The 72,089-nt window shown below is 34.0% G+C and overlaps 1 protein-coding gene across 1 annotated transcript; it reads left to right on the top strand.

Annotated features, from left to right (window-relative positions):
- Positions 1–28,332: 28,332 nt before the first annotated feature.
- Positions 28,333–50,652, top strand: LOC128998259 (U6 snRNA-associated Sm-like protein LSm3). The gene is made up of 3 exons (XM_054424312.1): positions 28,333–28,478; positions 31,535–31,642; positions 50,404–50,652. The coding sequence occupies exons 1-3, from the start codon at positions 28,458–28,460 to the stop codon at positions 50,581–50,583; spliced, it is 309 nt and encodes a 102-aa protein (XP_054280287.1). The 5' UTR covers positions 28,333–28,457; the 3' UTR covers positions 50,584–50,652.
- The last annotated feature ends 21,437 nt before the right edge of the window (positions 50,653–72,089 follow it).

Below are 72,089 nucleotides of genomic sequence, written 5' to 3' on the forward strand. Positions count from 1 at the left end.
CACTCTGCAATTTTGTTTACATTTCAACCATATGGATAATTTTACACTACTTTTAATGAACCAGCTGTTAATATTAAAATTGTATTCAAAGGTCTACTGAAACTGTCAAAATTAAATGTTTACATTACTATTTATGATTTTAAATGGATTCTCCACTGCATGGCAAGTTTTTTATAGCTTCAACAAAATGATGAATTTATGATACGTTTGAAATGTTTTGTTCAAAAATCAATGCTTTATTGCTCTTAGAAAATTTTAAATTATGAAATAAGTGTGACTTATAAATTTCAAAGGAACACATAACTATTCCTTATCGGGTTAGCTTATACATATTGTAAGGTTGGCACTTGCCTTTTTTCCTACTTTCAATCACCATTTATTTTTAAATTCAAGAAAGAACGCCTGAGATTAATTTATTGGTATAACAGTTTTTGATAATCGGGTTGAAAATTGTATCATAGATGAGTACGATGAGGATGAGAGCTGTGATCAAGTTTTGGAATAGACTAACTACGGAGTCTATGGTTTTGATAAAGTAAATGAACTATGTCAATTTAGGTATTAAAAAAAATGTGTACACAGTTTTTACTTTGATGTACACATGTAGCTAGGTTGAACAACGCATCTAAACCTCACTACATACAAAACATTCGGAAACACAACAGTGTCATCACATCTCATCGCATTTGCATAATGTGTTACCAATGCTGGACTAGGTTATGGATTTGGTTCCGCAAATGTTCAAGATTTGTGATAAAATTTCTTACAATTATGGTTCATTCTTATCCACGAAATACATGCACAGCTTTATGTGATCTATATGGCCAAGGCAAAACTACCCCATAAGCTAATGAACTATCAAGTAAGAACAGGATAATTAAATACATAGGTCGATGTGGCAAGAGAAGGATTTAAAATTGCTGAGATCGAAGTAAGAATGTGGACGCGACTGTTGACTTTCAGCAACATTCCCGTAAGAATGTTACTGCTTTCTGGAGAATCAGATATTTTTATAAAAAAAAGTGATGAAGATTTACTTATAAATCCGGATACAATCTGAATGATTTTCCTAAAGCAGATTGAATTAATGGTCAGTAATAAATATTGACTCTTTCCGTAACATGATAGACTAATTATATGAACTCATTCTCCCATATAGTGAAAGTGGCTTTGGTATGAAACAAACTCATGAAGAAACAATTATAAGACTCCTAAAAAACCTTTTAGGCAACCTAAAGCCGATTTAAAAGAAAGGTAGGAAATATTGTGTTAAACGAATTCATCAATCACGTTTTTTAGGGAACACAATCGTCATACTTATTATTGCTTATCGTCCCTTCATATATCTAAGATTTTAATGACTTCACTCTATCCAACGCAGTTAGCTGAATTTACATAAAACCTCAAGATTAACCGTCGATTTCGACGGGGTTCCACTAGTACCTTATTACCTTCAAGACAAACGCAATAACATATAAAGATAGAAAACCTGATAAAAAATAACACTGGTATGACTGTTTTTGTGTCGCGTAGTATATATTTAGTTCTTATGATTCTATCATATTGGTTTGTTGGTCACATAGTTGCAGACAAGTACTTATACCACACGCACTATCATAGTTTTTTAGACACAGACCACAAAAATGCCATATCTCGGTCATTTTTAATTGGATTTTCTACGTCGATGTGTCATTACGTTTGTGTCAGAATTTACAGTAAAAAGCATTCTTGTGTTTATTTTAAGATTTACTGGTATAACGTTACTACTGTTAAAAATGTTTAAATGGCTGCCATATTAAATTTTAAATTTATAAATTGTAATATATTCTTGCAAAACTAATTAAACTAGCATTAACATTTATTTAAAATTTAAAATTTTAAGTAACATGGATATAAAAAAAAACAAAATGGTGGCTCTGTGTGTAACTATTGATTTACAGGTGCTTTAAATGTGATACTGTATTTGTACATTCGTTATTAACACAGAAATTATATTCTAAAAGGTTGGTACAGAGTTACTTAACACCCTATAGTTCGACAGAACTGTTATAACAAACTCACTACTAGATCATAAATGACCAGAAATATATTTTCATCAACATCATTAGGAGTACTGGTTAGATGACGTATTTTCTCGTCACACAATTGGTATTTGGAATGTGACGTTTGCAGTAAAGATTTGAATAAAACTTGTTCAATATCGTACAAAACTGTGATTTTATTATTTTGTATAAACAAATCTTTCAATAAGTCTTAATTTACGACTCAACGAAATAAACTATGACCAATAGTTGTATCACCAGCGTTGCCTTAGTTTTTGTGTTAAAGATGTTCGCTTATGAGGCTACCACGTAAAATCAAAACAATTGTTAGGTTGCAATTGAGGTCAATCACACTCTCGCAGTTACTTCCCTGCAAAGTGACCCGAGTGGCCCTACGTAAGGAATATCTAAGAAATAGCAAATTAAATCCTTGTACGCTAATCACTTATATTTCCTTTACCTTTCCTAGTACTAAACACTGATTCCCTTCATTGCATTATTTGTTAACGGAAGTCCATTCAAATTCTTGCGTCGAATTGTTGTCAACCCTATCCTTCTGGGAACGTCAGACGTCCGGTGTCGCTGGGGGCAACAAACTCCATCTTCTATCTCGCTCTACCCCCACTCTAGCGCTTGCTACCCCTCAACTGCCAGGAAAGGCCATAAATCAGGCGATTAGCTTCAACAATACCCGGGTAGGATTATGGGACGACCTCCGTCTCCCTTGTCTTTCATCAGTGTATACGTTAACTGTGATATAGGTGAACGTTATTATTTATTTATTAGCTCTTTAAGTTAGTTCCCGTTATTAGTGACTTCCTGAGTAGTACTATTTGTTATCGAAAATGAAATTTTTATAACGGTCTGTAAGATTTTCTACAATGATGTCGCAAAAAAAACAGGGTGATAAGTGTTTTTTTTCTAGATGCAATGCTACTAAAAGAGACAACCCAGACCGAGTATTTTTTAAGTTTCCAGTAGGAAATCCGGAAGTGTGCAGTCAATGGATTTTAAACTGCGGAAATGAGAGTTTGTCTGAGTTACCGGAATCTCTGTTAAGACGCCGAACAGTGTGCGATCGTCACTTCGAACGTTCGTGTTTCACTAGTGACATGAGAACACGCCTGGAAAAACACGCGATTCCGACGTTAAGTGGCGATGGGAATACCAGCGATGTCTCAGCACCCGTGTCGTCCACACCGACGCCAGCAGCAGCCCTCCAAGACACAATGGACATATCGACGACGTCGTCTCCACCTCCACCAGAAACTTCAACAACAGGTAGGCAGGCATATATGAATATGTAATTTTATAGTTAGTTGGGGAAGCCTCTGATAAATAGTTAACATTGTTATGCTCCTTACCCGGCGAAAATTAATCGTAACGTATGATTAGAAACTTAAACAGTGAAACCTCAACAAGACCTCCGAAACAAGTCGCCATTGACAAGTGTCATTTTCAAAGCTTCTAATATTTATTTGACCCCTAATCACATGTTACTGCAAACCTCGATAGTAAGATTTATTTAACAATCCGTATGAGAGTCTTGTTATTGAGTTTTTACTGTAATACTATAACATACTTTGCTGAAATGCCGAAGTGGGTTTATACATAGGTACCTGTATAATGTATCCACTACAGTAGGCCACTAGAGTAGAGTTATAATTACACTAGTATACCTGTTGCTCGAAATCGAGCAATTGCAAAGAAGTACAGGAGTTATTTATAAACAAATAACTTGTTTAAAAACTAATAACAGTTATAATTTCCGAGTATTTTAAAAGAGTCAATTAAAAGATTATTAACTAATGGAAATACTCACAATTTACACAACAGTCCTATTCCAGTTTGAAGGGTAAATTTATAACAATCAAACTGCCCATGGATGGGAAAAGGTAAGCTTACAATTTAAGTCAACGTAAAAAGGCTGTCAGCTTTTATAAAGTACCGTACCTAAATTATTTAGCCAATTTGTAGACGATAAGGTGTAGAATGCTTTAAACTCTACAGAATAGAGTTAGGCAAAAACTGGCAGAACTCTGAAATGGTGTTATTTATCATAGGCTTACTCATATGCCAAATCCTTAAAATAAAAATTCTATAATTAATTATATAACATCATTAAATACGAACCAACATCCAAAACTGTACACATTTTTAATACAACATAGATAATTTACACATTGACTGTTTACAATTAACATATGTTCTTCTTCTTTTTACTTTGAATGTTTGCTTCGCAATGGGAAAAATCTGTTTCATAATCATTGAAATAGATTTGTAATAAATAATCTATCATAAAGTCTAAGATTAAATAAACCTACCACATAGTTGTTTTATTTTTTTGGATCAGCTGTCTGAAATTGTGAAATAGACATTTTACAGTTCTGGTTGTTTACATTTAAATGTCAAAGCAACAGCTGGAGTTTCAAAACAATGTTTGTTTCCCATGTTAATCTCATGGAGAAATACGAAACTGTAAAGAGCCCCAGGGCCTCACTCTCTAATTATTTAGCTAAAAAGAAAGTTTCCTGCACAACTTCACGTTACGCTCTTTCCAATGACACCAAAAACATGTCAATCGGTTCAGTAGTTTCGGAGGAGTAATTGTCACAAAAATCCTGCTTGCGTATTAAACAAGTATAGATTTATTGCTGTATTAATTCAAACTTCAAATAACCCTGCAAACTTCTGTTTACAGTCGTTTTGAGATACATTAACCTCATTCAATAACTATTAGTGAATAAGTTTGTGAATGGTATTTGCCTTAAAAAAAAAAAAAAAAAAAAACAGTAGGCAAATTAAATTTTGACTAGCTGGCCTTGAAATATACGTACATGAATTGAGCACTCCATTAAAACTGTATATAGTTATATCAATATGTATATTCCTAATTATTCCTAACGGGTGGCCTGGTATTGTTAATGCTGATAAATATTCACACTGGATAAAATATATCTATTTTTATTAATTAAAATAACTAAAAAGTAATCTCCTTTATATAAATTGTAATGATCAACCATAAAAGTAAAATGTAAACATTAAAAACAATAATCATCTGTCTTGACCGTATTTGAAATAAACTAAACCATATGTAGTCAAGATAGACTAAAAGATGTGACATATAGTTTAAAGCAGTTCAAAATTTATTGTAAAGAAAAAGCAGTCAAGATGAATTAAAACTGGTGATCGTTGTTACTTTCCCAACCATTCCTCAAAAAGTCGCGTAGTAAAACAATTTTCATAAGGTTAACTAATAGTTATATAGAATATTTTTATATTCAACCGGCTGTTAGTTAAAACAAATTATATTGCACTAAAACAAACTAAAGATTTTCAAGACAGTTCAAAACAATGTATTAGAACATCTAGTAATTTACTATGTATAGGGTGTCCCACGAAGGGGTTTAAACGTTTGATTTTATATTACGCGCCCATTCATGCACCGAACTTTTTGAAACTTTACACAGTTTACAAGGTAGGTTTTAAAAATATTCTGGAAAAATTTCAACTCCCTAACCTTAGAAGAAACAAAATGGCGGCATATTGAAAAAGTTACTTTAAAACATTAAAAAAGGTATTTTTGGTTTTATAAAATATTTTTATTGTTACTTTCCAGGGCAATATGACTTTAAAAAAAAAAAATAGAACATAGCCAAATGGAAAACTAAAAATTAATCAAATAACTAATAAATAATAATAATAAATAAATAACTAATAATAAATCATGAAAGTAGTTTTTATAGAAAGCACATTGGTAAATTTGTCGATAAGCCGCCATTTTGTTTCTACTAAGGTTAGGGAGTTGAAATTTTTCCAGAATATTTTTAGAACCTACTTTGTAAACTGTGTAAAGTTTAAAAAGGTTTGGTGCATGAATGGGCACGTAATATAAAATCAAACGTTTAAACCCCTTCGTGGGACACCCGGTATATTTAAAAACTGATTAAAACCAGCGAAACATACTTTAGATACGTGCGATTGCTTATTATCGAAGCTTACACCAACTGTGTTTACAACAACTGATTTTAACTATCTAGGGACTTAAAATGGTATTTACTCCCTAGGGACTAAATGAGCTACTTAACTTAAGACTAGCATGAAAAAGTTGAATATAGGTTTGAAGGGAATACCCCTAAAAACGGTTCTATAAAACAAAAACAAAATCAAAATCAAATGTCTTGTGTTACAATTTCAATGTATTTCAGGTATGTTGCTGGATATTTAGCGAAGATTTGCTTGAAGAAATTCTCATGTGAAGAATGCAGCCGAGAGCTTACAACAGGTGCCCAGCTCAGTGACGAAAATGAGCTGCTGATTCTTCACAGGAGTTATTCCACAAAAGATGGAACGAGCCATCTGACTGCTCCATCCAAGGAAATGGCATCCGTAACAGACGTCATGCTTTTTTCTTTTAAAGAAAACTTTCAAAAAATGAAGCATATAGTTGGGGTCAAGTCATCCTTGATGTCTTCAATCAAAAAGGACATTATGAAGAAACATAGAGAATGGCTAAAACTAGAGTCTACTTGCAGGGAGCATCGCGACTTCGTAGTCAACTTCCTTGTACGTTTGAAAATTATAAAAACTGTGCTGTGGACGTCCCGTAGCTTGAGAATGGCCCGCTACGGAAAATCTACTACAAAATCAGTACCACATCAACGTAAACTCAAAAATTTGCAACACTTGTAAACTTTGTTCAAGAGCTTCTTGTCATACACGCATATCTCAAAACTACTTAACCATAGATCAATGAATGAAGGCCAATAACTATTTTGTATTACTGTATTTATTACTTGAGTATCTTTTGCACATTGGTGCATCTTGTAAACTAGTTTTAATTCACGACATTCGTTTATTTAATCATTCAGCTGGTTTCATTATTTTTTAAATATCGCGATTATTCTATGGTGTAAATTATATAGTATTTTTCCCATGACATATGTTTAGTAAGCTGTTTCGTTTTCCTTATTTAGTTTACTGTATACCTTGTAAACTCTAGCATTTTAACATTACATACGTTTCGTAAGCAGGTTCGTTGCGTTTTAATATCGTGGTTATTGTATAGTGTAATTTGTTTTATTAAGTTCATGAAAAACGTTTAGTGAGTCTTTTCGTGTATTGTTTAATATCGTGATTATCCTATGGTGTAAATTTTAGTATTTTGTGCATAACTTGTGCTTAGTTAGCTGTTTGTATTTTTTTTTTGTTTTTTTGTTACTGTTTCCCTAGTAAACTGTAAGTTGTTGTATATATATACACGTTTCGTTATTAACCTTTTTTTAGATTCGGTATCACGGTTGATCTATTGTGTAAATTGTAGTATTTTTTACAAGATATACGTTTAGTTAGCAAATTCGTTGTTTTGCTATATTTTTTTGTTTACTGTATGACTTGTAAATTCTTTGTAGAATCATTGTAGTTTTTGGTCCATGACGTACGTTTAGTAAGCGGATTTGTTTCTTTTTTGGTATTTCGTTTACTGTATAAGTTACCTTGTAAACTGTATTTTTTGTACAATACGTATTTCTTTGGTTACCCGTTGTTCTTTAAATACGTATTCAGATTATTCAGGAGTGTATTTTTTTTTCAATGGCATACGTAGACTTACCGGTTTGATTTATATTGTCTTTTTTACATTACTATTTCCATATGATTATTCAGCTGTTCGCTTTTGTGCATTACCATTCCCATATGTTTAGTCTGCTGTTCCGTTGTTTTTTTAAAGCGATTATTCTAGGCCTACTAGTAGGGTGTAAACTATAGTATTTTGTTCATGTAATACTTTGAGTTAGATATTTGATTTTTTCATTGCTTTTTGCTAGGTTAAAAACGTCGTATTTGTTGATGAATTTGTTTGTTTAGCCGTATTTTCCTTCTTCCTTGTTTTATAACGCATTTTAATACCAAATTATTAATAGTAAGTAATTATTTGATGTAATAGGAAAATTGTTTTTACAAGATTTGTTCGTATTTTTCTTTTCGTCATTATTCTATTATGCCTTTAAAGTATTTATAGTAAAATTCTTATAGCAATATGTATTTTTCAGTTCATAACTTTGTATTGAGCCTCGATTTTGTTTGATTTATAATGTATTTATTTGTTGGTATACTTGATTAGAAAGTTTATTATATCAAGCCAATTTTACAAAGATTTTTAAAGATAAGGCTCTGTAAATACCTTTGTAGTTGTACACTCGTACTGTCAACCAGTTCATATGAAGTAATGGTATAAAGATTTTTAAAAATTAAAGTGTCTGTCGATACCCTTGTACTTGTACTCTTGTAGTTACAACCAGTTTATATGAAGTTAATGGTATAAAGATAAAAAAAATTAAACTGCCTGTACATACTCTTTTACTTGTACTCTTGTAGGCCTAGTGTAAAGCCGAATCATAACTATGCATATTTTTGAAACGTTCTTCTCTCGTAGAATAAAGTGAAAGTAGTGCGTGTTATGTCACCGAGGAAGAATATGTAGCCTACAGTGGTTTGGGAATCAGGGGTGTACGACTTAACCGATGGTACCAGACAAATAATAAGGCGTAAAAATAAACACTGAAATAATGTTATAACACTTACCATATTAAAATTCTGGTAAATATTTTCAGTTAAAACTTAAAGTAATAAAGAAATTTAGGATTTATGTTATAGAATTTTGTTAATAAGCAGTGCATATGCATTATCGTACGTGTTCTTAGTTTTAAGTTTATTATATTATGTAGAGAATATGTAAACCCACAACAGAAATAAAACAAACTTAGTTGTAATATCAATATAATAAACTATCGGTTAAACGATAAACATGGTTTGCTATAAAGTTGATCAGAATTGTACGTAAAAAGAAAGGCAAAATTTGTTTACAAACCTTTGTAATTTGATGTGAGTTTAAAATCATGATAGACCTTCAAGTAAGTGAATCATATACAGAAAAAATAAATAAAATTGGGATTCCTGTATAGCCTACAATTAATTGTAGCATTACAATATTGACAAATAACTTTTTAATTGCGTAATGTATGGATAAAATTATGTTATATGTGTTAGAGGCAGTTGTTGCCGTTCGTGTTCATTGCATTCGCTTTGTAGAGACAGCTCGACCGGTGAGGGAGAGGCCGGTTGCTGTGGGAAGTGACGATGAGTAGGGGGGGAGACTGACGCGCGAGCGCGGTGCAAGCTACCTTAACGCAGCGTGTCTCAACGCAGACTGAGCTCGTCGGCGATTAACCCTTGCCGACAGACCGCCACCGCACACCACTGCTCGAGCGAACACCATTACCGCAACGATACGTTGAGAAGCCGAATGTCGCGGTGGTCCAGTGGATAGCGCACCGGTCTGATGTTTTGGAGGTATCCGGTTCGAAACCCACCGGAGGCATTAACTTTTTGACTCGATATTTTCATTATCAGCAAGTTTGGTTGGTTTGGTTAGGTTATGACGGATAAATTAATTTAAATTTAACCTACAAACGACACGTTTTGCCAGCGACAGTGATAGAGATAACAATTTCCCACGAACAGTTCGGCTAAGCACGGTATGATGCGTTCTGCACAGCGCGGTGGTGGGCGGTGACGGTCTGACGGTAAGGTCTCGTTCAGCGGCGTACTGCATTACCATTGACTACCACGACCCAAGCGTCAGCGGCCCGAACTACGTCGTCAAAAGCGGTACCGACTAACAGTATAGCGGTGGGCTCTCTAGGTTAGGTTTATACTCAATGGTATGGTCCAACAATATAAACTATTGCGTCCCTCACATTGAAGGCGATCAAATATCCGCCGTCGTATACAATAATAATATACAATTTTTGCTTTAAACATGCCGACTTTCTATATTTTAAATGTTAAAGACACCATTTTTTGTAGTATTCAAACCACTAAAGCGTACATAAGCAGACTTTAAGCTCAATAGTGTATCATACGGTTGGAAATCTTATAAATTCACAGTTTTTGTCACATTTGGCAACCTTCTAATTTACATAGTGTATAGAAATTCAGTGGACCAACGTTTTTAAATGTTTTTATACACCTTAATTTTTATCGTTGTATCTATTTACAATGGAGTGTTTACTATTGATCCTCCATCGTTGTCTACAATTCTTATTCAAAAGTTTAAACAAGAACATGAAAATTACATTAATTAGCCTACTCATATTTTCTGGACGTCCACAATTTTCTGGTAAAAATGTAGTCTTACAGAATTATATATAAGGATCTTATTTTCTTATTTTAAAAGTGATGTTCTTCTGTATAATGTCATGTTTAGCAAACGTTCCATTACGAATAATTGTATAATCTTAATATTACAGACAGTAACTCCTTTAATGATTTCTTATTGCATTATATCTTATATCATCTATTGTACTGGTTGTTGTCTGTCTTTTTGACCACTTTTGCCGATATTGTGTCATATTATTCAATACAGATCATCATATGTTCATGAGATTAATGTTGTAAATGTGTATTTAATCATTGGAAAATATACTATTGTGTAATACAATACTGAATGTTTTGTGTAACAAGAATTTTCCAATACAATTTAGACGCACATGAGCGAAGTGCTTTACAAACATTGTTAATGATTGAATTGCTATTACAAGTAATTAATTTGATAACTACAACCTGTCCCGCCGATTTTTCCAAATACATAATTCAGTCTGTAGCTTACATTCCTCAGACTGTGTAATTGGACTGACAAATCTTACATTGGTACATTTTAACAGTGATAGTTATTGGCTTACCTCATAATTTTAGTCTAAGTGTAAAAAGTATTGATGGTAAAAAGTATCATATTATCAATTTGTACAGTATTACGTTTATGAATGCTATAAAAAATCGACTACACTAATTTTATCTAATTGAATTAATTATGAATATATTTAGGGGCAATGAGTGTACCACCAATTTTTTTATTGTTTTTATAACTTTTCAATAATTAAATGTTGTATCAAAAAACTGCACACCAGTACTCAGAATTCTTAATATGTATGAACAGATATTTTTTCTATAGATTTTTGACTATTGAAATTCGGATTATTATGGTTTACATACACAGTATTTTACATGTCCAAACAGTTACCAACATTTTCAGTTATCCAAGAAATTATAACAGATATTTTTGCATCACTAAAAGTAAATGTCAATGTTTAAGCACAAATACAAGGTTTTAACAATGTTACTGGATCTGGAAACTTAGAGTGTGTAAGCTATTATTATCTATAATACATTTTTTATGACCAGTTATTTTAGATTATATTATTTATAGACAAACTGGACAAGACCAGAGCTAAGTAAACTTGTAAACTATTTAAATTTCAGTCAGTAAGCCTCGCTTTACAATTCCTGTACAATTCGCTTTACTATACATTAAGTAGTTAACTGCCTTTAAAATAGTTAGTTCGGCAAAACACCGCTAGGTGTAACTCTCGATTCACGTAGTACACTTGTTCACCGTTAGGTGTCTCTGTAACGGACTTCTTCAATCCAGCCGTTGGTTTACTTATTAATAAATAATTTAAATTCTATTAAGCATAACAAACTAATTTAACTTAAACTACAAGAAGAAAATCAAGCTATGAATACAAAATCATGCACAGTTTTCAGAATTAAAGTCTTGTTAGTTAACAAAGAAGCCTCTGTATCTGTTGACTCTCGCAAGGATTTTCGGGTAGCTAATATATGACTACCCCATTTATTATTAATCAGGTTAGCTGTGTTTAGTTTTTGTGGCAAATTTATTATTTGAAAAGCCGAGATTCGTCTCTCCTCGTGGGAGCGAAAATTGGCTTAGAATTAGAGTTGGCATTGTTGGCAACAGTTCTAAAAAATGTATCGATCAAAAGAAATCGATTTCATAAAAATATCGAGTTAAAACATCGATATGAGAAAAACAATGTAAAATAAGGGGGGAAATGCGAGTGGCGCAAGTAAACAACATTATAATTCTACCAACAAAAGAACACAATAAAACAATTATTTATTGTTTTTATAGTTTATCTAACATTGATATTTAAAAAAATTGATTTTGATTTGAAACATCACAGAAAAATATAAGAATATAATAAATGCATATTAAGTATTATGTTTTATTGGTCTAACGAACGTTTTAACTGAAACAAAATATAACGTTGGTGTAAAATTGCAAAATATGTCAAATAAAATTTTAGTATAGTACCTAAAATGTTCTAATTTCTTACATTCTGTGCGTCTAGCATTTGAAAAGCATCGGGGAAGTTCTACTTTCAGTTATCTCAAAACATTGCCAGAAGTAGTTGTTCGAGCGTTTCTGGCGTTTATTGTGCGTCTTCATTTTCTGTAAATATCATGACGTTTTGAGAATGCATTCTGAAAATGTCCTTACTATGACATCCTTATCCGAATTAAGATTTCCTTGTAAAAAAAACTAGAAAACTATTTAGGCTTATTTAATTGGACGCCATACGGATATAACTGTCAAGTGTATTTCCAACATGATTCTCACATCAGATATATTTACAATTTTACAATAGAATGTGAAATACAGAAAAGGTGAACCGCGTGCTTTGTTGGTAATAGTGTTGTAATAGCATTTGACTATAAAACACTATAGTGTTATATAACATATATAGTGTTATATAGTCAATGGTAATAGCCACATTAGATACACGACGTCCCGACTTGGCCCAGCCACAACTGACACGTATATATATATATATTATTTGGGAAGTAGAGAGTTGTTGCCTTTCCTTTACTTAGGTACGACGATTGGCTTATAATTGATTCATATATCTATTCTCGTAGGTACTGTAACTGTTGGGGTGGCGGAATTGTACCCCCCTCATAAAACGTTGATATTGTTATGTACGAGTGGTTCGATTAAATCAACTGGCATCTAAAAAACTGTACGGACCGGAATCGTACCCCCCTGGAATTGTACCCCCCCAGTTAGAACTCACGTTTCTTTGGCCAGTGTACGGGGGTGGAATTGTACCCCCCTGGAATTGTACCCCGTCAGTCTAGCCCTTCTTCTAGGACTGGAATTGTACCCCCCTGGAATTGTATGCCCTGGTGACCACAGATGTACGGCCCGGAATTGTACCCCCCCCCCCATTTAACTCAATTTGCTATGCTGGAGATTAGAGGTGAAATCACACGAAAGTGAACTGACCCATGTTACCCGACACCTTATGAATTGCTTGTTGTGATAGGATATTCTAAGAAACTGCCCATTCCGTGAACGTGCGACAGGGCAAACGGACTTCTTTGTACGCTATACATTAAAATTTTCTGCACCTTTTCAAGCACCAACTTTTCATGGCTTAGCTTACATTCACCAAAGGTCAAAACCTTGAAAACTGTGAAATACTTTGTACCAGATAACTACTAGAACAACTAACTGGGTTAATTTTTAGCTATAGAAGTGTTATAGAAGCGGTTAAGGTGTGGTGAAATATCTTTGAAGATGAACCTTTTTGCCTTAAGTGTGATCATGTGTTCATACGTGTCAAATTTTGAAGTTAAATCAAAACAAACAAACTGGTATGTAATCTTGGAATTGACAATAGTTAGTTAATACTTTAAACTTAGTCCGGCCTTCTTTTATGAAATTACTTGGTAATTTAAAAAAATATTTCCTGTGAAATAGACTGAGACGTGATTCCTAATTCCAAATCAACTAATGAATAAGTTGTTATTTAATTATTGTGTCCGAATTATAAGTGATGGTTGTTTTGAAAATAATTAATTATATAAAAAAATATTAAGTTATTGAATCTTCTTGGAAAATTAATGTCGATCATTATTAATAAAATAATGTGGTTGCTGTGACTAGGATACACATACAAAAATGTTTTGGGACATACGGTAATTATGATTTACTTTTTTGATTTGAAATCACTTAACATATAAATATAGACCCGCCTTTTGGATATCAAGGGACCAGAATTAAATACTCTCGAGATGACGAGATAAACCTTTATAGACTAACGTTTTGACCCATTTTAATTATAATTAAAATCTAATTAATTGTATTGCTAAAAATCATTAATTCAACCAGATAAGTTCACCACGTACAAACAGGTGAAAACTGTTTTCAACAACAAACTAAATTAGAAAACTAGTTACAATTTTACCATAGAAAATTCTGTTTTTCTACTGCAGTTTTTAAACGGTAAGAGATAGAAAGAAAACTTAAATACGTACAATGTTTGGTACAATTCCAGGGGGGTACAATTCCGGCGACCCAAGCCTAGTAGGGTGTGGCAGGGACAGTATAATTTATTTAAGTATGAACCTGCTGCTACTCAGTTATTTTATGTACTGTAGGTAAAATTTCTCTTGTATTTTTCAATACAATTTAGACGCACATATGAGCGAAGTGCTTGACAAACATTATTAATGATTTAATTAGTAGTACAAGTAATTAATTTGATAACTAAAACCTCTCCCGCTAATTTTTCCAAATAATTCAATCTGTAGCTTACATGCTTCAGATGGCTGTGTGACTGGCCTGACAAATCTTACATTAGTACATTTTAAAAGTAATAGTTTTTGAAGTACCTCATAAATTTAGTCTATATAGATGTAAAAAAATATTGATGGTAAAAAGTATCGTTTTATCAAATTGTATTACGTTTATGAATGCTATAAAATATCGGCTACACCCATTTAACCTAATTAGATTCATTATGAATCTATTTATAGGTGAGATGAGTGTACCTTTAATTTTTTTATGGTTTTTATAGCTTTTCACTAATTAAATGTTGTATCAAAAAACTGCAGACCAGTACTCAGAATTCTTAATATGTATGAACAGATTTTTTTCTATAGATTTTTAACCATTGTAATTCGGATTATTATGGTTTACATACAGAGTATTTTACATGTCCAAACAGTTACCAACATTTTAAGTTATCCGATAAATTATAACAGATATTTTTGCATCACTAAAAGTAAATGTCAATGTCTTCTTTGATCCCAACGTGCTTTGTCTAGCGTCTGACTGAGCTAGTTCAGCCAGTCGCCACTGGGTTTTCAACAGTTCACTCAGATTACGCTAGGATTCGCTAGCCTCGACTTTACTTAGCCGACTTAACAAGGTAGTTTAATTATTTATTATTTAAGTATTTAAGGCTAAACCACATTTAGTATTGTGACTATCTTATGCTAAAACCCAAAAGTTAAAAATTAAAATTAATATGTTAGTGATTTAAGTCTAGAAAGGTTCCTAAATACGCTCTGCTCATGCTAGAGTCTCGCAGTGTTTCTAGTGTAGCTTCTACATGACTTGGGTTGACTTGGCTTGACTTCACCATTCTTCCGCGGCTGATCTCGCATTGTAATAAAAAAATATTGTTTGAAAAGCCGAAAGTTGTTGCCTTAACCTAGGTACGACGATTGGCTTATAATTATAATGCTTAGTAAGTTAGCCGTACTGTAACTGTTGCCAGTTTGCACCACTAACAACTAATTAGACGAGGACTACATATTGTTTGACAAGCCGAGAGTTGTTGCCTTAACCTAGGTACAACGAACATAACATGAAAAATGCCCTTTCTACAAGTTATCTTAAAGAGTAGCTCAAGAATAAGCTTGAAAAGAAATTTGGCGCTGTTCCGTTCAGTAGTTAGGGTAATACGAACGGTACTTAACTTCAAAGTCCTTTTTTTAAAACCTTTTGACCCACCCTGTAAATACGGTTAAAGATAATTAAATTGTTTGCACCAAAATGATCGGGGTGATTAGACCTTTAAATTGATTTATCACACAACCCATGTTTACATTTGAGGGTTTTTTCAAATAGCACCCTTACCCGCTACCCCCCAAATTGGGCCCTTTTGGCATTTTTCAAAATTGAAAATAATTCTATTGGATCTGGCATGTCCAAATTAGGGAAAATGAGAACAAACAAGTGTAAAAAGCCTTATTCTGGTACATCATTTATGTATGTGCAGATGTGTGTGACCTATGCACAGAACAGATATGGAAAGTTTTCAAATGAACACCCTAATTAATACGCGAACACGAAGTTTGTCGGTTGAACCCCTCTGCCGTTTCTTAACCGATTTTATCCATTGACGTCTCATTGGAAAGAGCGTGAGGCGTAGATTTACTCGCCCGTGGCTCGCGTGGCTCTGCCCCAGTGGCTTTGAAAGTTCCCATGTTATCCTTTAGAAGAACATAATTGTTTACATTTTGATCAGCTGTATAATTTAATTGCTGTTATTTATTTTTCAATTCAACGAAACGCATTGGGCACATTTACTGATTTTGTTGAAATTAAATATTTACTACTTTAGTTTACATTCGTACATATTACAATGTAAAAAATCTAGAAAGCCTGGACAATTTGATCTATTTTACCAAATAAGAAAAATGAATTGACAGGGTACTGTTTTTTTGAGTAATCATTGAAAGAACCGATTTTTTAACCATGGAAACATAGGAAAGTCATAGAACGCCACCAGAAGAAATAGAGATAAACCCATTTGCTATCGTTATCATCCTATATAATGAAGAACACCTACAATATGAGGATTCCCACAAACAATGAACAAGGATGTTGGCCGAAGTGTTAATATTTTTAGGAAACACGGACTTAACTCTATGATAATTGTCAAAGGAAAACACTCTACGGCTGAATTAAACTTGTACGGCAAGGACATTAAATATATGTTTTCATAAAAGTCAAGTGATTTTAAATTAATATGACTACATCCAAGAAACCTTAATAAAACTTTCACTGAAGGATTTGCATTATTCACATTTAAGGGAAACGAAAAACCATCTGAACAACATTAGGCCTTTCAATTCTGCATTTTTTCAGGTAATATAACTTACGTCATACTGTAACAGTAACTAATGAAATTAATGCCAATTGAAGCAAACAAAATTGTGACAGAGAGGTTATGCAGAAAATCAAACGGTTCTTAAGTAATGTAAACAAATTTGTTATCGCTATAAAAAATGACTGAAATTTGTAAACATACTGGTGACAACGGGTAGTACTATGCAGACTACATTATCATTGACGAAGATCAACATGGACAACCTATTTAACTATTTACGCTTATAAAAAGTTAAGTTATAAAAAATCGGCTACACTCATTTAACCTAATTAATTCATTGTGAATCTATTTATAGGTGAGATGAGTGTACCTTTAATTTTTTATGGTTTTTATAACTTTTCACTAATTAAATGTTGTATCAAAAAACTGCACACCAGTACTCAGAATTCTTAATATGTATGAACAGATTTTTTTCTATAGATTTTTAACTATTGAAATTCGAAATATAATGGTTTACATACAGAGTATTTTACATGTCCAAACAGTTACCAACATTTTAAGTTATCCAATAAATTATAACAGATATTTATGCATCACTAAAAGTAAATATCAATGTTTAAGCACAAATACAAGGTTTTAACGATGTTACTGGGTTTGGAAACTTAGGGTTTGTATGCTATTATTATCTATAATACATTTTTTATGACCAGTTATTTTAGATTATATTATTTATAGACAAACTGGACAAGACCAGAGCTAAGTAAACTATTTAAATTTCAAGTAATTAAGTAGGTTCATGTCCAAAAGGTTTAATTTACCGGAAAAATACCATTAATTCTGTATAGTACATAAATCAAAATTCTTTTTGTAGTTACGAAGTCCAAAGTCCAGCCATAACCCAAACGCAATGTTATACAGTAACCAATATTGCAGCAATTTCTGATGCAGTAGCTCAACTACGGTATTCCAATAAATAATGTCAATATTGCTGAATAACTACGGATTTTAGGAACATTGACGTTTGGTTACACTATGTCTAGGAAACAGTGAATGCAATGACTTAATTTAACCAAATAGGATATTTTTTAGTTATAATTTAATTTATTTGTATATAATAATTGAAAATTATACATTATTACTACGAGGTATGACCATATGACTCCCTTTTAGAATAAGTTTATCGCGATTGCCATTCTACTTCTTTGATGCCAACGTGCTTTGTCTAGCGTCTGACTGAGCTAGTTCAGCCAGTCACCACTGGGTTTTCAACAGTTCACTCAGATTACGCTAGGATTCGCTAGCCTCGACTTTACTTAGCCGACTTAACAAGGTAGTTTAATTATTTATTATTTAAGTATTTAAGGCTAAACCACATTTAGTATTGTGACTATCTTATGCTAAAACCCAAAAGTTAAAAATTAAAATTAATATGTTAGTGATTTAAGTCTAGAAAGGTTCCTAAATACGCTCTGCTCATGCTAGAGTCTCGCAGTGTTTCTAGTGTAGCTTCTACATGACCTGGGTTGACTTGGCTTGACTTCACCATTCTTCTGCGGCTGATCTCGCATTGTATTAAAAAAATATTGTTTGAAAAGCCGAAAGTTGTTGCCTTAACCTAGGTACGACGATTGGCTTATAATTATAATGCTTAGTAAGTTAGCCGTACTGTAACTGTTGCCAGTTTGCACCACTAACAACTAATTAGACGAGGACTACATATTGTTTGACAAGCCGAGAGTTGTTGCCTTAACCTAGGTACGACGATTGGCTTATAATTGCTATTGTTAACTGTTGCCGTCGCCTGGGGTGAACTAATTTGAGGTGAAAAAGTGCTCTCCTATTTAAATACACTACAGATATACAGCCTCTGTCACTCACTACTAGGCGTCGCCTAGGCAGACAAGCCTAGTAGTGAGTGACAGGGGCTGTATATCTGTAGTGTATTTAAATAGAAGAGCACTTTTTCACCTCAAATTAGTTGACGAATATCGAAACTGGAAAATCGATACTTTTACCGCTCGATTGTTATAGAGTATTCGAATCGGAATCGGATTAAATTTTATTGGTTTGACTGAGACTGACTAAGAAGTTTTACAAACTCAATGGCTTTAATTTTAACTTTCAATAGGCTATTAAATTTTAGAATATAAGTTAAACCTTTTAAGTGGTGGGCCTCTTATAAAAGATGCCCCTTGAGCTGAATAAATTGATACTAAATAAGTTACTGTTACATTCAATTCAAAATTCAATACTCTTGAGTAGATACTATAATCATATCGACCTCCAGACAAAAAATAAGATTAATGAAGGAATCAGGATTAAAATTTCTAAGAACTGTGAACAAGGTCATAGTTCTCCAGACAAAAAATAGGATTAATGAAGGAATCAGGAATAAAATTTCTAAGAACTGTGAGCAAGGTCATAATTTTGTAATTTTTAATTCATCATTATGCTTTAAAATTAGTCTTAAGCGTTAGAAAAGAGTAAATTACACTCCCTCTCAGGAAGGAGGAATTTTGGCATTTTTTACAAGAGCTGGGTTGATACTAACAATAATAATACAAATTAGGTAGTAGAAATGGCCTCCATCTGATGATATTCAGTTTTTATTAAAACAAATTCTGGTCAATGAACATAACCTTAGCAATAAGCTTTTCAACTGTTAACATCGAATTTTATTCCCATTACTATCTACTGATAAATAGAAACTGAAGAAGAATTTGTTCGTAAAGTATTAACAAATATATGTATTCTCTTAAAATTGACATTACGTCTCTAGGTGCTACAATTATATGTTCTCTCCTAATGATCTACCATTAGGTCAAACTGTAAAGGAGAACGGAAAAGGATGGAGTGGGAGTGAGTGGACTATCGATATCGCGATGTACTAAATTCTAAAAACAATCGAGCTGTAAAAGTATCGATTTTCCAGTTTCGACATTCGTCAACTAATTTGAGGTGAAAAAGTGCTCACCATTTAGTAGGCAAATCTTACATTGGTACATTTTAACAGTGATAGTTATTGACTTACCTCATAATTTTAGTCTATATAGATGTAAAAAAGTATTGATGGTAAAAAGTATAATTTTAGTAATTTGATTTAATTGAAAACCAAATCAGGCAAATGGAAATTAGCTTCGTCCACAGGGTGCAGCGGGGGTAAATTGTGTGCCCTACATATACTATGTCAAAAAATAAAATCTATTCGCATGATTGTTAGGTACCTACTACTTTGTGTGGTAATTTCTAAATTTTAGTGAATTTCTTTATCACGAAGTAGGCCTACCCAATAGGTGGCACGGGAAGAACTAAGTCCTGTTCAGATTTAAATTTTCATTTTGATGTATCCACAGGTCAGACACATGTTCAAATTGTTTTATATACATATTTTTTAAAGAGGTTGGCGGCCTCTATGTTTGTATCTTTGTATATCTATCTGTCAGTCTATGTATATCTATATGTGTGTGTGTCCTTGAACTTGAGTAATTTTTATCTGATTTTGATGAAATTTGGCTTGAAGGTGTAGGGCGGAGGCGGAGTAAACTTGAATTAGATTGTGAACCAGCATGATTGTGGACCATGGCAACGGGGTTTTGTGGGGCAAAAATTGGCTTTTCTTATTTTTACCCTAAAAAGATAAAATTTTGCAATTTCTTTCCAAACTATTTTTTTGGAGAAAAAACAATAATATTGAATATTAAAATGTTTTTATGCACTATATTGTTATGGAGAAATTAAAAAAACACAAAAAATTTCAAAATCCCATGGTACTAGTTTACTTGTTTATGGATATACAGCATTTTGATCAAACTATCTTGGCAAATGTATTTATTTGATACTAAGCAATTCATATTTTACTAAAAAAAACACACTGTTGCCCTCCCTGTATCAGCGAACCTAAGTAGGGTACTAAAAAAAATAATATTTTTAATAAGGAATAAATATGACATTTTAAGGAGATATTTGAGTGAAAATTCAAACAGGCAAATAGAAATCGGCTAGGTTTGCTGAGGCGGGGTATTTTACATATCAGCTTGTAGACAATAACATGACAGGTATGTCACTTTCTTTTGAACATGCAACACATGTGTGTGTGTGTGACCTTGTCACCTTTCAAAACAGGAATTCCTTAAATATTGCTTGCGTCTTTTTGTTGAGTCGAGTTTTGATCTTCTGTATGTATAGTCACGCATTCAACGCGGATGAGAGTGTGTCTTCCTATTGACCACTGCCTTCGGGCCAACAAAAAACGTAGGGGATGAGCATTTTAGCATTGAATATAAAATACCCTATATATTCACAATAAAGTGTGAATTAATGAGCTGATGTCACCTGTTTGCCATGTTATCTTATGGGACTTCCGGCGCTAAACAACACCACTTGCAACGTTGCCAATTCTACAAGGCCGCGGCCTGTAGTTAAAGGTGGCCGCCTTTAACTACATGCCGTGGCCTGGTAGAATTGGCAACGCCGCAAGTGGTGTTGTTCAGTGACAGACATCCCATAAGATAACATGACAGACAGGTGATATCAGCTCATTAATTCGCACTTTATTGATTTAAATTTAAATGTATTAACATAAATTGGTTAGGGTTCACTTACTCTACGAATCATTGACACAATGAGCCTCCAAATATGTAATTCTTAAAACACATGGCTCACTTACTCTACAAATCATAGTCTATACGAGCTTCGTAAATAATATTGAAGGTTCACTTGCACTACAGGCTCGTATACTATACGAGCCGATCAAAAATATCAAATAAATGAAGAGGGTTCACTTACTCTACAGATCATAGTGCCTATGAGCCAAGCGTATGAATTCTTGAATAATTCAGGAATAAGCTCGTATAGTATACGAGCCAAAATACTGAATTTAAATAAATTGCAGGAGTAGGCTCGTATACTATACGAGCCTATTTCATGATAACTATTACACAAATAGAAGACGGCTCACTTACTCTACAGTTCATTGGCACAATGATCTGTAGAGTAAGTGAACCCTCTACAAATATAAGAAGGCTCACTTACTCTACGGTTCATTTAGCTGCTCGTTGCGCGGTTTGCGTTCGTGAAACTCTAGGCGCTATGCCCGGCTTCGACTGCTGCGACTGCCTACATAAGTGTATTGCATCACCTCAATTATTTATTAAAACGAAATAAATATGTATGCACAAGTAAATTTATTACATTTTTGGACTGAATACTTTAAAAATGGAGGGAGCATGACTTTTATGTTTAATTAAATTAAAAGTTATAGAATAAAACATATTTTGACTATGTGATTTGATCATGTTATACAGGGTGTTTGTGAACTCCCTCGAAAAAATTCACAGGATTATTTCTTTGGGTTAATACATGAATATTTTACACTATAAACATGGGTCGCCGGAGCCTCGTTTCTGTCTGTCTGTCTGTATGTGTTTTTATAAATAACTTTATAACTCGAGTTTGAATCGAGGTACAAACTTTAAATTTTACACACTTGTGTATTTTAAAGTGTTACACAAACATGCAAAATTTCATTTCGTTGACTTTAGCCGTTTCAAAATGGCGGCCATCTAAAATCTTTGACCTCAAATTACATGAAAACCACTAGAGTTACAAAAAAAACACAAAATGTGGGAAATTTTATGCCAAATCAAATGACACCTAGATCTTAAAGATCGGACAACACACAGCTGAGTTATAATTTTTTTTAAATAATTAATAATTTCTTTACTGGCTTTTAATTGTTATTGTTTATTCTTTAAAATCAGCTGATACAGAGTACATTACGTAACCTTAAACAGATCTCAATAGTTAAGGTAAAAATAGGACACTTAATACATTTACCATCTAGTAAAAAAACTAAATGTTGTTGTTAGGGCAAACCAGCTGTCTTACATTGTTGTAACAATTTAGAAAGGATCAGATGATTTTAAAGAATAGACAATTACAATTAAAATCCAGTAAAGAAATTATTAATTATTTAAAAAAATAATAACTTAAAATAATCATGTGATCATCATCTCAAAATCATATGTCCAACCAGCTGTCTTACATTGTTGTGACAATTTAGAAAGGATCAGATGATTTTAAAGAATAAACAATAACAATTAAAAGCCAGTAAAGAAATTATTAATTATTTAAAAAGTTTATTACTCAGCTGTTTGTTGTCCGATCTTTAAGATCTAGGTGTCATTTGATTTGGCATACAATTTCCCACATTTTGTTATTCTTGTATTTTTTTTGTAACTCTAGTGGTTTTCATGTAATTTGAGGTCAAAGATTTTAGATGGCCGCCATTTTAAAACGGCTATAGTCAACGAAATGAAATTTTGCATGTTTGTGTAACACGTTAAAATACACAAGTGTATCAAATTTAAATATTGTACCTCAATTCAAACTCGAGTTATAAAGTTATTTATAAAAAACACATACAGACAGACAGACAGAAAACGAGGCGCCGGCGACCCATGTTTATAATGTAAAATATTCATGTATTAACCCAAGGAATAATCCTGTGAATTTTTTCGAGAGAGTTCACAAACACCCTGTATAAACACACTTGTATGATCCAGATACAGAGCTACAGACAAAACCTGTGGTCCGATTTAGATTAAATTTTGTATCTGGATTCATCCACGAGTCACTAATGTTTTAAGCACGGGTTGAGAAATAATGGCAAAAATGTATAAAAACAGTTCACCAGTTTAGAATATTTCTCAGTTACTGTGAGTTGCAAAAAAGTGTATACAGAAGCATTTGTGTGGCACAGAAAATGTAGAGGACTAGATGTATACAGAAGATATATTAAAATACAATACGCATACAACTATCAACGTTTACATATGTAAAATTAATGAATTTGTTGTGGTATTGAGTATTTTTAACATTATGACGAAGCCTTAACGTAGAATTTCATCAAAATCGGATCATTTTTGCTCGAGTTATCGTGCTGACGGACACATATATATATATATACTAGCTGACCCGGCGAACTTCGTATCGCCTAAGTTATAGGTTTCCCCTAAGACAGACCGATGGAAAGAAAGTACCGTTACGTTTAATTTTCAAGATGATCTCGTTCGCAGCCTTAACGACGAAGCCTGTTATAACGTAAGTTATATTTACCTGAAAATATGCAGAATTGTAAGGCCCTAATGTTGTTCAGATGGGTTTTTGTTTCCCTTGAATGTGAATAATGCGAATCCTTCAATGCAAGTTTTGTTAAGGTTTCTTGGATGTAGTCATGTTATTTTAATATCACTTGACTTTTATGAAAACATATATAATGTCCTTGCCGTACCGGTTTAATTCGGCATTAGAGGGGTTTCCTTTGCAAATCATCCTAAAGTTAAGTCCGTTTTTCCTACAAAATAGTAGCACTTTCGATAATATCCTTGTTCATTGTTTGTGGGAATCTTCATATTGTAGGTGTTCTTCTTTTATATAGGATGATAACGATAATATTTTTAAAAAATCTCGATTTCTGCTACTTGGTGGCGTTCTATGACTTTCCTATGTTTCCTTGGAAAGCAATTACGACCTTTAAGGGCAGTTTATGAAATAATGGATAGTTTTGCGCTAGTTTTCTCGTCATGACGAACATTTTAAGTATATGGTTTATGGGGGTATGACTTGTAGTTTTCACAAAAGTTCATGTGTACTTTGGGCTTTATATTGATCAACTAGTGGCTTGTAGGGACATAAGTCCCTAAAAAGCTCAAATGTAAAACAAACTATTGTAATATTTAAACAAACTAAGAATAAAATGATCTATGTGTCAGAATCGATACAGTGCTACAATAATACATGTACTCATATTAGTACCCTGGCCCAGTTATTATTTCTAATATTATAGCTCTACTCCTTTTGTAAAGACACAACTGAATTAGTGTAAAGGCTGCCCTAGTTTCGTTTCTGATCAACATAAAATATAAACTACTCTCTGTGTCAGCTTATGTGGTGGGATTCCTCCTAAAGCTGTGGTTGACTTTATACTCTCTTTAAAATTGGCCAATTTAAACGTTCAGTGGGTTCATAGTTTGTTAAGACCATAGTAAAGTATTTATTTGCTAATCCGTTATAATTTTTAAGTTAATAACATAGCGCTGTCTGCTGTTATGACGCAATGTACAGATAGCCGACAGCTAAGCCATATCAGCTATAGTCATGTTAACAGTATATTATTTTTCATTCAATGGATGTAAATTTTGTTTGAAAACATTTTACCGTTTATATTATTTATTTAGCCTACAGTTAAAAAAGCTAATCATCGACTGATTACTAACTCTTTTGCCATTGGTTAGGGTTCCATTATCATGTTAATGAAACCAATCAAGAAAACAAATTCATCAGCAATTAATATAGGTACATATTTTTGGTTAGTGAAACATGAAGAATCGAAAACTACCTCCAGGGTTTACTGTTATAGATTCTCTCTTCACTATCTATATAGATTGTATATATATATACAATGCATGTTGGGCTATATTATTTTAACCTTTTTTCCTTGGAGCAACAGACAGTAGATACCTGGTTAAAATCTACTCCAAACAATTTTATTTTTCCGCCCATTGGAATTTGTTATAGTAATTAATGAAAGGAATATATGTATTGCCTGTACAAACCTATTTCAAATTTTATTCCCAGGTTATTCTCTAGAGTAACTGTTAAGGTTATTCCACTCGATACAAAGTATAGATTAACACTACAATTACGTGTCAAATTAAATGTTATGAAATTTAAAACAAAAGTTTTGAATAAATTTTCAATATATGTTTTGAAATAAAAACAAAACAGAAGTTTTCTAACTAATCTTGCATCGTTGATTATTTAGTCAATGGGGCTATTTCATGTTAAACATTCCTTTAGCACAACAATAACCTACTAATGTGAAGAAATGTAATCAAAGTAAAATAATTTTGTAAACTTCGTGAACATATGTTTAAAAAAAAACAAAGCTTAAATATTTCAGCCATTCTACTTCCATTTACTTTGATTTTAACCATCTCCCACGATTCTACTAAATTTCATGCGCTTGGCTAATTTACATACAAATACACAAATTTGCAAATTGCACAGTAAAATTAATTTCAACATTCTAAGACATAACGACAAAAGTCTCAATTGTATGTAACGTCATCCCTGGTTTTATATAGTATACAGTACATTGCAGAATTTACTGGCAAACTAGTTAAATCCAAATGTAATATTGCTTACTGGCTTAATGATAAATCACGATCAGCTGTATTGAGGTAAACAAAAATCAACAGACAAATGGCTTCTAATGCTATTCTTATGGAGAACATTTTACGTTATATCACTGACTAAGTCAAAGGTTATGTCTAATTTTGTGTTAAAATTTGGGGAATTTCACTATTTTTCCGGGATCGAGACCTTTAATTTGAACCCTCTCCCGTCGTTCTACGACTACCCAGTCGCTCACAATTTTGACGCAAAGAATCGGCTTTCGTAATTAATATATAGATAGATATTTAATTTCCACAAAATCAGTTAATGTAACCAATGCGTTTCGTTGAATTGAAAAACAAAGAACACAATTAAATTAAACAGCTGATGTAAACAATATTATGTTCATCGTAAGGATAACATGGGAACTTAATAAAAAGCCACTGTGGCAGAGGCCAAGGGACTTTTTCAAAAATTTTAGGCCAGTTTGCAAATCTACGCAACACGCTCTTTCCAATGAGACGTCAGTGGATAAAATCGGTTTAGAAATGGTGGAGAATTCAACCGACAAACTTCGTGTTCGCGTATTAATTATATAGATTTCATATGTGCATGAAATGTTGGTGTGAAACCAACTTGTATAACTTTAAGCTAAATGGTTTAAGTTACCTGGCTTAGTCAAGTGATCCTTCTCCAGTATTACACTACTATAGTTTCGGACTTGGAAATAAGTCCATCTTCAGAAAACGTCAATAGGTCATCTAACCAAATTGGTTAGATGACCTATTGACGTTTTTGTTAACCTGAAGATGGACTTCCAGAGGCTACCTCACCATGTTTACCTTTGAAGTAGAGGCTATATTTATTCCCAAAAGGTATCAAACGCCAGCTCCTAAACAAATCTTTTCTATCCCTTTAAAGTTTGTTTCGTGTTTTTAGTCTTCACGTACAGAGACTTAAATCTTTGTATTAAATTGTTAGCAATCATAAATCGTGGACAGAATCTTCCACAAAAGATAAATACAATATAGTTTAACACCCTAGAACTCCTTAAAAAAATATATTTTGTTAAGGCTTCGTCATAATGTTAAAAATACTCAATACCACAACAAATTCATTAATTTAACATATGTAAACGTTGATAGTTGTATGCGTATTGTATTTTAATATATCTTCTGTATACATCTAGTCCTCTACATTTTCTGTGCCACACAAATGCTTCTGTATACACTTTTTTGCAACTCACAGTAACTGAGAAATATTCTAAACTGGTGAACTGTTTTTATAAATTTTTGCCATTATTTCTCAACCCGTGCTTAAAAAATTAGTGACTCGTGGATGAATCCAGATACAAAATTTAATCTAAATCGGACCACAGGTTTTGTCTGTAGCTCTGTATCTGGATCATACAAGTGTGTTTATATAACATGATCAAATCACATAGTCAAAATATGTTTTATTCTATAACTTTTAATTTAATTAAACATAAAAGTCATGCTCCCTCCATTTTTAAAGTATTCAGTCCAAAAATGTAATAAATTTACTTGTGCATACATATTTATTTCGTTTTAATAAATAATTGAGGTGATGCAATACACTTATGTAGGCAGTCGCAGCAGTCGAAGCCGGGCATAGCGCCTAGAGTTTCACGAACGCAAACCGCGCAACGAGTAGCTAAATGAGCCGTAGAGTAAGTGAGCCATCTAATATTTTGAAGAGGGTTCACTTACTCTACGGATCATTTCGCCAATGATCTGTAGTGTAAGTGAGCCATCTAATATTTTTCTGCAGGCTCGTATAGTATACGAGCCTATTCCTATAATTTATATTATTCATTATTTTGGCTCGTATACTATACGAGCCGATTTCTGAATTATCAAATAATTCGTAAGCTTGGCTCATAGTCACTATGATCTGTAGAGTAAGCGAACCTTCCTACTGTATTTTTAAATATAATACACGAGGCTCATAGGCACAATGATTTGTAGAGTAAGTGAACCCTCTTCATTTACTTTTTATTTTCGATAGGCTCGTATAGTATACGAGCCTGTAGTGCAAGTGAACCTTCAATATTATTTAAAAAGCTCGTATAGTCTATGATCTGTAGAGTAAGTGAGCTGTCCCCCATAAATTTATTAAAATATTGAAAATAAAACATACAGAATTAAAAACCAAAACAATATGAACTAATAATTATCCGACTTCAGAATAAAGTGTACTTAAGTGTTGCATGCTATCATAGCTGCTATATTAGTCTGCCGATGAGAGAAGAAAAAGAAAGAAAAACTGGTGTTACGAATTCAAAATAACCCTATCCCGCTCCGCTATCCGTCAATCGTCATCCTCCTCATCCAATCCAAACAAAACAAAACAATAATAAACCAACAACAAACCGGACCGGAGATAGGTTAGGTTTTAAAAACTAATTGTCTTAGTTTATATCCAGGATTTAAAACATCAATCTCTTTGAGAAATGGCTGAAGATGGTGATCAGGTTAGTTTCAGTGAATTAGTTTTAGATGAACTGTTAAATTTAGAAAATCGGGTCATAAATTACAATCAAGGTTAAGAAATTACCATAAGTTAGCCCTTGTTTGTACTGCATTGCTGACTCACCGTACATATTGCCTATTGCAGACTTGTTTGGGATGAGGGATGCAGGCAATTGTAGCCCTGTAGTCACTCTTTATTTTTTTAGGCCTTGGATTTTATTAATTTCCATGGTTACCTACCCTACTCGCAGCAAAATTAAGACGTTTTTGGTTTCCTTTGTAGGTCTACATTGTGACTGCTTGGTTCATATTTCAACAAGGAAAAAGTGGCAAGTGACCTGGAAGGGCACTGTTACCCAGGGTTTCCACCCGTCCTGATTCCGTCCGAGGGACAGTCCCGACTTTGGTCCCTTGCCTACTTTTTGAGAAATAAAGGGTAGTCCCTCAGGTGAGCTATCTGGGGCTGATTTCGATAACCATTTACCTACATGGCTGATATGTCCAGGTGTGCAAGTCACTGCAATGTGCGTTCATATTATAATGTCTGCCAACTGTATTGGGATTGTAGCTGCTGGTCAAATATTCACAGCAGTGAACTCTGATTGGTGAGAGCAGGCAAGTGACATCGGTGGTCATGAAGACATGGTTTAAAATTGAACTTAGAAAAATGCATGAATCTCCATAACCTCTCCTCACTGCCTACTAAGTTTACCTACCTACAAAGAATTGCTTGAAGGAAAACATTCAACACATTCGCTACTGATCGCCACATATATGCAACGCTGCGGTCATTGCCATGGACTAAGGTAGGCTATGCATTTTAATATTAACTTACACATAGACTGGGTGTCACTTGGTCCCCAACACCACTATCCACACTGGGTGCCACTTGGGCACACGCAGACCTTGGGGATGCAGCAATGTAAAAAAAACAGTTTTGCCAACTATCATATGACGTCACTAATCATCGTATCCTCAGACTAAGTGACACACATGTGCGACAGACATCCCTCTAGACCACTGCAGAGAATTCAGGGCCTTCAAATAGACCGTTACGAAGATATAAGCTGTTTAACAACATTGGAACACGGACGCATATATGCGACTTCAGTTTATTTTCATGTGACCAGCCGTCCCATATATATGTCAGCAGTCAATGGGTAGAGACTGGCCGTATGAATGAAAAATTTAGTACTATTGCAGTAGCGAATGTGTTAATGTAAAGTGATACTGTTAAGACTTAAGGTGTGGTTGCCTATTAGACAGCAGCCTCACACTCTCACTAGGGTGAAGTAGGGCAATTATGTTACACTCAAAAATGAAGGGCAATTGTGATACATTCCTTTAAAACCATCTAAATGTAGGCCTATAGCAAGGTTGTTTAAAAAAATATATTTAAGTAACATTTTTAATGTGCTTCTGGTCCCATAATGCACTATGAGCATTTATAGTTGGTTAAGAAAGTAAAAAAAATATTGAATAGGTACTTTAAAAAGATGTAAGAAATCCCTAGGCCTAAAAACCTTTCTGCGTCTAAGAAAAACTTTTTTATAAATATAAGAATTATGTATCTATTGACTTTGTCTATAGGTATATATAAATGTAAAGAATTAAATTTTCTTTCTTTTTAAGACCAAAATTATTAATATACATTCATATTCACCACAGTTATAAAGCTCTAAACTCGGAGGGCAATTATGATACACTCTGGAGGGCTATAAGAATACACTGTAAAGGGTATTTTCGTAAAAAAATGCATTTTGACACGCGTTTACATGATTTGGTGTAACTCCCACATTTATGGTCCAATTTCAATAAAATTTGCACAGTTGTTGTTGTTACATTACCACATGTGAGTATCAAAACTGCCCTCCTTGGTTTAATCTAGTGAGCTATGCCTGAATAGCATGGCTGTATCACATTTGCCTTCCAGGTGTATCATATTTGCCCTAATTGAAGGGCAAAGTGATACACCTGTTTTAATTTTTTTTTTCTTGAACAGGTTATTACTTTACTAGTTGACCTTAATATAGTGTTAAATCCCTTATAAAACTATACAAGAACATATTTTTAGATGTTTTATAAGTTTGTCCTGAAAGGAGCTATACACTAAAGTTTGGGTTTTTGTATCATTTTTGCCCTACTTCACCCTACATATGTTTCCTTAGGGGCTTTGGGAAGACTGAGTGATCTAGGTACTGATACATAACATCCTGCCAGAGAAAGCCAAGCTGCAGCTGGTACAGTCACTAGTGTTGTCAGACTTTATTAATGCTTTTCTGAATACGGCAGTAGCATTTGAAGGAAGAACTGTCCTGTTTGCAGCACTTGACTGTCCATTTCATTTACGCTATCCATAAGCGAGAACAGGTATCCCCTTTTGGAAATGCTGCAAGATTGTTGTCACTTACAGCCTCATCCACTGGGTCTTGGTTCAGTACAAGAACCTCACTACTTGGTGAAAATGCTTGTAGTGTGTGCAGAGGTGATTCAGCATAAGACCCAGCTCAACACCTGCTCCAAATGTGTGGCTGGAAGTGCGTAGGATAGGTTCTTTTACTTTGAGGCCAAACTTTGAAAACATTTCCTGTTGGACCTTAAACAGCTAGCGGCTGTTCATGGCTTAAAAGAAAATTTAAACAATAAAAAAAACTTGATTGGCCTAATTAATTTAATTAGTTTGTATGTCTTTTTTTGTAAATATTGCACACCATTGTTTTATTTTTTTATTAGCATCCATTCTAGTCTTTAATTCTTATTCTTAATTCTTATTAATGCAATTCTTCAATTTAATTCAATTCTTTATTTAACCCTCGGCCATGCTCACACAATCTCTCCTCACATCACCCCACATTACCCCTCCCTTCTCTCTCATTCCTCCCTTTACTCTACCAACCCTTTCTTCTACCAAAATACCCAGTCTAGTACACCTGTCGGGGAGAAAAGGCTTTTGGCAGGTGGTCTTCTCCTATGGCCTTGGCTCTTTTATGATCCCTGAATTTACGAGTTCGATAAGCCCAGTGGCCTGCTCTTGCACTCATAATAACTCTGTCCACAGGTTACACAAATTAGTGTGAAGGAACCTCTTGATCTCATTCGTCTCAGTTTGGATGAGAGGATTTATGTAAAGATGAGAAATGACCGAGAGCTCAGAGGTAGACTTCATGTAAGTATATGTGACACGTTACATGTTGTATTGTTCCAAAGGTCTAGTGCTAATTTTTCATGTTTGTATTTGTCCCGTTAGAGTAAAGTCACTTTGTACATGGTGTTGGCAAACAGTTGTCAAAAAGAGGCCTAGCAATGATAGTTCTGAAGGCCGTATATCGTATTGTTGAGGTCCCTCTCTACTAATTCTTCAGTGGCTGAAGGATAGGGTGTTTGAAAATATATAAGCGGTATTGCGTCAACTCGATGAGCTCAGCCCTTTGTTTCCTAAGTTACTATCCGATTGGCAAATAGGAGACTAGGATATCGATCATTCCATTTTATTTTTAATAATAATATTACAGGCCAGACTTATTTTACTTCACGTTGGATTTAAATTGTTGATTTTCGGTCCGAATTTAGGTCAGATTAAAATTGGGTTGTTTTGAAAAATACACTAGGCCCTAATGGTTGTTAAAAATGTAAATGGTTATACTGTAATCAGTGTAGTAACAACGTCCTAAACTGTTTATGACTTAATCTAATCCTCATCCTTGTATGTTGATGCTGAACATACACGTAACTATTTCACATACAGTATTAACAATGTATACTAATTCATAATACTACTACAATTGTCGTAAAATCGTCTCTTAATTAATGAACACTTAATCATGAACACAAAACTAAATTAAAAGTGATTTAAATCATCCTCGGTCAAGACAGAATTGCTATCTTCAGTATTCTGAGCGTCTCCTATGTTTATATAGCAAAATAGTGGACATCTTTTGCTATTGCATTGACACATTCTACGTCTCCTGCGATCACAACTTCGTGAACTTTTCATTGTGTGCGGAAACGGGGGATATCACCTTCGTCTCCATCAGTTTCGACGAAATTGTGGATATCTACAGCGATTGTGGAGAGATTGTAAACATATTTCGCAGCCGGGCAGATTTTATCGTAGTGTGATCGGCAAAACTGTGATTTTAGATGCTTTGGTGATTGTAAGAATGAAAGCTCCGATCGAAAATCGTACCCCCAAACGGATTATTGGTGAAATTAATTTTTATAAGAGTAAACTTAAGGCCCCCAATGATGCCTCTTTCAGGCAGAGGCCTCTGGCAACCACCGTGTCCACCAACATGAAAATAATAGTTCTAACCCAAGATTTAAATACATGTCAGGTATGTATACCTGACCGGTGGTAGGTAAACCACCGATGACCCTGGGCATTTGCCCAGTCTGCCCGTTTATAAAATTGGGCCTGGGCTCTGTGGTTTATAGGTAACAACGGGGAGTTTGTATTCACCAGAGGTTCATTTTCCATAGTTCAGTAGACATAACAGGAGTGTTCATTGTGCTGCAATGATTTGTATTTTGATCTCTTACACTTATTGCTCTCACCCTATTGCTGTGCAGCTTGTATTTTTGTTCATGATTCTCAGTTCATGTGGACATGTTATTGGATGGCAATCAATTATAAATTGGAGAATGCACTTGAATTGTATAGCCTAATTTACACAATATTGATTGGGGAATGACGTGGACATATTTGTCATAGGTATTATCTCATGGTTTTATTGTGCCATTGTAATGATGGAGCCAACGTTACGTTTACTGTAAATATCTCATCTGCATTTACTTATCCCCTACATCCCTCACATCTACCTGCTGTATCAAATCTTCTCTTGCCACCACTATCAAAAGTGTTAAGATAACAGTATTTTTTTAATGTAGGTCGACCTGGTGGGCTAGTGTTTGTTTCCCTTTAAAAATGGTAAAAAAATGTTCATAACAATTTCTACTTTGTTTTATATGGGACTTGGAAACCATTTATACACCTTCTACACATGAAATGAAATGAAATGAAATGAAAATGTGCTTTATTGTACAATTTAGAACATAAATACATTTTTTCACAGACACATAAAAACAATGGTTAATAACCGTCTGTTTTGTTGGCACTAGAGTTGTTCCATTACTTAAGATTAGAATAGTAGGCCTATTGAGCACTAAAAAGATTTATTAATATTTCTGAAATAAAGACATAAGAGAAAAGATATAAGAGAGAACGAAATATTATTACATAAGTGATAAAAAACAAAAACATACTGATCCTAACTTATCTGTAGACGAGTTTCATATACAATTATTTAGATTCAAAAGTTAAATTCTGTCACTATCTCCCATCTATACTTCCAAGCATTTTCTAGATAACTAGCTAAAGCTCGCCAATTCCTCCCATTTATAAATTGATGATATTCTATTTCGTTTAAAAAAAGTTTTCCCAGCCACAAATGTCTTATGTGTTTTAAAATCGGACAAAGTGCAATAAAATGATAGACTGTTTCATTTTCATTTAGGTTACATAAAGAACATCTATAATTTTGATTGAGCCAAGGCTTGTAGTTCAGGTTGATAAGCTCTAATCTTGCTTTAAGAATCCACGAAATGGTACGAGTATTGTTGAGTTTGAGGGGACTCTTATCTCCAAGTTCAAGGTCGAGCGTGAGTAACTGGCTGTGATGGACGGAGGTGCGCGCTCGACCAACACACTCCCCCCTCCACCTACAACGTAGCCCCTCCGCTACCGACCTCAACTGTTCGCTAAGCTCCGCTAAATCATCATTTTGAAAATTAATATTTATATTAAATTGTTGTCCCAGAAGCTTCCATTCTTTACTCCAAAATACATTCCTTGAAATAATTTGTTTAGCTAAAATTTTGGGCAATCTCCCTGCTGGTAACGTTAAACATTTCAATAAATAATTTAGATTTACATTTAAAGTATAAAAGTATAACTTTTCACAACATGTTTCCAAATATAATGCATAATTTGGTGTGTTAAAAGGTAAAGAGAATAATTTTTTGAGAAATATTTTTTGAACAGATTCTATTTGATCGCTTTCTATACATCCCCACACCTGAGCTCCGTAGCAGATTGTAGCTCGCACTACCGCTTCGAAACAACACATTTTAGAACATAGCGGTACTTTTGGGTTTTTAAATAAAGCACTCCAGACTGAATTAACAGCAAATTGACCTATTCTGGCTTTTTCTTTGAAATGATTACTCCATGAAAGGGAACTTGTGAACGTGATTCCTAAATATTTGTACTCATTTACCACCTCAATAATTTTACCCATATACCACCATTTGTCGCTCGTCTTCAATTTCCCACCATTTCTAAAAACAATAATCTTTGATTTATTTAAATTTACAGTTAAATTCCATGTCCCACAGTAGGTTTCTAAATTTTTTATCATGTGCTGCAGCCCGGTACTAGTTGGAGACAGAAGAATAATCTCATCAGCGTAAAGCAACATATTTATTTTCGATCCACCAAAATGGCATCCACCTCCTACCGCCTCCGGCAGGTCATTGATAAATAAACTGAATAAAGTCGGTGAGAGATTGCAGCCTTGCCTCAGACCTGTGTTAGTTTCGAAACTGTCAGTTACACCTCCTTCACACCACACACTCGAACTGGTGTTGTTGTAGTAGTTTTTTAATACATTCAGCATGCGCGTCGATAATCCCAAACTTGACAGTTTAAAAAACATTGATTTTCGATCGATTGTATCAAAAGCCGCACTAAAGTCAACAAAAAACGCATAAAGTTTCCCCCCTTTTTGTGATAGACGTAACTTAACCATACAAGCAAGATTAAAAATGTTATCAATGGTGGAGTAACCTTTCCTAAAACCCGCTTGGAATTCCGTTAATATTTCATTTTCTTGAACCCACGTTTGTATTCTATTGTTTATGAGACTTGTGAAAATTTTGGCCACGCTATCAATAAAAGATAATCCACGGTAGTTTTCAACTAAATCGAGGTCTCCTTTTTTGTGTAGAGGGAAAATAATTGAGGTTTTGAAAGATTTTGGAACAATTTCACTTTTTAAAATTTTGTTGTAGATTATTAATAAAATAAACAAAAAATTTTCGGGTGCATTTTTGAAAAATTCATAAGGAATTTTATCTGACCCCGGGGCCTTATCACACTTTAATGTTTTCAAAATATTTTTCAGTTCAGCAAGAGTGAAGTCACTATCTAATCGGCAGTTATCTATAAGCGGTTCCGCATAGCTGATCGCACCTGCTCTGATTGGGGGATTCAATAAATTCCTAAAATGTGTTATCCATCTTTCAGGCGATATTTCTCCCACAACATTACTACCTTTCTTTTTTAATGTGTTTATGGAGGGTCGCCGGAATGGTCGCCCCCGGAAACATCACCCCCCAGGCTAAACGTGACGTCACGAAACCAGACAACCAGCTGGTATAAATTCTATGTCCGCGACCGGAATCGTACCCCCCAAGGGCTTGACAAGAAATTTATCAAAGTCTAGTTGATATGAACTAATTATGTTATTAATTTTAATTCAAACAAGTAGAAACGGAAAGGTCTTCCCCGGCAAGACATCCCCTATGTACACCCCGGAATCGTCCCCCCCTGAAACGCTACCCCTAGTAGGGCTGGGCTGCTCGGCAGCCTACCTGCTGCCCGTCTTCCCCAGCCCATTGTTCCCAGGGTTGGCCGCTCATTCATTATTATTGTCGCTTGGACAACCACTTTTCCACAGAAAAAATAACAGAAGCTGTGGTGGAATATCAATCAGTAGATTTAGATGTGTATAAACTTCTAAGACACCTAAATAATAAGAGCATAGTTTGACTTTAAAAAATGATTATTTTATACTAAAAAAAACTACCAGCGATAATGCGTATACATTTTCTGTTGCATTAAATAGTAGTTATACTTATCAACATCAGTAAACTCACCTTACACCCAATGGTAATTGTTAAGCAACATATTTGTTTAAAATATAATAATTTCTAAATGTATTAAAAATAAATCGCATTGCTTTAGGTTTGGTCACGATTTAATTAATAATTCAAAAATTAGAAACAGATTATTATATAAGAGTAAACATATTAATATCTTTTAGAAGAGGATTAATCCCTTAAATTTAACGAAATAATTAATTGTTGTAAATTATACTATTCTAAAGGTTATGCCAAAAAGTATCTTAATCCAGAAACAGCCTAGGCTAGATTCATATTACTGGAATAGAGTCAAAATATACCTAATGAAAGTGTAATAAAAATATCAGAATCACTTTAAATTGAGAAGATTACTTGCAATCAGTGTTGAAATACCAATAAATTAGTTTTGTTATAAGATGTATATGTTTAGAAAACCGTTTTGCTACTGAAGTTTGCAAAATTATGTTTCATTATTACTAAGGGGAATATAGGCCTATGAGTGAGTTCAAATTTTTAATATGTAATTGTTGTGTTGACTACTGCAAGGAAACTGATAAACAGTACTTGGAAAGATGAAAGAATTTATTAGAGTGACCAGTGTACAGGAAGTCTCAATAATCCTTTAGTACGTTACTCCGAACTCCAATGTCCTTTTGTTTAAAGAATCTCATACCAAAAATGGCCATTCCAGTTGTAGGTATAGAGATTTGTGAGAAAGATTAATTTTTATAAATTATATGTGTATTATATGCGTAGTAAAAAGCTTTTATATTCAATCATTCAAGGTTTTTAGTGAATTTCCCTATGGGGAAGTAGCTATTGCCGTAGGTGGGACGGTAAGACCTAGGCCCGGGACCGTTTTACTTTTTCATTCTGCCTTTACCATGGTCAGCTCCGAAGCTCATTAAGATGAGAAAGTTCCAAAAGGGATCTACAATTTTAAGATCCGTGACACGTTTACCACTGAGTGGGTCCTCCAATTCCTCAAGAAGGTGATGATCCTGAATTTGCACAGATATATAAGTAAGTAGGACAATGTCACTAGAACACAAAGGAGAATTAAGCACAATTCAAACAAAAAACGCAATGAAAAAATATGCGGGAAATAGGGTTACAATGCCAACCCATTTGCAAGAAGACTGGCAGACAGTAGGGACGAGAGCTCCGAGGAGACAAGTGAGATTCTTATGTACATAATAAGAGACAGAAGAAGTGTCTTACAACGGTGCTACCTGTGTCGCGGCAATTTTTAAAGCTGAAAACAAAGCACCACCTGGCCAAATAAATCGTATAGTTTTTTCCAACGTCTGAGGTGTCAAATTAAAGGTATTTTCACGGAGATGTGCAAATACGTCTCAGAATATTAAGAAAGGGTGACACTTAAGTACAGTCAAGGGCTAAAGTTTGGGAACGGTGGCGCTATCCGTTGACATTAGATCAAACCATCAAACTCAATTCCCTTTGTTTACAACTAAATATGTGGACGTAGTTTGAAATAGTTTTTAAGTTTAACCACAGACTGCAGGACTTATTACTTCCAGAGCAAAGCCGGAATTGTATATTTGTATTTAAACATCTGTTAACGAGCTAAGTCTGGCTCATAAATAAAGAGTTTCCTAGCAAGACCTAATAACAAAGTATTACAGGCGTTATTTTAAAAAGAATAACAGTCATTATTTCCGATGACTTTAAAAGAGTCGATTAAAAGATTATAGAGATACTGACAATGTACATAGTTCGATTTAATCAAAATTTATTTTAATATATTATCATTTTTGAAATGCTGATTTTTTAGTGTTTTCTACAAATGTTTGTTTCCCACTCATAGCCGCATTAGGATGTCCATAACAATAATTATAAATAATAAAAAGAATTATTTCCACTTTTTTTACTTGGTAATGTTCTATAAATTTCCTATGTTTCCATAGTTTGCAAATCGGCTCTTTCAATGATATAATCGGCACAGGGTTAATTTTAATTTTTTAGTATATTAAATTGACTAGGCTTTCTCGTTTTTTTCCATTGTAATATTTACGAAAACCCAAATCCAAATAGTAAACATTTAACTTCAACCAAGTATTTTGTAACACAGTGACAAAAATATTAACAGCTTATTTAATTATTCAGCTGATCATAATGTAAACAAATATGTTCTTCATAAAGATAATGTGGGTAGGCCTACTTTAAAAGCCACTGGGGCAGAGTGCAAGGGACTTTTTAAAAATTAAGTTTAGTTTGCAAATCTACGCCCCTAAACAAACATTTTGGCATATAATATGTGGGATTAAATCTTAAACTAAAAAAGCATTATTGTTCACACATTTTCACGTAGCGTATTAATAATATAGATATATGCTATCTGACATTTGATACTATTTGATTTTTAGTGTATACTAAAAATCCTTATGTTGACCAAAGGATAATCCAAGATTCGATCCTGAACCCTCCATTTTTGGAACACCCTGTGATTGGATCTTACTTTTTACAAGTTGCATTAAAATTTTCAAAATCTGTTTAAAACTCTAAGAGGGGTTCTGTTCACAAATTAACCCCTTCCAAATTAATTATATACATAGGCTAGATAACACTGATAATTATGAATTATATGTACGAATTAGTAAAAAGATGAAACTGACTTTAAAAATACTAGCTATTGGCAATTAAGCTACATTTTAGTTGGATTTATTATTTAGTAAATAGCCTAACTATAACTACATTTATAACTAAACTTTTCCTTAACTATGTTAAACACACGTATTTGGTTCTGATATTTTTGGGAGGGATACCTGAAGTGGGGAAGTCTAAGCTATTTTACAAAAAAAAAATACTTCCCGCTATAAATACAGTTGTATTCTACGAATTAATAGTCTCCAAATTACAGACGAACTCCATTATTAATCAATACTCTGAGAATAGTGGATACTATACTTAGAATTATTATGTTTTCTTGCAAACTTTTAAGTTCTACGTATTAAATATTCTGCGAACGACATGTAGATTTAAATGTGTAACTTTTCAAAAAAATGGGCGACCGTTCATTGAATAACTGTACTACTTCAATGTCAATTTAGTTATTTAAAATCAGCAGTGTGGAATCATTAAATAAAGTGAATGTGACACTGTTGCTTGTTTCCCGTCAACGCAAACGTAAACTCAGTGTAATCTATTTTCCGTTTATTTCTGAAGAAACTAACCAATATTTACTTTCTAAACTATTTTTACGGGAAAGAGTCATTCCCCAATATCAAATCAGGAATATTCTCAATGCGTTTATTTAACCATAAAATCCAGATAATCTTTTTAAATGGATATTATATACAACATTGGTCAATGTTTACAATTTAAGAATTAGGAAATGTGAAAATATGTTTGTCAAGCGTGTACTGTATTATGATGTTGCGTGGTTAAAGCATGCTCATATTATTACGAGTTGATTCCCTACTTAATTATTTACTTATATTACTATAAACATTTTATTTCATTTCCACGTGTTTCAAATACATTTTGTACGTTGACGGAAAAAAAACTATATGTAACTAGCAGAGTATCCGTCCTACGTACGGGGTTGGCATATAAGTATAAAATGCTTATTGCAGTAAAGTTATACTCGAGCTTTGCGTTTGCAATGGGGGAGGACACAGTTTGATAAAATGTGCTTACTTAAATTTACGGTAGGTATACTATAGTATTACACATCTACGATAGCCATAATGTTCTACCGCTTCACCTAAACAATAGAAAAAAAATAAATTACGATAAATTTGTAAATTATCACAAATTATTCATGAAATTAAAAACATAAACATAACTGTAAATAATCCTACTTATACAGTTCTCATTGCTTATCACAGTTGTTCGTTGCTGCTTAGTTCAATAGCTACTTATTCATGACAAAAATAATAGTGCTGCAACCTGTTGGTAAATCTTATAACTTTTTAATGCTTTTGCATCATAGAACCAACTTTGTTAGTTGTAACAGCTGACTAAATTCCCTTTAAATATGAATACTCATAAGGTTAACATGGGGAACTACAGAGCCACTGGGGCGGAGCCCGATAGGGTTTTCGAAATAAGAATATGCATATATGTTATTCGGGAATGTGAGCTATTATCATGTCAATTTCAGCCCAATCCGTCCAGTAGTTAATTCGTGATTGAACTTCAAACAAACAAACACACAAACTTTCACATTTATAATATTAGTAAGATTTATACATTTGATGTATAAAATTTACGAGAAATGTCTAGAGAAAGCACAATATCGAAGTGTTAATTTGTATTTATCTTAATATCGACAAAATTTGTGTAATAATACAAAATCCTTCCCATTCATGCAAGTTAAAATCCTTCACATTCACGAGAGTTCAGTCGAGCGGTGGTAATATGGGACAGTCTCCACCCTTGTGAACAATAGCTGGCTCGAGTCACGAGCCCAAGCCCTACAGCAGGTATACCGGGGGTGATCATGGCAGGGGGGGACCTTTCCGGGGTGTGCATTTTGAAAACGATCGGGGGTAACGTATCCGGTTAACATAAATTGTAATTAGAAAATATGGTAATTGTATATGATAAGTGGATATAATTATCTAATTAATACGCAAACTCTAAAATAACTCGTCATATCGACGAGTGCATGCTGCAACTGAAATTGAGTGTCCGCGGCCGGAAACATCACCCCCCGGTCTCTGACGTCAATATGACGTAGGGGGGTGATGTTTCCGGGGGCGACCTTTCCGCGCCCCCTTTATGGACCGCCAAAAAGATTTACTGTCACATTTTATATTACTTAAATCAAATATAACTTTATCATAATAAGACCTTTTCTTTATAACACACAATGTCTTATAAATATTTAACTGTTTTATATAATCGAGTTTGACTATCTTTGAATTTGTTTTCCTATATAGGTTAAGAAGCCTAAACATTCTTTTTCTTTCAGCTAAGCATTTGTAGTCAAACCATGGCTGCTTATTTCCTACTTTATTTTTTCCTACGACATTGTTTTGTTTGTGTTCAGACGACCTTAAGATACACTCCATTAACTCATTCACATTGTCCTGGTTGTTATTTGAGATTTTAACTTGCACTAAGTTCAGCTTAATACGTTCATTGTAATTTAAACAATCATTGGTGGATCATTTTAATTTAGGTAATTAAGGTAATAGCTTCCCTTCATTCTGTCCCTCTGCACCTGGGCTCACAGCAATTAAACTAACTTCACAAGGGAGATGGTCAGACCCCGGGTATGGCACAACTTTAAAATCACTAACCATGGATAGACAGTTTACAGATACCAATGCATAATCAATAACTGAAGAACCCACTGACCCTATAAACGTGTACTCCCCGTCCTTATCACTTCTGGATCTCCCATTCAAAATAATAAATCCCATGTTGTTCATAACATCTAGAATCTTACGCCCTCTCACATTAACTGTCTTATCTTTTGATCTTCTACCATCTTCAAGGTTTGTTGTTATATGCCCTATCTCTCCACCTGAATATCCCTGTTCTTCCCCAGTTCTCCCGTTTAAATCCCCTAACAGAACCCAATTATCCATTTCATTATTACTAATTAAATTAACTAATTCCTCAAAATCTCGCTCCCAGTGGTTATAATTTAAATATAATGGCAGGAAACAAATTGAATTTTGTGCATTAATGAAACTCGCCTTTACAATATTATAATTATGGACCTTATCAACTTCTAAACAATCAATAAATTTTGACTTTTTATTGATAGCAATGATTTCCCCTCCACTATATCTCCCCACCCTTCCTTCTCTCACTGCTAACTTGAAAAACAAACTAAAATTTGACAATTTATCCGAAACTATATTAATATCAGCTTCTGAAATAAAAGTTTCTAACATAAAAACTAAATCATAACTTCTTAAAAATTCTAAAAAATAATTTTCATTGAGCTTGTTTTTAAGTCCACAAACATTATATACACAAGCCCTGAAAAGTCCCTGTGGAATACCTTTTCCCGTTGGATGAAGTCTTGACTCGGCTGGTCGTCCTGGGAAGGATTGGCGTCGCCCTCTCACGCCGCGTCTTGGAGTGAGGATGTCTTGGACCCATCTGTGTGATGCGGACCCGTGGATGCTGCGCTTCCGGACGTCCCGTCTTCTACCACCTGCTTAGCTGCCTGTGCATAAGTCTGTGTTGGAGTAGGTGTCTGCGTTTGAGATGGTGCTTCCTTATCTTCTGTGTGTATTTCAGACTTCCGCTGTGCCAGTTTAGTGAGAAAGTCAGAGAAATCGTGACGAAACAGCTTTTGAAGGGCCATCCCTCCGTTTATTGGCCCGTTTCTCAAACACCCTTCTTCCCATGTGAATCGGTGTCCTTTCACATCGAGATGATCGTGGAATAAAGGCATCTTAAGCTTACCCGCCACTCTTTCAATTTCACTCCGCACTGCTACCAAATGGAATCGTCTGTCTCTAATTTCCCTCGGAAAATCCCGATGAATTATATATCCCGTTCCTCTTAACTTTGTAGTCTGGCCGAGAATGTAGGTTATATCCGTATCTTGTATCTGGGCAATGATTGACTTCCCGTCTCTACCCAGGGGATGGGCTCTATTAACCCACACTTTGTCTATTCCTAACACATCCTTGCAGAAGTTTCTTACCACCTCCCTAAAGTCAGCATTTTTCCCATACCACGTCAAACCCTTAAAAATGAGGTTGTTTCTTCTTGATCGGGACTCAAGGTCAATTAACCTTTCACAGTTGCTTTTCTCCTGCTTCCTTAGGCTAACAACTTCTTCCCTTAAGATCTCAATTTCGGTGACTAATTCCTGTATTTTTACGTTAATGTTACATACATCATCCTTTGTGGCTAACCTTTGAAGCTTCTCATCCAACTTACTTTCTAACAATTTGCTCATACCTTCCATTAGTTGTGCTAGGCTCATCTCCCCTACTTTTTCGTCACCCATTGCTGAGTTAACCTCGTCGTCCGGACTGTCTGGTGAGATATGTAGTCGGTTGCGCTTACTTCTTGGTTTCCTGGTGTGAAGTAGTCCCCAATTTTTGAATTTGGCATAAGGAACTTATAAACACAGTCACTGAAACTTCACTACCTCACGGTAACTCGCGTCACCAACTTGCGTTACACTGACGGAAGCCTGTTCGCTCCGGACGGTGACGACCACGTTGTCACGGCGCGATCCCGTACTCGACTATTTCACCGTAACGGCAAGCCCTCTGATAACATAAAGTTACGAAATAGTGTCCCCGTAGTTAGCCCTAAGCCCTTATCAACATTCAGATAATCACCACTCACTATTTACTTTGCTAAATGACTCTTAAATACGGAGCTGATATAAGACTCTACTAACTGCCACTACGTCAGTAGTGCCAACCTCCTACACCTTCTACACACACGCACGCCCAACAAACACACACACACACACAATACACGCATGCAAGGACTCACTACAGGGCCTGTACGTACAGGCGGCTGGTAGCCGCAAAGCAAGATGTATGGAGTAGTTATGAGGTGGGCCAGACAGAGCGGACTGCACGCGATGACATCACTGCAGTCCCGGCCGCGGCCGCCTCGCCACTAGATACATGCTAAACGCACAAACCTGACTTTTTCAGACTCGATTTAAGCTAATTTGGAGGAGGTATTTCAAGTTATAACACAAATATCTTTGTCCACTAAATTATGATTTTTATGATTTTGAATTAACATTATTTGTGAACAGTGTGACAATAATAAATACGGTAACCAGTTAGGCCTGTATGTTGCATAGAAATTATGAAATGCCAGCGTATACCGATACAGTCGGAATAATAATTACACTTTAGAATAATTTTAGAAAAAGATATAACACTGCCCTTTTTTTCAGGTTAGTTTTTTTTTCCTATAGCCAAATATATGTTTTAGCACTATGCAAAAAAGTTGCCTATTTAAAAGTTACTTTAACTGCTTTTTGGTGTTAGTTAGCCTATAAATGAAATGTGATCCTTTTTTATTTTAAATTTCTTCTTTTTCTATTTAATGTTAAACTTATCTGGGTTTGTTGAAAAAAAAAAAAAACAACCAATTATATAATATTTTACGTGAGGATCACAAATTTTGCTTACAAATCAAAGTCAACTACCTACAATATTACTATTTTACAGGAATTAAATAGACCACAATAATCTGTTTTGATAAATTGGCATTGACCAAAGAATACTTCCAGAGAATATAAATGATTTTCATCGAGGAAAGCTTGGTTCACAGGTACTTTTACTCCATACATCTTGGCCCCAAAGGGCTGTCCCTGTGGGCCAGCGGCGAGCCGACTCTCTCTCTATCTCTCTCTCATGAAACTCTCAATCCTCCATATACAACTACATAACAAGGATTGGTGGTTGGTATCCTTTATATTTAATTCATTGTTCAGAATGAGTAGCCATAGTGGCCTGATTTCAACGGAAGATTGACTGATAGTGATAGGTTGGTCTGCTAACTTAATGTAATGAGGCTTCAATGAGTTTACATTTGAAAAAGTGAGGTTCCTTATGGAAAATATTTGCCTCTTCAAAATTTATACGATGATTTTCGGACCAGCAATGATGAGCGATTTTCCTTTTTTCACTACACACCTTTTTTGTGTTTTCTTTGTGTTCTTTTATTCTAGTGTTCAATGGTCTTTTTGTCTCGCCATAGTAAGGCCTGGTACAATCATTACAATTTATTCTATAAACACAGTTTTAGTATCCTGAGTGATGAGTGTAATTTCTGGGTTATGTTTGGACGTGACTCTGCCTAAGTGGTTTTTGTGTCCTGACATAGTTTGCACCTTAAATTTCCTAGCAACCCTTCTGATTTTTTCCAATAACCCTTTCCTGTACGGAATTGACATGTGGACACACTTTTGCTCACGATTTTGTGAAGGTTCTCGCGTAGCCCTATCTTCCTTGCATTTATTTAATATGGATCAAAGGTATCCGTTACTATAGACATCCCAGAAACAAAAGAACCCTGGGCCATTACGAGGCGCGCAGGTTTGAAGGGTACGCCACACCTACCGGCGCGAACCACGCGATCATTTTGTTTCTGCGCAGGTTGTTTTGTTCTTGGGATGTCTATAGCCAAATCCTGTTCTACTTTCTTGATTTCATCCTTTAATTCATTCTGATTGGAGCAAATGAGCTTAGCTCTGTGGAACAAAGAGTAAACAACCCCTTCCTTGACAGAAATTTTGACTGCTCTGTGTGTGTCTTCTTTCTATAAACAGATGTTCTAAGACTGCTCAAATGCTCTTCTACACACTCGTGTAAAAAAGGGAATTTTTTGTGATTTTACTTCCTTAGCTAGGTTTATGGAAAATGAAACGCTATTAAGGTTCTCTAAAAACTCATTCAATTTATTGTCTTCATGAGGGAAAACCACAAAGGTGTCATCGCGTACCTCAAACAGATCTTCGGTTTTAGCTGAACTGACGCCAAAGTTTTTTGCTCAAACTCCTCCATAAAAATGTTGGCAAAGATAGGTGACAACGACGACCCCATGGCCATACCCACATTTAAGGGCCCAACATAGTAAATTCCTCAAACAACTTGCAATGATTAAATTACATTGTGGAGTGGTGTTCAAGGTTGTTCAGTGTTGATGTTTTTGCACTCAGAGCTCACAACTTTGATCCCTTTATTTGCCAGAAAATTGTTTTCATTAATACATTGACACACCAGGGATTGTATAAAAATGGAGGGACAGGTTCTTAATTTATGGTATGCAGAGCTCCAAATCAAAATCTGTGGAAGTCCAGGTCACAATCATTATTTCATTAACAGTGTAAAAACAATTGTTGATAAAGAAATACTTACAACATTTTGCCATAATATGAAGTAAACAAAGATATATAGAAACAAACAACACAAAGTTCAAATAGATTTGTTTTTATTTATCCAATAAATATTTTTAAAACATGTTTAGCCCCGGGTTCACGATTTTTACAAATAAAAAAGTTAAATACGTGTTATGCTGTCAATGATCTGCCGGGTTGATTGTCGCGACTCATCATCCGCCGGCTACCCTATACAACCGTTTTTCAGTATTGCAAATTGGCAAAATTGTTGCTAAACTTTTTTATGTTCGTGAAAGTGTTAATAGCCCAGTAACTTTAGGTAAGAACCTAGACATGAAAGATGTAAAGCTGATTTTTTGCATGGTGGTAGTATATAATGGGAAGGGTGTTTTCTGAAAGTTCCCCGAATTTCCCCCCCTTGCTTCCCCCTAAACCCCCCCCCCCCCCCCCGAAACACCAGGTTGAATGTGTAGTGTTTTACTAAATCACCTATATCTTTTGATGTAAACAAGCTATCAGCATAATTGTTTTTTCTTTGAACTCCCCGTTAAATTTACTTTAATAACATGACCTTACACGTAGCATTATCTCTATTGGGTGGGACTTTATATGTGATACAAAATAAATAGGCTATTATTTTATTTAAAACGTGAAGTTGTAGATTAGGCCAAACGTCGGTTTTGCAGTAGGTGGTACGTCAATGTAACAACACTTTTTACCTATTTGATGAGCTTTCCAAAAATGTATAACAATATATATTTTAGTTTAAATTGTTACCGAATGAAGCCATTTAAATCCATGCTTCAAACCGCCACAAAGCGCACTTAGCGCACCATTCCAACTTGTCCAGTAAATATCTATTCTATATACAGGGTTAGTAAAAAGTGTGGAGACCCCCTATTAATTTTTTTAACGGCCCATACTAAAAAAAAAACTAAACTCGGCACACCTTTAGGTCATGTTATGAAGTACTTTTGGGGAATAACCGCCACTTGGTGATCATCCCCAAAATGGGGGATTTTGGGGGAAACTCCAAAATTTCAAATTTTAAGCCCTATTGAGTGACCCCTCATTTTGAAGGTCCTGGTAAAAGAAAGCCAACAACGCAAATTAGAGGTATCTACCTCAATCCAGTAAAAAATGGCAGCCAATTGAAAATCTCAGAAGTTAAATTTAACTTACAGCTTTTCAAGTCTGGAGACCCCTGTAAATTTTGTAACGGCTCACACTAGGAAAACTAAATTCTACACACCTTTTTGGCATGTTATGAAGTACTTTTTAAGCCTAATAGCCACTTGGTTACCAAACCCAAAATGGGGGATTTTGGGTGAAACTCAAAAACTTTAAATGACAAGCCCCATCGAGTGACCCCTCATTTTGAAAATCATAATAAAAGAAAACTAACAACGCAAACTAGAGGTCTCTATCTTAACACAGTAAAATATGGCAGCCAATTAAATATTAAATTGCAAGTTATTTCAGATTTCAATCAGCTTCCATTTTTTACTGGATTGAGATAGAAACCTCTAGTTTGCGTTGTTAGTTTTCTTCAACCAGGACCTCAATGGGGCTTAACATTTAAAATGTTGTTTTTAAAGGGTTGTTTGAGTTTCTTCCAAAATCCCCCATTTTGGGGATGTACACCAAGTGGTGGTTATGCCCAAAAAGTACTTCATAACATGCCATAAAGGTGTGCCCAGTTTAGTTTTTCTAGTATGGGCCGTTAAAAAAATAACAGGGGGTCTCCACAATTTTTACTAACCCTGTATAATTCAGTTTTAAAAATATTTGTACAACTAAATCTAGAGTTCTACTGGACCGATTTTATTAATTACAGTATTGTGTCGTCGGAAAGCTCAAATGTGTGTCATTTAAATTTGAAAATAATTATGAAAGTTTGTTTTTGTTATGATTTATGGTGAAAAATATAAAAAAATGTTTTCCATAAGAAATGCATTGAAAACTGTGTTTTTTACACGTTTTATTTGGGTGCGACTTTTGGCTACTTATTTTAAGTATTTCCAAAAAGTGTATTTTATTCTCTTTCAGAATATCACCTTCCACTCTGGTGGATTTCCTTACGATTTAAAAGTTATTATCTAAAAGGCTAAGCAACCTCTGAATTTATAGTAATGATAAAATACTGAGTAAAGGATATTTTCGTAAACTTTGTACAACTAAATCTAGACTTCTACTAGACCGATTTTGTTAATTATTGGGTCATTGGAAAGCCTAATTCATTTAGATTTGCAAATTATTATGAAAGTGTGATTTTATCAAATATTTGTGGTGAAAGTTTCTTTTTTCAAGTTTCTGTTTTCAAGTTTCTATTTGTAGCCAGCTTTTGGCTGCCTTTATTAAGTATTTTCAAAAAATGCATAGTCTTTCATAGTAGTTATTTGTAGTAATTTGTATTCTCTTTCAGAATATCACATCCACTTTGTTAGATTTTCCCTCCATTTAAAAGTTATTGGTAATAAGCTAAGTGATCTAGAAATTTTAAGTGGTGAAAAAATACTAAATTGTTTTTTTTTTTACTTTGTACAACTCAATTGATTGTATAAATGAGTGTAAAAATTCACTCCCACCCTTCATTGACGAAGGAACTGACGATGATGAGGGAAAAGAAAGTTGATATGTACTGTATTGTTTATGTCTTACTTAAGTGTTTTTTTTTTGTTTTTTTTTACTGTAGGCTAATTAAATAAACCTATTGAGCAAATATTTGCCTTTTCTTATAACTACCGATTACTTCATTTTTAATTCTTGTGAGTACTTATTTTCTTACTAATTTTGTAATTGAGTGATCTTATTTTGCTTCTTAAACATTCACACAGGGTGTGTAAACAATAAATAAATAAAAAGTAAGCATTTAGTAATATTTACTGAACAATTTGGAATGATGCACTAAGTGCACTAAGTGAAGCATGGATTTAAAGAGCTTCATTCGGTAACAACTTAAATTAAAATATATATTGTTATAGGCCTACATTTTTGGAAAGCTCATAAAATAGGTAAAAAGTTTTGTTTCAAACACATTGACGTACGACCTACTGCAAAAACCGGGGTTTGACCTAATCTACAATTTTATGTTAAAAAATAAAATTTTTTGTTATATCACAGATATAAACCCACCCAAAGAGATAATGCTACATGTAAGGTTATTTTATTAAAGTAAATTTAACGGGGAGTTCAAAGAAAAAACAATTATGCTGATAGCTCATTTACATCAAAAGATATAGGTGATTTAGTAAAACACTACACTTTCAACCTGGTGTTTTGGGGGAGGGGGGGGGTTTAAGGGGAAGCAAGGGGGGGAAATCCGGGGAACTTTCAGAAAACACCCTTTCTATCATACACTATCACCATGCAAAAAATCAGCTTTACATCTTTCATGTCTTTGTGGGCCTTGATTTTTTACTTAAGTTACTGGGCTATAAATGTATTTGACAACTCTTCAGAACCCCAAGGTTGAGGATTTTTTAATGATTTGGGAGACAGCTTGAAAATGAACCTTTAAGTTGGAAACCTTGGTCGCTAGACTAAAAAACAAAATCATTGACAGTATAACAGGTATTTAACCTTTTTAATTGTTATTTTTTTTCAAATGCAGTACAAGTTTTACAGATTTTTGGTCTCTAAGGCAGAATTTAATTTGAACCTCAAAAGATTGTTGTTGAAGATCACACATGAAAACAAACAATGGGCAGTATGTTTACTTTTTTCTTAGTTTATCTTTTTGTTTAATTGGTGTAAATGGATTTAAAATTGCATCAACCAACGAGTTTTGGCACCAAATTTTACAGGTTGTAAAGGTACACAATTATTGTATTCATCTTACTGAAACCCCCTCAATTTTAAAAACAAGTAAAAGTACATTAATTAAGATTCAAAAACAAGACGCTTGAACACAATTTGTTAACATATACTCCCCAGCTGATTTAATCGGACGCAACACCGGCGAAGGTTATGTCAAAACTGCCTTGTTGCTCAGTTGAACTTTTGTTGTTGTAGCCTATGTTTAGTTTTTTTATAGCTCATAAGCTAGCAAATGGACCTCAAAAAATAAACTTTGTGAGAGGTGAATAGTTAGCACTTTTGTTATTTTGCAAAAACAATTGCTTGGTACCTAAATTCTAGCAATTAAGCTAGTTTTTATATTCTAATAATTACATACATCACTTTCACTTCAGGCATATGACCAACATTTAAACATGGTTTTGGGCGAGGTTGAAGAAACTGTGACAACGGTTGAGATTGATGAAGAAACGTATGAAGAGATCTACAAAACAACAAAACGAAACATTCCAATGCTGTTTGTACGAGGTGATGGTGTGATTTTGGTTTCTCCACCGATCAGAGCTGGTGCCTAAGTCCTTTAACTATGCTAACAATGAATTTGTGTTTTATAATGTATTAAATAAACTGTATATGTTTCCTTGGCTTGGTGTTTCATTCCTGTTTTTCCAATTTATCTTAAGGGGATATCTTAAGGGGAGTAAGCTATTACTGTAGTTGGTAAACTAAACAGACACTCAAGGTGTTTGGTCTTGGGATCCATAAAACAGCCAAAAATCTTGTTTGCTGTGTGTTTGTATGAAGAGGAAATAAGATTGTGCCACTAAATTTTTTTGAATTCATATGTTTACCATTCAATCAGCCTAACAAGAAAACGGTTTCTATTACACTTAAATTATGCCTATTATTAAGATATTTGAAGTAATAAGCACAGAATAATGCTTCCCATTTTATCCTCATGGAAAATGATTTTCTTCCAGGCTATTTATTTTTTTTTATATTACTTAAAATTCAGCAAATTTCTTTATTTCATTGTAGGCTTGAATAAATAATATTGAAGTAAGAACACTAACAAACATTAAAGATTGTATCCATATTAAAAAAAAAAAAAAAAAAAAAAAAAAAAAAAAAAAAAAAAAAAACACTACATAACAACAACCTACCAAGACACAAAGCATAGTGAAAAGGTAGAGGTTGTTGTCGGAGTAGCGTGCACGCACACAGAGCCGGCCTTAGGAATGTGCAAGAGGCACAACCCAGAAAAACACCAAAATATTCTAAAAATAAATTAATTGAGTTTTACGTCAATTGTAGAAAAGAAAAAAGGGGAACATAAATATAATATTACACATATTGTATTGTTGGTATACTACATTTGTGTAGTAAGGGGCCATACTCTAAATATTACTGGGCCCCACTCAACCCAAGGCCAGCCCTGCACACACAAAGTGAAGAGGTAGAGGTCATCGTGGTAGCTTGTACATCACATAGTGAAGACGTAGAGGTCGCGGTAGCTTGTACATCACATAGTGAAGACGTAGATGTCGCGGTAGCTTGTACATCACATAGTGAAGAGGTAGAGGGTGTGGTAGCTTGCACATCACTTAGTGAAGAGGTAGAGGGTGGGGAAGCATGTACATCACATGGTGAAGAGGTAGAGGTCGTGGTAGCTTGTACATCACATAGTGAAGAGGTAAAGGTTGCGGTAGCTTGCACCTTTGACTATTAATACAACAACTTGACATTCCATCCCCATGTTAAAGTTGTAGCCAGGTTTTTAATCAAATTTGTCTTAGTTTATGTGAGCCACATACAGATTGCGTTGATCTAAATTACTGATTTCTGCCAATTACACGATGGTTTTTACCAAGTCAAACTGATGGAATGACTTATATGAGCTATAGCAACTGTTGGGACCGAGCAACTATGTCAGTAAAAAAATAAGGTACAAAACAGAGTTTTAGACACTAGCACAATCTGTGACTGGCTCACACAACTATGTTCTTTTTTAGTAAATAATTGGCGACAGCTGATCCATATAGACGAGGTGTCTTCTTCTGTATCCAATAGTCAATGCTTGCACGCACATAGTGTACTTAAACGGGTTTAGTCTGACCTCAAAGGATATTTGCAATATATGATTTAATGCTTTATTTTAATAATATTTGTTAGGTAAACAGAGATTTAGAGTTGTATAAACTTACTGACGGGATGAGATGAGAGATGTGGCTTTTAATGGACCAAGCACTAAATATGTATATGAGATGTCTGTAAACTTTGATGTAAAAAAAAATGTTTTTCTAGAGGATCACGCTAGACATCTAACTAAACCTCTGTGATCTGGCCTTGTCACTATGCATGTGCCGATGTGCCTGTAAGACAAAATACAATTATTATACATTTGCGGCACCCCTACCTCAATCATTACCTCTACTCATTTAGGTATTCACTATGCAAGCCCCCTGAGGCAGATATTGTAATGCCTTCATTTTCTTCTTGGACAGAGGATCCTGATTGCACATAATCTGAAACGAAGCAAACAGTTTTTTTGTTTCAATATTTAAGTATTATTATGTTTCTGTAACTGTCTTTAATACAAAACGAATAAATCAAGCTCCTTACTTACATAAAAGTAATTCTATTTTTTACATGATTACTTTAAAATTATAATGATAAAAATATTCAAAATAAATTCATTGACATCAGGGGATTTCAATCAAAATAAAACTATTACGCCAAAATCAATAAAAGAGGAGAAGGAAGCTCCATTTCTTCAAAAGTAAAAGAGCAAGAGTGAAAGATTTTGTTAACAAACATACCTATGTGAGACTTTGGGTTATGTGATTAAAATTATTAACAAGAGCCATTTTTAAACCAAAGTTATTTTGTTTATTGCACATTTTTCATCGGCTGTGTGTAAAAAATGAACAACAGTTTTGTATAACAAGAACAAGAGGTGAGAAAAATGTTGTGCAAGTACAGTAGCACTACCTAATGTAAGGTAAATTTTTTAATCTAAAATTAGTTTTACTGCATATTTTACATTGTATGGTTTAGTAAAAAACACTTTTTGTAAATTATAAAATGTGTATGTTTTATTTTTTTTATTACTATAAGTAGATTAAACACTACCAAGCAAGGATCAGTCCCCTGGTAAATAAATGAATAAAATATAATACTTCCAATATTATATGAAATATTTACACTTATACTGTAAATCTTTACAAGGCAGTAAGTATAGTTATACAGGGTGTCTCGTAAGTAAACACTCAAATTCCGGGAAATGAATCTATGGGTCAAAATAAAGAGAAAATCAAGAATAATTTTTTTTCCAAATTTGCTTTATTAACCAGATATCCGCCATTTAGTTTTTTTTCACAATAACATTTTTATCTTAAAAGTTTTTTAACTTATCATTTTGAAACATGGTATGAATGTTAAGGTAAAAGAAACCAACGTTTGAAAAAAAATTAGCTTGATTCATCTTAAGATTTCAAAATGGCGGCCATTTCAATTTTTAAACTTAAATTACAAAAAATGGCTGATTTTATGAAAAAATGCCAAGAACACTTTTATTTAGCATTTTTTATTCCCTATTAACCCCCTGTATAAAAAATGTTAAATGACAATTGATTTATAATATTCCTGTCATCATCAGGAACAATTGGACACCATCTGTCTGAATGGCAAAGCCCAGTGTAATTCTGTCATAAGTAAAAATAGAGTCTTTGACAGAATTACAGATATTTTAATTTTTTTAATGAAAACCATGTTTAGAGGCTTAAATTAGTCAAGCACTTTAATCTTGACTGAGGAGTCAAACCCAATATTTTATGGATATTTATATGTATTTTAGCTGATAATGAATTGATTATCTATTTTAATGATTAAGTAAGTTAAGACATTGTAATCTAGAAAGGCCTTTTAAGAAAATAATCCTTAAAATTAGTGTAGAGTTTTCAAACCACATAACTGATGCAGTCTACTTGATACACTTAAAAAGTAAATGTTAACTCAGAATTTGTGGGATACACTTCTAAAATGGCAGTTTACATTAACGGTATAGCTAAAACAGAACATAATGAGGCCATGAGACACTAAAATTGAAAATATAAATGGAAATGTGCTGAGTTGTAGCATTGCCTATAACCTATAGTCAATGGTTGTAGCTGCATGAAAAATTTAAAAGTTTTCATGGAGAAATAAGGAAAAAGAGGGTAGCTTGACTCAATATAGACATTCAGCCCCTGTATCCCACAAACTGGATGTTTACAGGGTTATTGTCACTTTTGGCTTTGTTTCAGTTGCATCTTACGATCCAACTTCTTTTCTGATTTCTTTGGCTTCAGAAACTTTTTTTTATTTCTTCTGTGACTTCTTGGAATCTAGTATCCTTTTCAATTTCTTTTAAGATGTCTTGAACTTGAACTGTAACAGTAAACTTAGTCAGTTAATATAGCCTAAATTAACATTTATTATATTGACAACCATTGGAAATCAGACAATCAACAATTCAAAAATTTAGTTTTTTTATTTCACCCTTAAAACACGGAAATGCTCAATTTTTAGTTTAACCTTTGTGTAGACCTTAAAAAACACAAATAATCTTGTACATTGAAGTATTGTACAATCAAAGGTTTCAGAGAAAATTACAAAAGATTGTACGGTACATTTAAAATGTCAATGTTATTCTTATTGATAAAAAGAAAACTGTGTAGTTTGCATGTTTATAGATATACATGATGATCAACATTTACAAATTTATTTATTTGATCTTTTACTATTTTAACATTATGTAAACAAAAAGCATCTTTTACCTTTTTTGTAGCAGCAAAACAATGTACTCGGTAATCTAAATATAATGCTATTTGAATTGGTAATAAATATGACTTGTTTTGAAGCTGCATTTACACGAGGCCAGTTGGTGGGCAGGCTACTTACCTCAGGTAACTTGTTACGTCACTTGCCGTATGTTTCTGGGTAAGTACTGGAGGCAAGTGTCAAGGAAAGAACTTGCAGCCAGTCTGCTTTGAGATCGCTAGTGAATGGTGTCGATAGTTGAATTTAATTGTGTTTAGAATGTCTTATTGTGATGAAGAATTTTGTGAAACGTTTAATGAAGCAATAGCTGAATGTGTTGTTGTTCTAGCTGTGATAGCTCTTAAAAAACTTGATGATGACATCACAACTCCACTTTATGTTTTTTTCCTTCTCAACAGGACACTCTGACATTTTAAACAAACAAACTTTGTACTTTTAACAAACAACAACTTTGTCACTTCTATAAACACGATCAACTGATCAACTATAATTTCACTTGCCACTCTGCACTACTGGAGGCAAGTGCATGGCAAGTACACGTTTTGACAGGAAAGTTCTGGCCGCCAGTGGTCACGTGACCCACTACTTGCCACGGCCAGGCCAGTAAAATCAAACATGTTTGAGTTTTCTTGCCGCTGGAAAGGAAAGTACCCCTATAGACAAAGAAAGTATGCAGTAAGTGCAAATGGCAAGTACTTGCAGCCAGCACTTGCCGTCTCTACTGTCCCCGTCTATAAGCTGCTTTAGAGGCAAGTAACTTGCCGTGCTACCTGCCTGCTCTACTGGCGTCGTTCATGATCCGAGCGATGTGGCCCTTCACCTCGCTGACAGTCACGTGGGGGAGATCTTCCTCATCGGAGTCCGGCGAAGTCGTCAACAACTTCACAGAAGTCCTCGTCATAGACGTCTGGATGAGGGGAGAACTGGTCTTCCCGACTATAGAGATGTTAAATACCCAGATATTGCTGGTTGAAGGGACTCGAGCCCCCCTCCCCCCAATGTTGATTGAAGTGGAGCCCAGCCATCTCAGTGATCGCAGATGATGTTCACTATTTGTTACAATTCTACAGGATGAAATGTTTCTTGAGCGACTAAATTAAAAATATGTTATTATTAGAAAAATTACTTGCAAAATTTACTACTATTTATTTTAATTTATTAAGGTGTGATAAACCACTTTTTTGTTCTAATGTGTGTTTAAATCTAACATTTTGTAAATTTTTGTAGGTATCGTCACAGAAAACATACTACTATAACCCAGAATGCCAACCGCATGGTAAAAAGCATTAAGTGTTTTGAGAGAGCTTTGCCTGTCAATTCATAGGCAGCGCCACCAGCGTTGCTATGCTGAGTGCATAGCAACGCTGGTGGCGCTGCCGAATTGACAGGCAAAGCTCTCTCAAAACACTTGCTTTTTACCATGCGGTTGGCATTCTGGGTTATAGTAGTATGTTTTCTGTGGTATCGTACCCAACATAATTATTGTGTTTGGTCTGCTCTGCTCGTTGGTTTGTTTATTTGTGACCACTGCAAGCCTAACTTTAAAATTTTACCTTGATCTTTGCCAGGTTCAGTTATGAGAAGGGGATTTTTCGCCTCAGCTTCTTCAGTAACTCTCGTTGGTTCTTGTTGCTTTCCTCTGCATTTAATAACATTGATTGTAAAAACTTGTTTCAACCTAAAAAGGTAATCTATTATACAGGTGGGTTGGGTAATATAAAATCACCTTGTTGTTATAATCCCTCATAAGGCAGGGTGAAAACTGTTAAAAAACTCTGTTGATAAAGCTTTTAACATTTGTTAATTAAACAACTCATGCTGTACTTTGAACGTAATTTTTAACCGTAGGCTTACAGTCAACTATGTAATTAAAAGGTTATCTCATGATTTGTCTGATGGATTTAGACTTAGCATCCTTTGTACTATTTTACACTTCTTTGGTTGAAGATTGAAAACATCTTCTGTCTGGTACATTACCTTTGTGGTACTTTTTATGCATTTCCCAAATTGATACACCACTTAATAACATTGTAGAGTTCTTTGTAAACTTAAAGAATATAGTTATTTCAGAATAATCAGAAATTATTCGCATTTTAATTTACCTACTGACAGCTGAATTAATCTATTTATAATTTTAAAATGTTTAACAAACACTCGTTAATAATTTAATTTTAAGTACCGTACCATTCATATTTTGATAAGTTTTCAAATTTATTCTTCCACTTACAACAACAAACAATCATTTACAGCTACAGACAAACAAATTAAGAATTATGAAACCCCTTTACCTCATGTATACAGGGTGAATCTTCTAAGCTGTCCTAAACAGATTACAGACGAACTGCTTGACATACAGAGATGAAACAAAATTTTTACCCACTAATTCATACCCAAGGAACAACGTAAAAATAGTTTTACCATTTTTAAAATACAGGGTGTTCAAGAGACTTGGGGTCATGGGTTCGAATCTCAGAGTTTTCAAATGTAAACATATGTCATGTTATGCATCATTTTAAAGCTCTAGACTAGACAAACAGTTTAGTGAAAACAGAACTCATTTATCTTTGTCCGTTTCAAAATAGCGGCCATTTTTTTAGAAAATATTGATACTTACAGAATACCCTGTATCTTGACAACCACTAAACTTATTTTCGTTCTGTTTGAAAATTCTTAATCCTAGTAGGTTCAGCTTTAATTTGATATACGACAAGTCAACATTTTAAAAACTAAATATTTTTTCTATGATATCAATTTTTTTTAAAGTTGGTAGCCTTGTAAATGAAAATTTTTAAATGGCAACATATGTGAAATTGTGTATCATTTTTAAGGTCTTGTAAAAACAAACAACTTTTAAATTTAAACCTGTCTATCTTTGGTCGTTTTCTAGTAATTAACCAAAAACTCCAATTGCCCATATAAAACCCATGTTAAACGCACAGTTTCATGGGAATAGTGTATCTGCATCCACCAATCTTCAGTACTGCACGTTTAACATGGGTTTTATATGGGCAATTGGAGTTTTTGGTTAATTACTAGAAAACGACCAAAGATAGACGGTAGGTTTAAATTTAAAAGTTGTTTGTTTTTACAAGATCTTAAAAATGGTACACAATTTCACATATGTTGCCATTTAAAAATTTTCATTTACAAGGCTACCAACTTTAAAAAAAAATTGAAATCATAGAAAAAATATTTAGTTTTTAAAATGTTGACTTGTCGTATATCAAATTAAAGCTGAACCTACAAGGATTAAGAATTTTCAAACAGAACGAAAATAAGTTTAGTGGTTGTCAAGATACAGGGTATTCTGTAAGTATCAATATTTTCTAAAAAAATTGCCGCCATTTTGAAACGGACAAAGATAAATGAGTTCTGTTTTCACTAAACTGTTTGTCTAGTCTAGAGCTTTAAAATGATGCATAACATGACATATGTTTACATTTGAAAACTCTGAGATTCGAACCCATGACCCCCAGTTTCTTGAACACCCTGTATTTTAGAAAGGGTAAAATTATTTTTACGTTGTTCCTTGGGTATGAATTAGTGGGGAAAAGTTTTGTTTCATCTCTGTATGTCAAGCCATTCGTCTGTAATCTGTTTAGGACAGCTTAGAAGATTCACCCTGTATAAGTTTTTACAGTACTTTTTACAACAATAATACTTTTACAACATCTTGTACTTTTCTATTTATCTTTAATCACTTACCAATTTTCCTATCCTTACCATTTATCCCAATCTTTTACAAGTTAAAAGTTTTAAATCCTGTAATAAGTTTATGATAATTTTTCAGATATTGAAAACAGACTTTCTGCAGAAAAAGAAAAAAACTTTTGATAAATATTAACTAAGATTGTATCAATACCTAAAAAACAAACCTGTCCGCTCCTCTAATTTGGGTGCCATTCTTGAAATTTTCTTTGCATATAAAGCAAGGCTTTTCAGGTCTTTTAGTATCCCGGACTGGCAGTTCTCCCAGTAAACTGAAAAAGTGTAAATCACATTATGCAATATCATCTTCCGAATCCATTTGCTGTGCTTGTTTCGCTAGCTGTTCAAGGTACATCCATTTGCTCTTCACCTTGTCGAGATGCAGTGGTCTATTTGCAGTTGAATTGTCGTCTTGTGGGACTAAATTAAGTTTCACATATTTCTTTTCAGCATAAGATGACCTTTCTTCTTCAAATTTCAATGATCTTGATTCATTCAAATGCAAAATTAGTTTTTCTTTATTGGGCAAAAAATTCTTCACTTTTTGGGCCTTAGGTTTTTTTTGGAAGCTAAAGAGTGAGGATAAAATATTGGGAGACCTTGGGCATATCGATTTGTATCCAATATAGTGATTCCTTGAGGATACTGGCCCTGTACAATGCATGGGGGAGGAAAAGTGGCTGTGAACCTATGCTGTAATTCTGCTGGAGGTATTGGTCTCACTGGGATGTACGGAGGAGTTCTAGGTTGTATTTGTGTCTGAAGAAACGGTGGTACTGGAGGCATGTATTTGTAACTCCTTTGTGGATCTATTTGTGCTGGAAAGAAACTTTGAGATTCTTCTGGTGTGATGGATTGAACCCCTTGAGGTGTGTGCCAGAGTGGTATAGTCGGGTCTTTACTTTCCACTGCTAGATACCGGTTTGGATGGGGTTGAGGAGTAGTTTGGTCAACAGCTCCCACTGGTCCATACTGGTACTGGTTATGGTGTATTTGAGGAGTAGTTTGATAAATAGCTCCCAATGGTGTATGCCAGTTTAAGAAAGCAGTCGATTGATCAACACGTTCCATTGGTGCATACTGATTTGATTTTTGAAATGTATTGGAGGCACCAGTTATCATTTGAGGTGTAGACATATTATAATGGGACTGCCCTTCTGTCGTATATCCAGGATGAGCTCCCATCCCAAGGTTGTACAAATATGGCTGTACATGGTGTATGGATTGTCCTTGTGAGTTGGATGGGCTTGCTACTGGATCTATAGGCTCTCCATGGGTGTTTGGGTCAGCTCCTGCTTGCATTTTTCCTGATTTATGTACTCAGGGGTGTCTTAAAAACAGGAACTCAATGTTGAAGGTACGCCGTCATACTGTTAAATGTTCAGGTTACACCAGAAAACCTGATTCTTTATACATCTTGCATAGTTCACACCATTGATATCCTCTTCTTGAAGTTCACTTTTCAGATTACCTACAATTGATTAGCTATAATCAATCATACAATTTAAATCTTAGTTTTTCAATCAATTTCAAAAGAGAGTCCACAGTTACTATTTGGGTAAAATTGACTCAGTTATTTTTGTTCATGTACTTTTCATCATTTTACACTATAAAAAGTGTATAGTACCGTTGGTTCCATTGTTTTTTGTTGTATCATTGACTATACACAGAATAGGAAACTTCCCATGTAATGAAAATTTTTATTCCAAAAAACAAGGTGCAATCTGTTGAGATGGTCTACCAAATAGAGATAATATTCTGTGTCAAGTAATAAATCATCCAGATGTTTGCTATGATACTGCATTGATTTAAATTAATATTTAACCCAATACACCCCTCGGGTGACATGGTCTTTAACTTCATCTATTTCCTTGGCTTCAAATGTTTACATTACATAAAAAGTTCATTCTTTGTATGGTTGTATAGGTTGTAAGTATAGTGTAGTGTATTCCCCCTCCCCCTCCTTACCCACTTTTATAAGTCCAGACACTTGACATCATTCAAGTCTATCAGAGCTGACGAATGAGGATGAACTTCAATAGCGGTTTCACTAGGCTGTTCAACTAGGCCTGTTTCACATCTACCCGGCTGTCGGGTGCCGGGTGTCGTTTAATCGGCAATGGGGTGAAGAAGTATATGGGACCGTTCACATATGCACGGCATGTGTCGTGGTAATAAGCCGGCTGGAGTAGTGGGTGGCTCATTTCTCATTTAGGCCTGTTTCACATCTACCCGGCTGCCGGGTGCCGGGTGTCGTTTAACCGGCAATGGGGTGAAGAAGTTATGGCACCGTTCACACATGCACGGCATGTGTCGTTACCGGTTAATCACTTGCCCGGCTGCCGGGTACTAGTCGAGGGATGCCGGGTGCCCCCTCGGCGAAGGCCGGCTGCCGGTGCCGGGTAAACAAGCCGCCCGGAGTAGTGGGTATAGCGGCCCAATGTGACTGTTCACATACAACCGGCACCTGCCGTCTGTCGGGTGCACCAAGAGTACTTTTAGTTCAGTTCTTTGTAGTTAATGTGTATTAATTTTGGGTATTTGTTCGCAAAGTTTTGGTCATGTCCATGAATAGACCATGAACTACTTATTAATTAAGTTCAAGAGCAGAATTATTTGAATTAAATAGAACTTTTACTCAATTTATTTTTTGATTTTTTGATTTTATTTTATTGCATAACATTGAATTAAATTTTACTCAAATTCAAACTGAATCAAATAAAAAAAAAATCAAATATAAATACAATTGCAATAAAGTTATTTCAAAGTACCTAACTTTACAATTGCTCTATTAAGTTCTATTTCTATCCCTACGACACACAAGTTTCACAAGCTTGAGTACTATTGCCGGAGTGCCAGTGTCGGCGTAATGTGAAAGGTGCACTCGTGCCGGTGCCGGAAAGAAGTCGGGTTAACGGCATGCCGGGTAGAAGCCGGGTAGATGTGAAACGAGCCTTACCCGGCAAGCCGTTAAACCCGACTTCTAGCCGGCACAGGCACGGGTGCACCTTTCACATTACGCCGACACCGGCACTCCGGCAGTTGTACTCAAGCTTGTGAAACTTGTGTGTCATAGGGATAAAAATGGAATGAACGAAGTAAGTAACGCAACGAAGCAAATCGAATCGATTTAAGTGCGATCTTAACTTACCCAAGAATTAATCATCACAAACCGATCTAAACAATCAATTTAACCTGTGGATCTACATCAAAGTAGACCATTTGATACCGTCTCCTTTTCATATAAAAAATGCGTAAGTTGAGTAGGTTTAATACATAGGTTGGATGGGTTAATAATGAAAATAAGGTTGAAAATAAAATACATGGACACACTTTTGTTCTATATCTAGTATGCAAATTACCTTTTAACTAAATTTACCTTTATTATAGGGTTTGACTTAGTTTTTGCAATGCATATTTCATGTATTCTGTTCATAAAAAATAAATTTCCTCCTTCTGAGTCTAGACAAGGCATATTTCCATATGTGCGTGTAGGTGTAAGTGTTAGTGTAAGTGTTTAATTACTACCAGCAAACAGACAAAGTTTATGAAGCTATTTCTAACTATCCTACCTTCACTTCTACTTGGTTAGTGTAACCTATTCGGTGGCCGACTAATAAAATACTGATGGTAACCGTAGTCCATAACTTCTCATATAATAAAGGTTATTTTGTTGAACGATTTAAAAAAGTTAAAAGTACAAGTTAAAGATCGCTGATCTAAACTAAGTACTAAACCGTCCAAAAACCACTAACTCACAAAGAACATGTCGTTTAAAGGTTTATTGCGGACATTTTCCATTTTGGTAAAATAAAATAGGCCTACTCAACGTTCAATTTTGGTACCAACGTCAAAGTCGTAAAAATAAAATTCCCAAAGGTTGTGTTAATGTATGTATGAGATTTGCTATCATAATACCTTCTTGATTTAGCGTATGGTTGAATTTAGTAAAATTGCTCTATTATATTGGATTTATAAGTCATTAGTTGTAGTTTATTTATTTATTCTTCCAACAGTACATACCAATTTACATAAATTGTAACAAGTTTCTGACATATAGAGTTTGAAAAATAACCCACCGCAGCAAACCTGCAGACTTGGCGAATTCCCATTTGCCTTATTGGATTTTCACTACAACATCCTCCTTAAAAATGTCAAATTTATTCTGTATCTAAACAACATAGTTTAAGGTGTTTAGGTTTGCTGCTACAAGGAAGGTAATAAATAGTTAAATGTTAGTATAATATAAAATAAATAAATGTTCCAAATTTTATCAAAATATATTTTATATATGTTTTGTAATATATCAAAATATATACAAGCAAACTACAACATTTTACTAAATCACCATAAGAATAAAATGTGAGTTTTCTTTTTAACGGTTAAGCGCATGACAACGCTTCGATATACTAAATTATTTGTTTTATGAGCTCTACAAAACTGTTCGGAAAGAAATTGCAAAATTTTATGTTTTTAGGGTCAAAAATGGGGAAACCCCCATTCTCCCCCATAAAGCCCCGTTCCCATAGTCAAATCATGCTGGTTCGCGAACTCTTCGAATTATGTACATTTACACCAAATGTACGTTTATACCAAATTTCATCAAAATCGAATCATTTTTGCATTTTATCATTCAAACGGACACACACGCACCCATCACTTCGAAAACTACTTTTTTTGGATACATCCACTCAAAAATCAAACTCGAAAATATTTACGAAAACACTTTCTCCATATACTAATGGTATAGGGGGAGAAAGTAAAAATGTCTAATAACGCTTAAATGCAGTGGGGTCATCTCAATTGTACAGAATGGATTACCAACGTGTGAAGTAATGTGAAAAATACCCTTATTTATAAATAAACACTACCTGTAACTTTGTTTTTGTAACCAGCTATTTAATTGTACACTATAACAACGAACCTGAAAGAAGTTGTGAAAATTCAAATACAATTAGGCTATGTTAAAATTCTAATTTGCTAACAAAAGCATCGCTCCTCTTATAAAAAATCACTTATTTATTTTCCTACGAGTAAAAAAAATTGTATTTTTAATTTCTCTACGTTTAATTAAGTTGGATGGAAAGCCAATTTTTATGTTTTCATTCTTAATTTAATTTACAGTATTATACAATTCTATGCAAACGAGAAATCTATGTTGATCATTTCGACAGTAAAATTTAAACAGCAAACTCATTATACTACGACGGGTTACTCACTGGGATCGCGGAACGTCGCTACAATGGGATCGTGAAACAACGCGCCCCCGCGCCCGTCATCGAAAACTACAACAGTAAACAACAGTACTTATCCGAACGTATAACTTAATTACCATAATTAATCTATAGTCAACATTGATTGACAGTACGAGTACAGTACTACCTACAAAAATCACAATACAATAGCAGTACTCACAGAATTAGGAATTGAGTAAAATGATACATCGAATTTAATTGATAGCCTACTAAAATAATACTACCCAGGCCTGTTGATTAATTCTGTAATTGCATGGCAAGAAAAATAGACTATTGCTGATTAACTATTTACCTTTTAGTCAATTTCCCACATAGGGAATAAGCTATAACCGTAGTACTCATGGTGATACCTGGATCCGGGACCAATTTACTTTTTTTTGAAGTCCCTAGAGTCCAAAAGATCATCCGTTCAAATTCATATATATATATATATATATATATATATACAGGGAATTCATTTGAAAACTTTCCATATCTGCTGTGTACAAAGGTAAGGCTTTTAACACTTGTTCGTTCTCATTTCCCCCTAATTTGGGCATGCCGAATCCAATAAAGTTATTTTCAATTTTTAAAAATGCCCAAAAGGGCCCAATTTGGGGGTATGGTGTTTTTTAGAGATGTTCAAATGTAAACATGGTAAATTTTAACAAATTAAACGTGATAGCTTGTTTGTCTATCTGTGTATCAATAATTATGAATTGTTTCCTTCTTTTAATACACCAGCAAATGTGTATAGAGACGAGTTGTTGGCTGTTTTTTTAGGAAGTTATTATTTTACCATAGAAAATTATGTTTTTTCTACTGCAGTTTCAAACGTTAAGGGATAGAAAAAAACTGAAATTTAAATACTTAAGATGTTTGTTTAAAAAGTACCTTCCAAGTGATATGAGATTTGTTATACTGTACCATGCTATTTAAGAATTTTTAGTTTTTAGCTTTCTTTTGTTCTTCAAATTTGAGATTTTTTAAATTGGAAAATAACACGGAAAATGCCCTTACTACAAGTTATTTTAAAGAGTAGCTCAAGAATAAGCTTGGAAAAAATTTGGCTCTGTTCCGTTCAGTAGTTAGGGTAATACGGTACTTAACCTTAAAGTCCTTTTTTAAAACGTTTTGACCCACCCTGTAAATACAGTTAAGGATAATAAAATTTGTTTGCAACAAAATGATCGGGGTGATTAGACCTTTAAATTGACGCATCAAAACAAGCCATGTTTACATTTGAAAACTTCTTAAAAAACAGCCCTACCCCCCAAATTGGACCCTTTTGGTTCATTTTAAAATTGAAAATAATTTAATTGGACTCGGCATGTCCAAATTGGGGGGAAATGAGAACGAATAAGAGATATATTCGTAGATATGTATTTTAACGAGTTATCGTTAAAAGCCTTAACTTTGTACAAAACAGATATGGAAAGTTTTCAAATGAACAACCCTGTATATGTCCGTTAGCACGATAGCTCGAACAAAAATGATCCGATTTCGATTAAATTTGCTATAAACGTGTAAACTTAAATTAATTCGAACGAGTTCGCGAACCAGCATGATCGGACTATGGGAAGGGGTTTTATGGAGTAAAAATTGGCTTATCCCATTTTTGACCCTACAAACATTCAGTTTAGCTATTTCTTTCCAAACCATTTTGTAGAGCTTGAAAAACAAAAAACAATAGTATATTGAAGCGTTATTATGCGAATAATGGTTACGGAGAAAACTCAAAAAAATTGTAAATTTAAAATTTCCATGTTATTCTTATGGAGAATAAGTAAACCGTTGTAGAATGCTTGTTTATAAACATATTTTGATCAAATTTGGAAAATGCATTTATTTCTTACTAAACTATTAACTTAAAAAAAAAAACACTTTTACCCTCCCTGTTGCAGCAAACCTAAGTACTCGTTAAACTAATTATATTTAATTAGGGAATAAATGGAAATTCGCGTAGTCTGCAGGTTTGCTGCGGTGGGGGTATATTTTCCAAATGTTATATGCATTTAAATAGTGTTTAATACAACAATACATTGTGAGACATTATTTCGTAGCGCATTAAAACGTTGGCTGGGAAAATAACCAAAACCTATTTCACTGTTAGCTGATCAGCTGATCAGCAAGTCCGCCACTCGCATGACGTACTTGTTTCTTATTGGTTCATTGTTGTCTTGTAACTGTCGTTGAACTGTACGATGTATTTTCATGTTACTACGCGTAGTATTCTTAGTTGACCTTGTAGTGTGAATGATGTTAGTATCTGTATCGCGTAGTGTTTGTGAGTGTGTTTTAGTAGACATTTAGTGAAAAGTGTTAGTGTCAAGTGACTCATTCAGTGAAAATATTTATGCAGATTATCTGTGGCGACATGCATCTTTGTTCTGGAGATTCACTGCAGTATTAATTCTGGTTAGTATTTTCAATTATTCAGCATTATTAAACAAGCTTATTTTTTCTGCAAAAATTATACCAAAATTGATTACGCAATAGTCTAGTTGCTAGTATATGATCATATCCTAGTTTAGCATATATTAGAATTAGGCCTATTAATTAATAGATTTATAGTTCATATGGCTTTTTTGTATTAGAAAATGACTAGGTATTTGCTGAATAAGTGCTTTATTTAGGCCTACTAAAACAACCGATAACATAACATAACATGTTGATAACGGTACTTCGAATGATAAAATTAATATTTTTGCTAAGATGACAATAATTTTCTCCTTTTGGTGAAATATCTACATAACTATTAATCTGATTTGCAAAGAAGATGATACAGTTTTAGTTTTATAAAATTTAGGAATCATCGGCTTAAATATTTCCCTTTTCACCATATGTGAATTGATAGTGTTAACATTGATTGTTGCCGTTTTTTTGTAGCAATTAAATTGTATTTGAATTTTGACTAAGCCCCGGTTAATCTGTTTTCAAAGTACGATTAATATAGGCCTAATTATAAATCCATACTATTATGAAATTGAGGTTGTGTCTGTACGTCTGTCCGTCTGTCTGGGCAGCTGTCATGACTAAACCGATACAGCCAAATTTAAGCACAAAGGTGGTTCACATATCTAGGAATCTTATAGGCCTATTCTCTTCCTTGAGTTCCTCTCGGGCTTCGCCCCATGGATGTCCAAGTTTTGAGGTGAGGTTTTCAAAAGTAAATATTAATATTGGGGTCAATGGAAGCATGAAAAATGTCACCTTTGCGTTGACATTTCAATCTAATAGAAACGAGCAGAACTGCCAAACGGCTTATTTTACAATTTATTTCATACAGCTGATCCAAACAATTAAGATAAAATATTTTACTCAACTATGTGGTAGATTTATTTAGGCTCTAAACACAGAAAACATACTACAGTAGTATGTTTTATGTGATTCCAAAACTTTATCATAGGTTATGGAAATTAAAAAAAAAACTATTCTATAACCCTTGCTGCGTCAACCCTGGCTATGCTTTCGATTTATAAAATGACTAAGTTATGAAAATAATGTTTTTTGTATATTTTCATGTAAACAGTAGGATAGTAATTTACAATGTAGGTGATACTTTTTTTGTATTTAAACCACAATCAGTTTCAAGCCAGGTTAAAGTGTTGGCTAAAAGCTAGGCCTTATTACAGCTCTATTACTCTCTATTAATTTTGAGGAGGAGGACCTCACAGGACTTTAAATCCACCACCATTAAGTTTATTTAAGTTCTTTTTTGGTCCTAATGTCCATACGAAAATACGACTAAATGGAAGTCTGTAATGAGTTTTATTTTTAATTGTAAATATTGGCGCAGCCTATTCAGCTTATAATGGTATCAAGCCAAGGAGGAGGTAAATGTATAAATTTGGTGGTTTTTTTTTATATATAAATTTGAACTACTTAACAAGTGTTTGGTATAGTACAGCCCCGTTGCGAAGCACGGGTAAAACAGCTAGTTGAATATAACTATAAGGCCAAACATTAAACACATTTAAATAATGTACCAAGGATATTTTTAGGACTAAATTACTGTGATTTGGCCTGAAAGAAAATAATATGGAGTTTCACGAAATTATTGATGAAAATAAAAAGAAGCCACTTAAATAATGGAGATACTTCGTTGCTATATTCTTAAAAAAATCATAAGGATGATAAAACTCATCCCTTATGTTTACGTATGCTTTGTTTAATACTTTATTTTTGTTCGCAGGTTAGTGGTTGCAGTCGTACCAAAGGTAAGAATTTATACCTTCGAGTGTTTTAGGTGTTAAAACATTCCTTGTATCCTGGTTTCGGGTAGGTTTACCATACGAATACGTTCCGTCGATTTAAATACCTTATACAAACGTTAAACATACGTTAAATTAAAAATGTGGTACTATTTTAACCGCGGGAAGTCGAGAAGTGTTTGACAGTTGTCATTGTTGGCCAGTTACCCGAAATATCAACAGAAAGAAGACTATACGCAATTTTGTATATAATTCAACAACACGCCAGATTATTTGACTATTGATATTTTGTTTGAATCTACACTGACGATTTCAAATTAAAAGTCATCGAAATTAACATTTCTTGTGTCTACGTAATTCGAAGCAACGTTATATTCTCTTGTTATTCATGCACATTTTTTATATTATTTACTGTCTATTGACACTATAGGCCTATACACTTCTACGTTATTTCATTGTTGTTTTATGTTCATTGTATCTTATTGCTAATAAAAGTCCGATATGATGTGAACAACAATCATCAAGTGTCATAGTGGTAATACTAATTCAAGTTAGGCCTAACCAATTCGCCTATCGTACAATTCTATTTAACGGTAAATAAAAATAATTCGAGAATTCCCAATACGGAATAAATATTACTAGCTGAAGACATTAAACATTTTATAAAATCTGTGTAAAATTAAATTACTTTGATATAGAAAGCGGATTTAGATTATCTATTAACTTTTTTCTAAATTGATTTGGTTTTACCATAGATTAAACATACTCTCTTAGGGAGAACCTATGGTTTTACCTTACTTTTTGGGAGTAAAGTGAAATAAAAAAAGTATTTTTTCATATGGGTTTAACTAAATCATGGGCATACTTATTAGAGAATGCTATGCATGGGTCCATTGGTATATTGATGTTGGAAAACAAAAAATAAATAAATAAATGCATATACAAATTAATCATAGTGTAGACCTATACCATGATAAATAACCGGGTGTCTAATTCACAATTAATATGGGTTTGTTCACATCATATCGGTCAAATTTCAGCTGAAGTCAACCAAAGGTAGGAAGCATTCAATTTTGTTTATCTTAGATTTATGTATTTTTATTTAGCCGGGATACAAGGGAAAATATCTGCCAACATAAAATCCATGAATAAGTTTTACTAAATTGAATGACTTAATACTCGAGGCAATGATTAAAGAATCTCTTGAAATGAAATTTAAATTAATATATGTTGTGCAGATACAGCAATGTTATGATTTTTTAAACTTCGGAACCGTGAATAGTGCGAAAAGAGTTCAGAGTTGCAAAGTTTAGTTAATTTTTAACTATGAAAACTACTGTGACTTCTGCATCATTACTAAGAAAGGTTGGTTCAGTTTAAGTTATTACAATTTTTTTTAGTAAATATAATTAACTTTATTTGTATAGGCTGGTATCTTGGCCTTAGTAATAAGTGTTATTTCTACTAATGTTAATTAATTAAAGGCTCAGTAGTATTTTTTTTAATTATTTACTTTTAGTTTGTTAGGATATTAACTTAATTTACTAACGTACTAATGTACATAACTTTGTAAAACTGAGCCTTCAAAATATATCGTTGTAAAATATATGTTATAAACAGGTGTGCCAATAGAGATTAAATTAACTGCAATCGTTAAAATATTGCATTACGGAGTAATGAGTTTTCAAGGGAAAACATTATTTCGATCAGACTCTTCTTGTAAATATCCCTATAGTTGTTGTAACTAATCTCTATGGCTGCTACACCTTCATAGACAGTATAAGTTAGTCAAGTTAGGTTAAGTATTAGAGGTGGCCGGAATAAACAAAAGTACTGTATCAGGGGGTAGAAGGGGCTTTCAACTTAAGTTAGGTTAACATTTATTACCGATAATTGTTTGGAAAGGTTCTTATTTTATCTAACAGCGCAAGATGTATTTTTCCGGAGTCATCTTTTATCTTTGAGAGTAGCACTAGGCTCTGGGGAAGCAACAGAACTATTATACCCCACGTGATTGTTTTCCAAAAAGTATATCAGTTGTTATAAACTATGCTAATTGCTAAGCTATTGGACGTAGTAAACGCAATGTTATATCCCTTGAAACTTAGGGAGTATTTGAACAGTCCTAAGTTTAAAGTGTAATAAAACTTTCTTCAGCGGGTATGTTGTTGGAGAATTTACTTTTTTTCAAATTGTGATCCTGTAATACATCTAAATAAAACTAACATTATTGCAAATTCGGCACCCTATTCGAGTTAATATTTCCTCTTATTTGTGCTACTTGTGGCTTCGTCACTTAATTACAAACTGATGATAGAAGGGTGGTATGGAAATGATTCCGCCCACCTCTAAACCATATTTTTCCCGTGTGGAGTTGCTAGTCTCCTATCGGGCGCCTCCCCAGGTGGCGGATAGGGGAAGGCTCGTCAGACATGGCGGGTACTGGGAATGGACCCCCAGGGTGGACCAAAACTAGCACAGTGTAGATCGTGTCAATTGGAGTGCCATGCGGGATGCGTATAAGCGAAATTACCCTTCATCCACCGTCGCTATTGTTATTTTGTACAATCATCTCAACAACTAATTACCTATAAATGAATGTACACTAGCGTTGATTCTAAATTTGTTAAGAACCTTTATATCATTCCTCCCACACGCCAAAATAATTGACACGATCTATAGCTGAGCGATACAAATTTGTTTAGATTTTAACCTTATGGTACCAATCACAACTGAAATAACAATTAGTTATAACCATTTGATATTTATTCAATTACTTTGTACGTAATTATTTTGTAAATTTGCTTTTGCATTAATCTTTTTTATTCTGATTATAGATGTTTACATTACGATAAAGTTATTACTTTTGATTCTACCTCACAGTTTCATGGCAATACTCAAGAGATTTTCGTTAAAATAAGCAATAAGTACGACAAAGTTTTGTCTTTATGTATATAATTAATTCCTGGTAAAGTAAAAGTGTGTGTTACTAACTTTTTTACGGTAGATTTAGAGACCGAACTGTGTTTGCGAAGGTAATGATGTGTTCCTATATAATGTTTTGCCTGTATATCTGGAAAAATACACACTTAATATGCAAATTAACTGTTGTTCTGAATATTGCCAACCTATCAATGGTCTTTAACGCTGAAAACATTCCTTGACAACATTCTGTCCCACGAAACACTTTCGCACAACGGCTATAATAAAAAAAAATTAAAAAAACTGGGGTGGAGCCCTCAGCGAGCCAAAGGCGAGTCAAGTATTATACTATGGCATAGCTTTAAAAATGATTTTGCTGTGGACAGGCCTACAATGACTTGAAACGAAAAGGTCGTGCACAAAATGTTGTGCAAATAGCACCAATACGTGAGCATGATAAAATGTTATTATATAATTTGATTTATTACATACTTTAGACTGCATTTTATAACATCATGGAAATTGTACATATTTAGGCCTATGTTTATTTTTTAACTTCTCCTACAAATTAAACATTACGAACAATGCCCGGTTCCCTGGTACTAACTATTTAAATGTTCTATGTTGGCAATAAGTTAAATCAAAATATCTGACATATGTTAAAAAACTGTGTTCAATTCAGTATTCAACAACAGTTACTCACGTCTGCATCAATCAGTTTTAGGCATATCTTGTTTTTTTTTATGTTTTTCAATTATAAATATAAACAAATACACATTCACCACACAGGGCCACGACTGTGTTCAACATCATATTTGGTGTTGGAAGTATTTATTTTGGTAATATGAAATTACACGCATTTACTTGACGAGATGGCTGATTTAAAAATATGAGAATTCAAAAATTGTTACCTGCTATCTTAGGGTCCAGTGGTGACATTGGGGGAGGAATACTAAATTTAGTACATTACAATTACGTCATTAACCTTGAGCTCTGTTAGTAAGATGACATGGTATTGGTGGTGTGTCGGGGAGAAGGATTAAGGGAGTAATTAATTATTGTTCATGTTGCCTCATTCCCACAAACAAACTTATTTCAAGCCTAAACGAAGAATAAAGTTCTATCTTTGTTTGAAAAACGTCGGTCTAAAAAAAGACCATGTAGCTCAAAATCGTATATATC

Source organism: Macrosteles quadrilineatus, unplaced genomic scaffold (genome assembly GCF_028750875.1).
Source record: "Macrosteles quadrilineatus isolate MER2022 unplaced genomic scaffold, UCM_ALF_1.0 Scaffold_7__1_contigs__length_78375512, whole genome shotgun sequence".
Taxonomy (NCBI): Eukaryota; Metazoa; Arthropoda; class Insecta; order Hemiptera; family Cicadellidae; genus Macrosteles; species Macrosteles quadrilineatus.

Coding starts and splice junctions, on each gene's coding strand:
- LOC128998259 (XM_054424312.1), top strand. CDS start 28,458: ATGGCTGAAGATGGTGATCAG. Junction 28,479..31,534: donor TGGCTGAAGATGGTGATCAG/GTTAGTTTCAGT, acceptor CTCTGTCCACAG/GTTACACAAATTAGTGTGAA. Junction 31,643..50,403: donor AGCTCAGAGGTAGACTTCAT/GTAAGTATATGT, acceptor CTTTCACTTCAG/GCATATGACCAACATTTAAA.